General features: G+C 36.6%; 1 protein-coding gene and 1 non-coding gene across 3 annotated transcripts; both read left to right on the plus strand.

Annotated features, from left to right (window-relative positions):
* Positions 1-4,807: 4,807 nt before the first annotated feature.
* Positions 4,808-60,196, plus strand: KPNA4 (karyopherin subunit alpha 4). 2 transcript variants are annotated; one of them, XR_016393097.1, is made up of 17 exons: positions 4,808-5,029; positions 30,753-30,797; positions 31,633-31,722; positions 31,832-31,861; positions 31,956-32,008; positions 35,061-35,156; positions 35,671-35,756; positions 37,592-37,678; positions 39,538-39,707; positions 39,811-39,855; positions 43,128-43,259; positions 46,987-47,115; positions 48,469-48,573; positions 51,738-51,809; positions 53,553-53,715; positions 54,046-54,196; positions 56,315-56,393. XR_016393097.1 is itself a non-coding variant. In XM_022573325.3 (17 exons), the coding sequence occupies exons 1-17, from the start codon at positions 4,961-4,963 to the stop codon at positions 58,228-58,230; spliced, it is 1,566 nt and encodes a 521-aa protein (XP_022429033.1). In that variant the 5' UTR covers positions 4,812-4,960; the 3' UTR covers positions 58,231-60,196. The 2 variants fall into 2 exon arrangements, 1 of the variants encoding a protein (XP_022429033.1); XM_022573325.3 differs by lacking the exon at positions 54,046-54,196 and adding an exon at positions 58,132-60,196 and having other exon boundaries at positions 4,812-5,029; positions 56,315-56,409.
* On the plus strand, positions 47,325-47,643 carry LOC115802392 (small Cajal body-specific RNA 7). The gene has a single exon (XR_004022860.2).
* Positions 60,197-60,948: the final 752 nt, after the last annotated feature.

The following is a 60,948-nucleotide window of genomic DNA, read 5'->3' on the forward strand; positions in this document are numbered from 1 at the left end:
TACTATAATTACTCAAGATGCTACCATGGGAGGAGATGGAGCTGAGTAAAGGATATATAGAACCTCCTTGTACATTTTTTATTTTTTTGGAAATGCCTGTGAATCTGTAATTATTAAAAAATAAAAAGTAAAGAAGAAAAAAAAAAAGATAGGGGTAGGGAGCTTGCCTGAAGTGAGATCTACTGGGGCAAGAGGTTGGGCCCAGTTCCTTATTTCTCAGCCCCTAGAATCCTAACATTCCTCTTTACCAGTTTGGGCTACTGGAAGCCATGGAAGCCTGACTAGTGAGAGCTAGCCCAGGTTCCCATAACATTAGGTAAGATATGAATTTGCAGAATCTCTGCTACATGGAATTTTACACGTAAGGAACACTGTACTTTGTCTCTTCCTCACTTAGCACAGTTCCTGGTGCATGGTGGCAAAGACAAGAAAAGTGCTCCTCCCACCCAAAGTTGTAACTCCAAATACAGCATTTTCCTCATAGAACTATTGCCACATATTGTCACTAGGTTCTGTGACATTCATATAAATACTTTATAGATTAAATAAGCCCTTGTGGATTAACTTGAACGCCTACTCACTAGTCATGACCATGCTTTTATGCACACATTTCAAAGAACTAATCTTCAAGCAAACTTTTGAAATACCACCCATTTGTAAGTCACTATACTTACAAACTGGTGCTATTAATACAAAATTTTTAAATTGAAGAGGGATAGTGACTCTTCTCAATTCACTGATTTCAAGTTTCCAAATGGTGTTCTGCTTAACACTGTCTCAAAATTCCCACTCCCCGCACCCACCAAGTTCTAAACTTGTTAGACCAAGGAAAGTTTTTGTGTTCGTTTGTTTTGTTTTAAGGAATACTTACTAACATCTAGATCTGGGGAACTCTCTGTCTGAGAAACACTGCTCTAAGTCATATGATCAGTCTCCTTGGCTATTTGGTTTAAGTGGATCCTTCTGTGCTGTTTACTTTTAAAAAATTAAAATTGAAGAGTGTATGTATCCTTTAATTTTTTCAATATTTAGGTCCAAATAAAAAGCAAGTGAAGGAGGCTTCCCTGGTGGCACAGTGGTTAAGAATTCGCCTGCCAATGCAGGGGACACAGTTTTGTGCCCTGGTCCAGGAAGATCCCACATGCCGTGGAGCAACTAAGCCTGTGTGCCACAACTACTGAGCCTGCGCTCTAGAGACTGTGTGCCACAACTACTGAGACTGTGAGCCACAACTACTAAAGCCCACGTGCCACAACTACTGAGCCTGTGCTCTAGAGCCCGTGAGCCACAACTACTGAAGCCCATGCGCCTAGAGCCCATGCTCCGTAACAAAGAGAGGCCACCGCAATGAGAAGCCCGCGCACCGCAATGAAGGGTAGGCCCCGCTCGCCGCAACTAGAGAAAGCCCGCACACAGCAACAAAGACCCAACGCAGCCAAAAATAAATAAATAAATAAATTTTAAAAATGAAAAAAAAAAGCAAGTGAAAAATGTTTTAGAAAATCTATGGATGTTTGCCTGGTGGCAATACAAATAGATATTTACCAATAATCAATGATTTGTACACATGAATTATGAGTATTTCTCCAATTAATTAGTCAAAACTAAGCTTAAAAAAAAAAACTAAGTTAAAAGAAAAACTGGTGGCTCATCTCTCTCAGTCAGATTATTATCAACAGCTATGCTTTTAATCTCTTACCATTCCAAGACTTGAGTCAAAATAAGAAGTAATTTTTTCCAGGCTCCCCAAAAGTCTGAAAAATCCTGGCAATAAAGAGGAATAAATAAAGTCCTCCACTACCTGATCAGTTCTGTTTTCCTAAGAAAATAAAAGCATATTAACAAAGGTCCAATGTTTTTTTCTCTCTAAAAAAAAACACAAAAAACCACTCAACTATAAAAAATAGAAATTACACTTTAGTTAAGATTTAACAACACATAAAACTGCTTCTTGTTTCAGTAGATAATGCCTAGAGTTTTGCTCAAGAAATCACTCATAATTCCCCGAACAGTAACACAAACTGTAAGATCCATATTCTAGATTAAAGAGGGGTTCCACAATCTTCAAGTTAATGTATGTATCATGAGAATACTCCAAACCGCTTAAATGAAATAATGTTCAATTATAACTATTTTTGAAATTACATTTGATCACCTAAAACCCTGTATAAAGCTTCACAAATCCTCTCACAAGTCTCTGCTGCAGAACAGAGAAATAAATTTCTTTATTCAGAAAGTGACTCTAAGAGAATTTCATGACACATTGAAAGCTAGTATCTCCATAATATTTTAGACTTTTCTTATACCAAAATAATAACAAGTCAGGATATTACGTACCTGCTGTTGAATATCCTGTTTAAAATAGGTCTCATGTATAAGTCCTACAGTGTTTGGTTATAAATATATTTCATAATACACACAAAAAATTGTTAAATAGTCTGTGTTGAAATGGTATTGATGGCTGCATTACTATTTCCTTAGTTCAGCAAATTAAATTTCTGACACCTCCTAACTAAGAACTACCATATCTTGCCAATTAGATTGCCGATCTGCATTTAGATCTATTACCAACTCCCCGGAAAAAAAATGTACTCCTTTTATATAAATTGTGTATCTTCTATCTGGAAAGAACTGGAGCTACAGACACTAAACATGTAAAGTGAGTGGCAATGGGTAATGATAATTTCAAATGAAAAATTTAGGCCAGCAAACAGACTACCTAAGCATTATAATTAAGGACAATTGTTCGTTTTAGGAAAGTGTGTCACGACTCCTTCTAAACATGTGTGTGTGTGGGGGGGTTGCCCTGAAGCCTATGTCTGATCTACCCCCTGAACTTTAACCCTGGAGTGAGCATGATACCAAATTAAGAATTATTAAAAGGAACCCAGTGTAGATTAGAAGCTGTACTAACTCAGTCAACATTTTTAATCAAGAAGTGTTAGCTTGTCTTTTAACTTATGAAACATACACTCACAGCAGCTTAGATTCAGGTCCTGCCTTTGATAAGTCACTGAGTGCACACTACCATGCCAAGTACTAGGTGACGGGTATATAGAGAAAAAAACCAAATATGGCCCTTGACTTCAGAGAGCTTATTGTGTAGAGAGGGAGAGAGACCTTAGACAGACATTAAACAAATATTAAAAACCGAAATTACAAGTTGTGGTAATTTCCGGTTTGTATTGCATCTCTCTTAGTGGATAACTGTTATCACACCCTTCTTTTAGGAGTACGGTATTCTAAACTGAATTCTCTTATCCTAAACTCACTTTGAAGGCATCAGTGCTACAGTGTGCAATGTTACTTCTAATTGAAGTGAGATTCTTTGGGGAATAAAGATTTATAATGAACATCATTTTAAACTTAGAATCGGCAGTGAATTTACATTCGAGTGAACGTTCAGTGTGAATTATTTCCAGGTACAGCTTCTGTTTGCCTAGGCAGCTCAAAGCATACAAAGTATTGAGGACTTTAAAGGTATTATACTCATTTTAAACGTTTTATCTCTGCACGTTCTACCCCAAACAATATACCGGTAAGGAAGTGGGAGGGACCAGGTGTAAAAGTTCCCAAAGTAGTTTGAATAAGGGTCTCTTCCCCCTAACTCGCCAAATTTAAACACACCCAAAGCTTCTAAACACCCCGCTTTCCTTCCGACCCCAATTGCTCCTGCATATTTGAGGAGCTATTAGTTGGATTTAAATATATTTTTAAACCATTTCCTTCTCCCGCTTTCTAAAACATTTTAGTACGTTCTTTGTAGCTTGTGTTATTTCTGCCTCTGGTAATAACATTTCTGGTAGAGATGTGTATCTTCGGAACTCATTTCCTTTCTCAACAGAGTTACAATATTACATTTCCTATGCCAGGTGCCACGGTCCCCGCCTTCCATAAGTTAGTACTCTGTGGCCGAGGAGCTCCTTTAACTTTCTAAGACGAAATATCCAGGGGGTGGTATCGTCACCGGATCATCAGCGCTGCCCAAGTTCCCACCTGTTGCGAGACTTGGTTAGAGAGGATGAATCAGATTCGTCTAAAACGTCCTTTGCCTCTTCGACCCACTGTCCCTACCGCTTTCCGCTGCGCCTCCCGAACGCACGTCACTCCTTCCAGTCCAAGCCCCGAAGCCGGGCCCCCAGAGAGCAGAGACCCCTGCCAGGGTAGGGAGCTCGGTTGAGAGGAGGGGGTTGTCCCGACCCAGGATGGAGCAGAGGCGCAGATCCCACTTCCTGTAAAGCCAGCGGAACTCGCAAAGAATGCTCTGGAAGAGAAGGTTCACCGAAGAAGAAAAGAACGTACTTTAAGTGGGCTTCGACCCCGGACCCCAGACGTCTGGGGTGGGCCGCACATGAGCAAACCAACTAGTTCCCTGGCGTCTCCTTCCCCTTCCCCTTCCCGCCTCTAATTCTCTTTCGCTTCCTCTCCGTTGCTCCGGGGGCACGTGGTCCCTCCCGGCTCTGCCCCCGCCGCGCCCCTCCCCTCCGGGGCCAGGCCCCGGCCCCTTCCTCCCAGCGTCGCCCGCTTTCCCTTTCCGTTCGCTCTTCCGCCCCCGCTCTCCATCGTTCTTTCTGATTGGTTGAACGCACCGGAGTCTGGTTGGCCAATCGGCGAGCTGGGCTGGCGGCGATGGGCGTGGCCGCGGCGCCGGGGCCCTCAGATCGAGGCTTCCTCCCCCTCGCAGCCGGCAGCACATTCCGCCGCCGTTGCCGCCGCTCGGCCCGGCAGTTGTCTTAGCGGGAGCTGCGGTCGCGCTGGGGTTAGGGCGGGGGGGGGGGGGAAACGGGCGGGGAGAGGAGGAGAAGGCCGCGGCGGAGGCAGGTGAGAGGAGGAAGGAAGCGACGCCGCGGCGGGCACAGCAGCTCAGGCGGCGGCCCGGTTCCTGGGAGTGTCGGTGCGGCGTGGTGGTTGGGGCGGATCCCGCGGGGCCCGGGCGGGGGAAGGAGTCACCGGCCCGGCCATGGCGGACAACGAGAAACTGGACAACCAACGGCTCAAGAATTTCAAGAACAAAGGCCGCGACTTGGAGGTAAACTCGGGGGCGCCGGAGGGGTGGGGGCCGTGGGCCTCGGGTCGATCTACGCCGGGACTCGGAGTGTGGGGAGTAGGGGCGGGAGCCGCCGCCGGGCCGCGGGGGAATGGCGCTGGGGGCTGGCCCGTCCGTGACGCCTGTGCTAACGCGCCGGGAAGTTTGTGTCGGGCCTGGTCCGCCTCCGCCGGGGAGCGAGGTGCCGGGGTACCGCCGGCGCGGCCTAGGCCTGCCCCGAGGAGCCGGCCCGGCTCGGGTGCGAGGGGTTGGGCCGCGCGGCGGGGAGGCCGGGCGCGGCGAGTGCGGAGGAGGCGTGTGTGTGCCGCGATGCCAGGGCCGGGCTGCGGCCCCCATCCCGGTAGCGGCGGAGATTCCGGCTCTCGCTCCCCCACCGATGTCGGGCGCCGCGGGCAGGAGTGCGGTGGGAGGTGGAGGGGGGGACTAGCGTGTGGCGACCGAGTGAGTCTCGGAACTTCCTCAGTGAGGCCTGAGTCGTCTCCACTTAAAGGCATTTTCTTTGGTCTTCCCGACTCCCGCTTTACCCCTGCCTCCCCCCAGTATTCCAAACTACAGGAGTCAACTTCTCCGTTGAAAAAAAACACCCCCGGCGTGAGAGGCCATCCTGGTGATGCTAACAGTGCCTTCCAGCGGCCTGTGTTTTACTATGGATATAGCTGATTCAAGATGTGGCTCACGGTGTGTCCTCTTCCAGGCAAAGGATACCCCTTATTTCAGCTTGTTCACAAATCTCTTTACCCCCTCCTGAGAGACCACCAGCTGCGTTCTTGCATATAGAGTCCAAAGGGTTATACAAAGCTGTCATCCTCTAGTCTGCAGTATCCTTTCCCTCCACCTGCCGGTGGTGGTGGTAGCGGGGGATGGGGTGGACCGTGGAGTGGCACCATCACGTTTTATTATTTGAAAAGGGTGAAAAGCAACCTTCATTATCTTAAGTAACAGCTGCCCCTGAGGTTCTTAGGCTACAGGTTTAGACGTCTAGGTAAATAGGGGTTTTTGTTTGTTTCTGTTTTCCATTCTGCGTCTGAATCAGAAGGTTAGCTTTTAAGAGAAAGTGGTCAAGTAGTATTTTTTATGTTGTTTCTTTGTACCTTTTTATACTGAGATCTTCAAATTCCCATCATCTGTTTCTGAACTTTGAGCATTTGCTTGCCTGAGATAGTAACTGTCTTTTGGACTTTCCACAAAGCCATTTACTTTCCAAGGCAGTTAGTGCTGTCTTAGTGGGTTTCCTAGTTTGAGGGACTATCTCCTAGTTGAAGTGAAATTTCAGCATCTTTATTGAGATAATTCATATGTTATAGAAATTGCCATTTAAATGTAGAACTTACGACTTTTATTAAGTTTACCAAGTTGTGTAATGATGTGATTAAACATTTTTTGACCAGTATTAATATTTAAAATGAGGGAAAAAATCACAAATTACAAAAGCTAAAAACATAAATACCACAAAGCTACAAACATCCAGAGAAATAGCAGTTAAATGCTAGACAATCCTTCCGATCCTTTTTCCCTCTACATTTCTGGCTGCGCTTTTTTTTTTTTTTTTTTAAACATCTTCGCTGAGATGTAATTCAGATACCATACAGTTAACCCATTTGAAGTGGCTTTTGGTGTTTTCACATAGTTGTGCAGCCATCAACACAGTCAGTCTTAGGACATTTTCATCACCCCCAAAAGAAACCCAAACTCACTAGCAGTCACTCTTTGTCTTTTTAGATATGCCTATTCTGGATATTTCATATAAATGGAGTTATACAATATGTGATCTTTTGTGACTTGCTTCTTTTAGGTAGCATAATGTTTTCAAGGTTCATACACTCTGTAACTAGAATGTATTAGTGCTTCATTCCTTTTTATAGCTGAATATTCCAGTGTGTGGATACACTACATTTTGTTTATTCATTCATCATTTGATAGACTTTTGCATTGTTTCCACTTTTTAACTATTACGCATAATGCTGCTCTGAACATTCATCTACACATTTTTGTGTAGACCTGTGTTTTCATTTCTCTTTGCTTATACACCTAGGTGTGGAATTAGTGGGTCATATGGTAACTTTATTTATTTATTAAACATCTTTATTGGAGTATAATTGCTTTACAATGTTGTGTTGGTTTCTGCTGTATAACAAAGTGAATCAGCTATATTTATACATATATCCCCATATCCCCTCCCTCTTGCATCTCCCTCCCACCCTCCCTATCCCACCCCTCTAGGTCGTCACAAAACACATGGTAACTTTATGTGGAGTTGCCATACTATTTTCAGGTGATCCTTATTTTTTGAATTGATGTTTCCCCTTACTGTGTATCTCTTATTATTTTAGTCAAAATAAGATTGTGTTGATTCTATATTAGAACAATATTATGATATGTGACTTTTTAAAAAATAATTATAAATACACATTAGGTAAAATTTTTTTGAGAAGTTCATTGTGCCTTATGGGCATCCTTGTGACTTTGATAACCCTGTGTGTGCATTAGGAATGTGAATATTTTCACATTTCCACATAAGGAAATGGAATATGACTTTAAGGGAAAGTCATAACTCTCTCCTCACTTGTGATTTATTCTGTCACATATGCCTGCAATGAGAGAGAAACATCTTTTATTATCCTTAGAGAACACTAGAAGGCCTATTTTGTGTATCTATTCATACATATATGCCTGTGTCCCTCAAAATACTAATTATGCCCATTTCCTCCTCCCTCAAAATATGGTTTCTGTATTGTGCTACAACAAATTCTAAGAAAATACTGCTTTTTGGTTGATATTACAGTGACATGTTTCATTGGAAGGTCTTTGAAAAGAAGTATGGACCAGTGCTGTCCAGTGAAATTTTATTTAATCTGGTATATCCAAAATACCATTTCAACATGTAATCAGTGTAAAAAAATTTAATGAGATGTTTCATGTTCTTCTTTTCATACTAGTCTTCAAAATCTGGTCTGTCTTTTACACTTACAGTGTATCTCAATTTGGGCTAGCTACATTTCAGGTTCTTAATAGCTGCATATGGCTAGTGGCTACCTTATTGGATAGCACGGATATAGAGGATAGCATGAGATAATTATAACATTTCTTGGTTTGATCTAACATTGTTTGATTCCAAATTATGATGAGTACAGAGTCTTAAGAGTTTAGTTTAATCTAATCTCTTAACTGTGTGTGACTTTGGGAGAATCAGTTAGTCTTAGGGTTCTTTTATCTGTAAAACTAGAGGTCCTTGACATCTGCTTCATGAGTGTTGTGAAGATTAATAGGTTAATGTTAGGAAGATGCCTGGCAATTTTCTGAGCATTTATCACCTTCAGCTTTTCTTAGGGGGAGGAAGGAGATTTAATAGGATTCAGTGGAACTGATTCTCTAACTCCCTTATTTGCAGTTGGCTTTTTGTTTTTTCTCTTTGTGCATATATAAGTTATGTTGAACTTAAAATTAATGGGAACATTTTTAATGTAGAGAGATGTAATTGCTCATTGAAGGGCAGTTTGGGCACAGGGAATTAGTGACCCTTGTAAAGTCAGAATTTCTAAGTGTTGGAATTGAAACTGATTCCATAGCCTTCAGTTTGATAGTTATTCCTGTGTTACATTCTACCATTCTGGCTCCTCCAAAATATGGTCGTGCTAACTTCTTGAAAGATAAAAGCATTAAAGAAGTTATATGTCAGTATCCATTTAAAATAACTTGTAGGAACTGTCAGATGACATTCAGGGTGTGGTTCCTTTTGTGCAGTGTGGTAGAGGATCATCATTATTAGTTTGAGATAGTAACCATAGCTGGGTATGCACAGTGCAACACAGGAAATGGGTAGTGACCAAATTTCAAATTAAAAAAATGTGTCAGAATAAAGCAAATTAATCTCATCTAGCTTATGTTTTAAAAGTAGAGGGGGAATTCTCTCATAGACTTAATAATAAACCTGCATAATTTTTATAGAAGTTCTGAGGTTATCCAGGATTGAATAGAGCATAAGTTATGTTAGAAAAATAATTAGATCTTATAAAAACACTACTTTAAGAAAAACACCCTAAAAAATAAAAGAATACTAAAATGCTACATAATTGGAAACTTGTCATTGTCCACAGAGCATCAAATATGAACTTCAGGAAAAAATAGTTGCTTGGTTGGCAAGAGTTTAATAAATTGATCAGCTGTTTTATTGTTTAGAAATGGCCTTGGTGATTTGTTAAACTGTACAGAGTGAAAGGCATTGTTAAGCTATTAAGTCTTGTTAACTTTTAGAGACTGACCTCTCTCATCACAAATCTTGGAACATATTTAATATACTTAAAATAACCACTGTCTAATTTTTCATATAATAGTCCAAGCATGTGACAATATGAAATATCTGATAGAAATGTAGTTGGGAATTCAATAATTGTTTTTGTGCTTCCTTTCAGCTTTCCTAGTTTATGAGGCAACCCATTTCAGAATTGCTTCATTGATAATTTTCTTAGAGATATCAAGATGTCATTTTTCATAGAGACTAGTATGTCACATGTGCATGTAACAAGATTGGGAAGAGTTGTAGCAGTGATTTAGCTTTAAAAGAATGAAACAACTTTAGGAAAAATGTGTAGGTAATTTTTAAACATTGATCTCTTATATCTGATAGTGGTTGTGGGTCCTTAAGATATTTTTAAATGTTTACTGGAGCAGCATTCATCTACTTGAGGCCTATAATGGTGAAATGAGAGCTTGTCAAATCTAACCTTGAACAATGATTGTGGTACTCACTGGTTTAGTTTTGGAACAGAGCAGAAGTCTGATTAAAGGGAACTAACTTCTTGAGCATCTACTGTATTTGCTTTTAATTGTATTCTCATTTCTCTCAGTCATGTAAGTAGGAAGTATTATTATGTAAAGAAAAAAATTTTAGAGTTAAGTGACATAATAGCATAACATTCAAGGGAATGGTCTTAACTCAGGAATGTCAAAGTGAAGTCAATACTATTTGTACTGTACTATATTACCTCCCTTTAACTTCTCTCAGCCTCAATACAGATCTCAAAGTTGATTAAAAGGCTGTATGTGAAAGCACCTAGCGTAGTACATGGGGTATAATAGGCATTCAGTAAGTGTTGTTTCCTTTTTTTTTTTTTTAAACCAGAGATCTTTTTGGAAATTGTGTTTTATTTGTGGACTTTAAACTAGAGAACACAATCTACTTACTGTGCTTTCCATTTAGGTTTAATAAGACAGGGATGAGGGAGACTCCTTTCTTCCACAGATAAAATGAACACAATCTTTATATTGGCACCTACTAAATAAGGATAATATATATGTGCTTGTTATGGTCTTAGTTCAGAAATTTTCAGAGCTTTGGGGCTCAAGACCCATTTATACGGTTAAAAATAAGGACCCTCAAAAAGCTTTATTTGGGGGACTTCCCTGGTGGCACAGTGGTTAAGAGTCCGCCTGCCAATGCAGGGGACACAGGTTCGAGCCATGGTCCGGGAAGATCCCACATGCCGCGGAGCAACGAAGCCCGTGCACCACAGCTACTGAGCCTGTGCTCTAGAGCCTGCGAGCCACAACTACTGAGCCTGTGTGCCACAACTAATGAAGCCTGCGTGCCTAGAGCCCGTGGTCCGCAACAAGAGAAGCCACCGCAGTGAGAAGCCCATGCACCACAACGAAGGGTAGCCCCTGCTGGCTGCAACTAGAGAAAGCCCACGTGCAGCAACGAAGACGCAATGCAGCCAAAAATAAATAAATAAATGTATTAAAAAATTTTTTTTAAAAAAAGCTTTATTTGGGAGTTTCTATTAATATCAATTTTTACCATTTTAGAAACTAAAAGTAAGAATTTTAAAAAATATTAACTCAAAAATAACACTAATAAAGCTGTTTTTTTAAAAAAATTATTTTTTTATTTATTTATTTTTGGCTGCTTTGGGTCTTCGTTGCTGTGCACGCGTGGCGAGTAGGGGCTACTCTTTGTTGTGGTGCGCGGGCTTCTCATTGCGGTGGCTTCTCGTTGCGGAGCATGGGCTCTAGGCACACAGGCTACAGTAGTTGTGGCACACGGGCTCAGTAGTTGTGGCTCGCGAGCTCTAGAGCGCAGACTCAGTAGTTGTGGTGCACGGGCTTAATTGTAGCACGGCATGTGGGATCTTCCCGGATCAGGGCTCGAACTCATGTCCCCTGCCTTGGCAGGTGATTCTTAACCACTGCGTTACCAGGAAGGTCCCAAAGCTGTTTTATATAAACATAAATTTCTTACCGAAGATAACTTATTTTTCAAAACCCAAAAAATTTGGTGAGAAGAGTGGCCATGTTTAACATTTTTTTGAGTCTCTTTAATGTTTGGCTCAAGTAAAGATAGCTGAATTCTCATATCTGTTTCTTTTTTTTTTTTTTTTAGATTTATTTCATTTATTTATTTTTTGGCTGCGTTGGGTCTTCTGTTGCTGTGTGCAAGCTTTCTCTAGTTCCCGCGAGCGGGGGCTACTCTTCGTTGTAGTGCGAGGGCTTCTCATTGTGGTGGCTTCTCCTGTTGCGGAGCACAGGCTCCAGGCACACAGGCTTCAGTAGTTGTGGCACACGGGCTTCAGTAGTTGTGGCACACGGGCTTTGTTGCTATGCAGCATGTGGAATCTTCCTGGACCAGGGCTCGAACCTGTGTCCCCTGCATTGGCAGGCGGATTCTTAACCACTGTGCCACCAGGGAAGCCCCCTCATATCTATTTCTGAATTCAATCTTTTGGTATGTTCTTTTGGTTGAAGTATATGAGGAACATCCAATTTCACACAGTAGGCAGTTGGAAAAGGGAGGAATGTTTAATAGCCTTTTCAGATAATTAAGGAAATTATTCTTTGATATACAATATCATACCATATATACCAAAACTCTAGAAATAACACTTTCTTAAAAGTTAGTTGCATTGTGGAATCTGAAGCCATATTAGTAAACTTTTCTTACTTTGTTACATTAAAATTCATTGGTCTGTCTTGCACTTGGACATGGCTGATTTTGTAACATCATGTATTGGTCATTTGGAAAATATTAGTTCACTGAGTTGTGTAGATCTTCCGAATGCTGACACATTTATTTTACAATGAAAATTCACAATTATTAGCATTGTCACGTAGCTCATCAGAAAAATCTTAAATATTGGTAATCTGTCAAGCTCACAGTGGTAGATACAAGTTTTCCAAAATTCTTATCTTCACTTGAAAGCTCAAATTTTGTCATTAGCAAGAAATACTTTAAGTTGTTTTCCTTGAAGCCATAAGTTCACTTTGCTCATTTTTGTGAAAACATCTGCCAGACACTTTCTGAATAGCCATAATTTGTCTCTCAGTTGTTCTTTCAAGTAAAAGTGATGTTTCATGAAAAAAGTGGCTAGTTCAATTAGCAACTTAAACAGTCCCACAAATACTTTTTCCTGAAACAGTCATCCTGCTGCAGAAGGGGGTATGCTGTAGAAGTGGTTTATGTGTAATCCCCATTTCATCACAAAATTTTAGAAAGAAAAGGCCTTTTTTTTTTTTTTTTTTGGTGGTACGTGGGCCTCTCACTGCTGTGGCCTCTCCCATTGTGGAGCACAGGCTCTGGACGTGCAGGCTCAGCGGCCATGGCTCACGGGCCCAGCCACTCCGCAGCACGTGGGATCTTCCCGGACCCGGGGCACGAACCCATGTCCCCTGCATCGGCAGGTGGACTCTCAACCACTGCGCCACCAGGGAAGCCCAAAAGGCCGGTTTTTAATAAAAGTAATTTTTTTACTGTTTCATCAAGGACATTATTCTTTTTTTTTTTAACATTTTTTTCTCTTTTTAAAAAATTTATTTTATTTATTTATTTTTGGCTGCGTTGGGTCTTTGTTGCTGTGCACGGGCTTTCTCTAGTTGTGGTGAGCGGCAGCTACTTTTCGTTGCGGTGCATGGGATTCTCATTGCAGTGACTTCTCTTGTTGTGGAGCACAGGCTCTAGGTGCACGAGCATCAGTAGTTGTGGCACGCGGGCTCTAGAGCACAGGCTCAATAGTTGTGGCGCACGGGCTTAGTTGCTTCACGGGATGTGGGATCTTCCCGGACCAGGGCTTGAACCCGTGTCCCCTGCATTGGCAGGAGGATTCTTAACCACTACACCACCAGGGAAGCCCCTCATCAAGGACATTCTTCAGTGAACAGTCTTTTTTCTTTTTAACTGAAACACAATGACTATTATTACAGCTTGGTGACATTGCCTTAATTCATGGTAAAGCACCAGCGGCTTTACCCATTGCAGTGCAGTACAGTGCAAATGTTAACATAATAAAAAAAAATTAGTAGTAGTAATTTAAGAAAATAGTTTTGACCTTGTGGACCCTCTGAAAAGGTCTCAGTGTCCCCACAGGGGCCCACTGACCACACTTTGAGAATCACTGTCTGTGTTATTATTGTTGCTTCTGTTATAGGTGATTGTCACTTTTAATTAATAAAAGACTATTGAAGGACTTTACAGTATCACAGTTAAATAACATGGACTATGGAGTCACACCTGGATTTGAACCCTAGTTCCTCTGTTTAATAGTTATGGAAGTTAACTTAATCTCTTTAAACTACTTAAATGCTTAATAGTGCATGGCATATAGTGCAGGTAGAGTGAATGGTGGCTGTTTTTATTTCTACCAACTTGCTTCATCATACATTACATCCAAATAACCCCGTGTTCCCTATCAGATTAACATTTTGTTTGCAGTTCCTTTTGTACCACTGTGCACCGTAATTCACATCACATCACATGAATTGGAGAAGGCTTCTTTTTCCCTTCATTAGCACTCAAGTGAAAGCCTACTTCCTCCTGCATGCTTAACCAAATTGTCATAAAATTACTAGTTTCTGACTTCATTTCTCTAATCCTGTGTTGTAAGTAGGTTAGTAAATACTTTATGAAGATTTTGTAACTGTTGTCCCGTAAGACTGTAAATTTAACCAGAAAATAGCTCTGATTCACATTATTTGGTACACGTAATGAAAAATGGTTTAAGGCCATAGACATTTACTGGTACTACAAGATTAGCTTGATTATTTACAACGCTAAACTGTTTTCTGTTACTGTTTATTTACTGTTAGGACAAAATTTGATTAGCTATCACTTTTACCCTAAATTTAATTTACATTGAACTTAATGTAAATTACATTTTCAATAATGGTGTATTTTGGCAAACCTGAAATTTCTTTAAATTTGTATTAACAAAAGTCAGAATCCTAAGATAATGTGGTGTTTCATAATTTGGTGATAGACATATTTTTAATATTAGAAAGCAAATTATGTTCTGTCTCAGTTTCTAGTTCTTTAAATGAAAGCTTTAGTTGCCCAGTATCTACTCGTAATACTTGTTTCAGTTTTTACAGCATGTATGGTTCCTTAAAGTAAGTGTTACGTGAATTTAGTTACAGTAGTTGTATTCTGAAGGCCCTACAGCTAGTCTCTACGTGGTTGTATTAAATGATCCTAACCTTTTTGCCACCCATCCTGCCTATTCCCCTGTTCCTCTTTAGCCACTTTCAGCTGTTGCAGGTCCAGAAAAGAAAAAAGCAAAATAAAGTCTTAAGATTTTTGAATAATTGTTACATTACTCTTGGTTCTTTAGTAATTATGAAACCCAATATTTTCTGTCTTTGTTTAGAATAGTGGCTTTAAATACCATAAACTTTTTCCATAATGTTGATATTAAAAGTTAGGTCTGATAGCTTTAGGCTGAAAGAGCTGATTTTTTAATATTATACAGTTTTGTTTTGGGGAACAGAAACCCAGCTAAAATTAGTTAAAGCAAAGTGGGGGAATCTGGCTCTCATAACCCAGTAAGTTTAAAGACATAGCTCACATTATAAGAGTTCTAATGAAAGTCTGGGGAGGACTCTGATTGATCAAGATTTGATTGCATACTTACGCCTGCATTAATCACTGTGGGCAGACAAACGTGGTTCTGTGATTGGCCAGCACAAAGTCATGTGCCATAGGCCAGCTGTGTGTGTGTGGGGGGTTGCTTTTGTTGGGGGAGGGTGTTGGTACCTCCACTTAAAACACAGGTTTCTCAAAAGAATGAGGGGTCTGTCTGTTAGAGTAAGAAGAATGGAAGAAAAAGCCTATTGAAGACAAAATTATAAAGCACTACCATCCAATACAGATGTAGAATGGTTTATTTTGCCTTTGACTCTTATGTAGAGGTGTTCACAGGTATAGCTACAGAATTGAGTTGTTGATCAACTGTCTTCTCAAACGTCTTATATCAGAGTTTTCACACTTTTTTCTCTTAATGTCTTGAATAAGTTTTCCCAATTCCCTTTTGTTCTCCAGCTTTAAAATGGTATTATCTTTAAATTATGACAAAGCTTATTTAGGACCAATAAACAAATAAAATGTATGATCCAACAGCATTAGTCATTAAGCTGAAAACCATAATGAGATACCACTTAACACCTACTAGCATAGCTGTAAGCAAAAAGATAGACAATAACAGGTGTTGATGAGGATGTGGAGAAAGTGGAACCCTCATATATGGCTGATGAGAATGTAAAATGGTGCAGCCACTTTGGAATGCAGTTTGGCAGTTCCTTAAAAAGTTAAAGGGTTAACATGTGACCCAGCAGTTCCACTCCTAGGTATAAAACCCAAAAGAATTGAAAACAAGTGTCTGCACAAAAACTTGTACATGAATGTTCATAGTAGCATTATCTAAAATAGGCAAAACATGGAAACAACTCAAATGTCCATCAACTGATGAATTGATAAACAAAACCTGGATATGCATACAGTGGAATATTATTCTACCATAAAAAGGAATGAAGCACTGCTACTACATGGATGAACCTTGAAAAAATGCTAAGAAGCCAGTCACAAAAGTTCACATATTCTGTAATTACATTTATACGAAATGTCCAGGATAGGCAAATCCAAAGAGACAAAGTTGATTAGTGGTTGCCAAGGCCTTGGGACAAGGGGCACATGGGGACTGGCTGCTAATAGGTATAGGGCTTTTTGTGGTGAAGAATATGATCTGGAATTGGATGGTGGTGATTGATGTGCAACTTTGTGAATATACTAAAAATGACAGAATTTTACACTTTAAATGAGTGAATTGTATAGTATGTGAATTATATCTCACTAAAGTTGTAGCTTAATTAAGAGAAATAAGTAGGGCTTGTGGCAACTTTCTACTACCTAAGGGTCACAGGTGAACTCTTGGCAGCTCTTTTTCACTCACTTTTCATCTATCCTTCCCTGTATTGAATTCATTTGTTCAGTGAGTAATTACTCAGTTTCTGTGTCTGAGGTTCTGTTGTAAGCAGTGAGGCTAGAGCAATGAATAACACAGGCTAAATTCCTATTCTCATCGTTTTACATTCTAGAAGGTCAAGATTTCTCAGATCCCTGCTGTAAACTGACCCTGTGGTGATATTTAACCACTGTGAGCTAGTGTTGTAGTAGATCCCTTATCTTTCTTTCCTAAACTCAAATTTATAATAAATAACATACCTTAAATTTGAAAGGAAAGGATATCCTAAATGTTTGGCATCCAATAACTCTTCCCTTAAGATTTGTGGAAAAGGTTGATTATTAGAATGAGAAGACCTAGGATTGCATCTCATGAGCTATATGCCATCAGGAAATCTTTATAATAATTTTTTTAGCCTCAATTTCTGTAAAATTAAAATCCCACTTCAGTGGATACTTTCTTTGATTAAGCTTTTAAAAATGCAAGGAATAGGGACTTCCTTGGCGGTCCAGTGGTTAGGACTTGGTGCTTTCACTGCAGAGAGGCCTGGGTTCAGTCCCTGGTCGGGGAATTAAGATCCCACAAGCTGCGCTACGTGGCCAAAAAAAAAAAAAAAAGAGAGAGAGAATGCAAGGAACACCCTTATTCAGACTATGTCAAATAAGGGTGGGGTGTTAGGAACATTAAGGAACCAGTTCTCACATTATCCCAGATATTTCAGGTAGGAGTATCTTGGTAGGAATTCATGGATCTTTGCTCTACTGCTCTGCCAGCCACTAATTCAGCTACTAAATTTTATTTTTCCTGGGTACTGACTCTCTTAGTCTTTATATAATATTCGTGTTGAATTACTGAGAGAATCTGCTTATGCTGATAAGCTCTGCCCAAACTGAGGCAGATTGTTTTTACTGCTGGCCTGTTTATGGATTGGCTTTTCCCCTTCACCTCCTCCACCAGTCAGCTGTGGTGTGGGGAAGGGGGGTGTCACATAAGTAACATCCTTTGCTGGCTTTGCAACAGCATTCCTGGAAAGAGAAGTTTCTCTATAATAAGGTTGTAAGTATGACGTTATTTAGTGAACGTCACTCCATTCTTACTTTTCTGTTCGCTTTGTACTCACTGTTAAAATCTGGGGCAAATCATTATTACCTCATCTCTACAGTGGTTGCCTTATTTCTGCTATTGCTCTGCTCTAATTCATAAAATAACCAGCATGGTTCTTTTAAAAAATAAGTAAATCATATCAACGCTCCTCCTCTGCTTCAGTTGCATCCCACCACATTTAGCTTTCAAACTCCTTACTGAGACCTTTAAGGCCTTGCCAAATCTTGTCCCTGTCTCCTTCTCCTACCTCTCTCACTTATTATCTCCTTTTACTATGCTCTCACTCATCTTCTTTTAATTCCTCTAACTCTAACACATTAATAGCCCTCTCCAGGCCTTTCACACATGCTGCTCTGTCAGAATGCCCTTCCCACTCCCTTTATCTTCATCCCCTTTCCTTCGCCTGCCTGCTTATTTCTCATCTTCTGAATCTTCAATATCATTTACTTAGAGGCCATCCCTGAAGAGGCTAGTTGAAAGTTAAATCCCCCTGTTGTTTTCCTTGAGAATACGTATCATAATTTGTTAGTGTATTTACTCAATGTTAAATTCTCCCATCAGACTATAAGCTCCCTGAGAGTATGAACCTTGTCTCTTTTGTATACCACTCTATTCTTAATTCTTGTCACAGAGCCTGGCAGATTAAGTGGCACTTAAGTAAATACTTGTGGAAATCAAATGCAACTTTAAAAAAGAAAAAAAAAAAAAAGAGAGTCATGTACTCGGATTAGAATTAGTGACTAAATCAGATTTTTCAAATCAAGTTCATTTTTCTCTCTTTTTAAAAATATTTATTTATTTTGGCTGCGCTGGGTCTTTGTTGCGGCACGTGGGATCTTCGTTGCAGCATGTGGGCTTCTTAGTTGTGGCATGCATGTAGAATCTAGTTCCCGGACCAGAGATCAAACCTGGCCCCCCTGTATTGGGAGCTCAGAGTCTTACCCACTGGACCACCAGGAAAGTCCCAAGTTAATTTTTTTCTCTTGAAATGGTAATGGCATGGTAATTGTAGAAATTTTTTAGAAAAATGGAAAAATAAAATAATCCTCCATAATCTTACTGCTGTTAATCTTTTGGAATGTTTCCTTTTTCTTGTGTACATTTTGAAATATATTTGGACTTAATTTGGGTTCTAATGAGAATAACTCATAGTAGAATATAGCAAAGTTTCTTAAGTTTGGCACTATTGACATCTTGGGCCAGATAATTCTTTGTTGTGGGAAACTTCCCTGTGTGTTGTAGGATGTTTAGTAGCATCCCTTGCCTCTGCCCATTTGATTCCAGTAGCATGTCTGTCCCCTTCCCCCCAAGTTGTAAAAACCAAAATTGTCTCCAGAAATTACCAAATGTCCCCTGAGTGGCAAAATCACCCTGGGTGAGAACCATTGGGATGCAGTCTTGTGGGATATAAAATTAACCAACACTAACAAGGAACAACCTGAAAAGGAAATTGAGAGGCATACCCATTTACAGTAACATCAAAAGGAATATAATACTTAGGAATAAAACTAACCAATGAGAAGAAAAACTTTTACACTGAAAACTGTAAAATATTGCTGAAAGAAATTAAAGGGGACACAAATAAATGGAAAGACATACTGTGTTCATGGATAGAAAGACTTATTATTGTTAAATGTCTGTACTACCCAAAGTGATCTACAGATTTAATGCAAATCTACGGATTTATCAAAATCTCAGTGGTATTATTTGTAGAAATAGAAAAATCCATCTTAAAATTCATGTGGAATCTCAATGGGCCCCAAATAGTCAAAAGTAATCTTGAAAAAGAAGATAAAGTTGGAGGTTTCATACTTCCTGATTTTAAAACTTAGTACAAAGCTACAGTAATGACAACTGTGATACTTGCATAAAGTCAGACATATAGACCAATGGAATAGAATGGGGAGCCCAGAAATAAACCCTAGCATGCATGGGCAAATTATTTTTGGTGAGAGTGCCAAGACCATTCAGTGGTAAAAGGACAGTCTTTTCAACAAATGGTGCTGGGAATATTTGATATCCACAAGCAAAAGAATGAAGTTGGACCCTAACCTAATACCATATACAAAAATTAACTCAAAATGTATCAAGAGCCTAAATATAAGACAAAACAATAAAACTCTTAAGAAGAAAACGTAGGACAAAGGCTTCATGACATGAAACTAGCAGTGATTTCTTGGATATGACACCAAAAGCATAGGTGACAAAAGAGAAAATAGGTAAATTGGACTACATCAAATGTTAAGATTTCTGTACATAAAAGGACCTAGTCGATATTGTGAAAAGGCAACTGGCGGAATGGGAGAAAATACTTGCACATCTAATATGTGGTTAACATCCAGAATATATAAAGAACTCCTACAACTCAATAACAAAAAAATAAACCTCTATTTTAAAATGGGCAAAGGATTTGAATAAACATATCTCCAAAGAAGTTATACAAGTGGCCAACAAGCATATGAAAAGGTGTTCAACATTACTAGTTATTGAGGAAATGCAGATCAGAGCCACAATGGGATACCACCTCATACCCATTAGAATGACTACTGAAAAAACAAAATCCAAAAAAAAAAAAACAACCCCAGAAAATAAGCATTGATGAAGATGTGGAGAAATTGGTACCATGGTACACTGTTGGTGAGAATGCAAAATTTTTCAGCCACTATGGAAAATGGTATGGTGATTCCTCAAAAAATTAAAAATAGAATTACCATATGACCCAGCAACTCCACTCCTGGGTTCGGAATATACCCAAAAGAATTGAAAAGGACTTGAAAGAGGTATTTGTACCCTTAATAGTCATAGCAGCATTATCTGTAGTAGTCAAAAGGTGGAAGCAAGCCAAGTGTCCTTCAGTGGGTGAATGGACAAATAAAATGTGGTATATGCATGCAATGGAATATTCTGACTTAAGAAGAAAGGAAATTCTGGCACATTACAATGTGGGTGAAACTTGAAGCCATTATGCTAAGTCACAAAAAGCAAAAATTGTACAATTCCACTTATATTAGGTACCTAGAATAGCAAAATTCATAGAAACAAAGTAGCGTAATGGTTGCCCTGGGGGAAGGGGAAATAGGGAGTTGATGTTTAATAGGTTATAGGGTTTCAGTATATTGAGATGAAAAGAGTTTTGGACATCGGGTGCACAAAAATGCAAATGTACTGAACTCTTCACTTAAGAATTATTACGATTGCAAATTTTACATTTTTTAATAAAAATTTTTTAGTTAGAAATGGTTATGATAGTATGTTTTATGTCGTGTATTTTACCACAGTTTAAAAAAAGAAAAGAAAAAACACTTGACAACCAATGTTAGTGAGGATGTGGAGCAAGGGGAAGTCTCATTCATTGCTGGTGGGAATACAAATTGGTACAGCCACGTTGAAAGGCAGTTTGGCAAGGTTTCTTACTCTTACCATACAATTCATTAATCACACTCTTTGGTTTTTATGCAAATGAAGGTAAGTAAACTATGATACATTGAGACAATGGAATATTATTCAGCACTAAGAAAAAATGTTCTATCAAACTATTAAAAGACATGGAAGAAGCTTAAATATATACTACTAAATGAAAGATGCCAATCTAAAAAGGCCACCTCCTGTATGATTCCAACTATATGACATTCTGGAAAAGGCAAAAGTGTAGAGACAGTGAAAGATCAGTGGTTTCCAGAGACTGTAGGCAGAGTACAGAGGATTTTTAGGGCAGTGAAACTAATCTGTATGATACTATAATAATGGTAGATACATGTTATTTTACATTTGTCAAAACCTGTAGAATGTACCCTGATGTAAACTATGGACTTTGGGTGATAGTGATGTGTCATAGGTTCGTCATTTGTAACAAAGGTACCACACTAGTACAGAATGTTGATAGTGGAGGAGGGGCGAGGAATACATGGGAACTCTGTACTTTCTGTTCAGTTTTTCTGTGGGCTTAAAACTGCTCTAAAGTTTACTTTTCAAAAAGGTGTGTATGGCATGATATTATTCATATTAAATGTTAAATGTATTAAAACTATTATAGATGTGTTGATATACAGTCAAAACACTCATGAGAATTCAGAAAAATGGTTGCTTCTGGGAAGGCAAAAGGGGAAAGGGAGTGGAGAGGGTTGAGGTTGGAATGAGGTTTCAGCAGTATCTGTAATACTTAGAAATTCTTATTTCTTTAAAAAATAAAGCAAATGGGACAAAATAGTGATATTTATTGATACATGAGTATCTTATGATTTTCTCTACTTTTTTGTATATTTGACATTTCAAAAAATAATTTCATACTTATAGAAGTGGTTAATTTGGGAATATATATGTTAAAATGTAGTCTACTTCATTGACTGCATTGATGGAGGGGGAACCATTATTTACACAAATTTAGTCTTGTCCTGAAATATACGACCTACTCAGAAATAAGACTGCTTACAGAGTGGCTTAAGGGAACAAGGAAGGGCTAGAGAGTGGGGTTTGTTTTCATTTGGAGAAATCTGTGTTGTGTAGATAACAGAGCTCACCTTTGGTTCTGTAACTTATTCAGGTACAGTACTGTAGCACAGTAAATAACATGTGGGTTAGAAGCTTTGAGTCTTGGGTAGTATTTTTCAGCTTATTAAGTGTCCAGGGATGGGAATAAACGGTAACAGAAACAGACCAGAATTCATAGTAGATTTGGGGTGGGGGTATTGTTTCTGTGATGACAAGCCATATTAAATTATAAAGTAAATATACAGTAATCTGATGGTTCTCAGTCCTTATCTTATTTGACCTGTCAGTACCATTTGACATAGTTAATTATGTATTCTTCCTTGAAAAGTAATTTTTTTTCACTTGATTCCAGCTTTGCACAGATTCCTATTGTCTTCTGTCTCACTGACTGTTACTTCTTAGTCCTCTGCCCCTTAATATTTAAAGTGCCTGAAGTTATGCTCACTCTGCAGGTAATCTTATCAAATCATCTGGTTTTAAATGCGATTTATACACAGCCAGCTTTCTAAGTTGATATTTTTAGTCCTAACCTCTTCCTTGAAACCTAGGCTCAAACTGGCGTCTTGACTCATTTTGATTCAAAAATGAGTGTTCAAAAGTCATATTACTCCCCAAACCTGCTCATCATTCAGTCTGCCCCATCTCAGTAAATGGTAGTTCCATCTTTCACTTAACTTGGACCAAAAACCTTCCATTCCTCATTGTTTCCTCTCTTTCACAGTCTTATCTAGCCCATTAATTAGCACATTTTGTAGATTCAATCTTCGGAATATATCAGTCTTCAGAATCTGCATCTCATTATGTCCCCTGCTATCACTCTGCTCCAAACTATTATCTCTTATCTGGACTACTACAGTTATGTTGTATTCCCAACACAGCAGCTGGAATGATTCTGTTTTAAGTCAGAGTATGATGTCTCATTTGCTCAGAACCCATCAGTGGCTTTCTATCGCACTAAGAGTAAATGCTAAAATCTTTACAGTGGCCATCCATTTCCTTCTCCTCTGTTGATTGCATGTCAGCCACCTGGACTCTGCCTTTCCTCTTCTCTTATGTCTGGTCCTTTTTTACTTGCTAATTCCTCTGCCTTGAATACTTTCTGCCAAATTACCAGCATGGCTTGCTTACTCATCTTAAGGTCTTTACTTAAAAATATCCCTCTTCTTGGGACTTTCCTGGTGGTTCAGTGGTTAAGACTCCGTGCTCCCAATGCAGCGGCCCCAGGTTCAATCCCTGGTCAGGGAACTAGATCACGCACGCTGCAACTAAGACCTGGAGGAGCCAAATAAATAAATATTTTTTAAACATTTTTTTTAAAGTTAAAAAAACATCCACTTTCTTGGCTTTATATTTTTTGTAATATTTGTCACTATCTAACATACTATATATTTTAGGTTTTTTTTTTTTTTTTTTGCAGTACTTGGGCCTCTGACTGTTGTGGCCTCTCCCGTTGCGGAGCACAGGCTCCAGACGCGCAGGCTCAGCAGCCATGGCTCACGGGCCCAGCCGCTCCGCGGCATGTGGGATCCTCCCAGACCAGGGCACGAACCTGTGTCCCCTGCATCAGCAGGCGGACTGTCAACCACTGTGCCATCAGGGAAGCCCTATATTTTAGTTTTATTTATTGTCTTTCCCCACACTAGGTTCTGTGAAGTCAGAGATTTTTATCCTTTTGTTCCCTGCTGTGTCCTTAACACTGAGAACAGTTTATGGTATATAATGGTCAGTAAACATTTGTTGGGTGAATTACTGGCTTTTTGTGTAGATGTACACATCTGTTTAGTATGTGAGCATAATTAGAGTTAATGCTTCTCAAATGGTGTTTTAGTAAAGCAATTCAGTGATTTACCTTTTAATGAAGTTTTTCTGTTGCCATTGTGAAAGTCTTTGAACATAAATTCACAAAGAAAAATAAATATTTTGAAAATACTGAGGAAAAAGAAGGAAAAGTGGCTTATTTGAAGAGATATGCAACAGAAGGAGACCTAGAATGAAAAGGTAGTATGGTCTAGTATAAAGAACATTGGTCTGGGGCCAGGATAATCTGAGCCTTGGACAAGTCACTATAAAATGAGATAGTTTAAATGATTTCTATTTTTTCCAGTTTACAAAATCCTACAATGATATTTGTGTAGATTTTTCTGTAACAAAACCATGAATTTGAATTGATTATATTCATAAAATGTACATACAAGGAAGATATTCCTTAATCTCCTGCTTTTCATGTTTTATTTTAATCTGATCTTGTTTTGTAAATGGAAAAAATAATTGGTTTTCTCATGTGAGAATGCACCAAATAAACAGAGATAGCAGATTTCTTTAGCAGTGTTGACTTGGGTTCTGTTGACTTCCTTAACTTGGTTGAAACTCATTTGGTTTCTTGTTCTTCGTAAGTTTTCCCAATGTCTTTCCCGTATGTTTTCTTCAACTTGTTATTCAGTCAGTTCCTGAAATTGTATTTCTTCTATGAAGTACTCAAAACCTTTGAAGAGAAATGATCACTCTTGCCAAGATTTGATCAGTCTCATTCTAAAAGAGAAGGGAGTACCTTCCCTTTTGCTCATATAAAATTCAAACATGTATTGTTTGGTATAACAGGTTTCTCTATGTGTTGTCCTTAATCACTTTCTATGTGATTCTGAAAGTTCACCTTGCAGCATTTCCCATCTTTGAGAGGGTTGGTTATATGTGTCTCACCAAACTTATGGTCATTTCTTAACCTTTTTTCTTTCCCTGCCAAACACCTCCTCCTTGCCAGCAGCATGCATGCACAGACACACATACACACAGAGTTCATTTGTTTGGTAATGATCTCTGTTACCAAATCTATTGAAAGCTCAATGATTTCCATGTCCTTTTGGCATTTGCAGCATAATTTAAGGCCAGAAAAAACCCTGCAAAATGTGAAAACACAGAGCAACTATGCCAGAGCCACACAATCTTTTCATTGTTTACAATCTTGAGCTATGGCTTTCTCAGTATTCTTAGCATAGAAGTTATTGCCATGGGTAGTAACTTGTACTAATGGCAATTTTAAATATTTTTGTGACTTTGTTTTTTGAAGTTGATAACATTGATAAAATTTTTGAGACATAAAAGATGTTAGAATCCCTTCACTCTACAGATGAAGGAATTAATGCCCATAAACATGGTAACTTGACTAAGATTACAGTAATAAAAGGTAGAGCTGGGACTAGTAGCCATATACCAGTAGTTTAGCCATATGGTAGTACCCATCTTGGGGGGAGACATGTTTGTATTCTGTATTTTCTCCTCTGTTATGTGTGTGTGTATATACACCTCTTGTACAATATAGGTGAATATAGAAAACTTAGGAAATTTAACTTTTTCCTTTTCTTCTTACCTTTGTTTTCTAACTTTTCCAAATAGATATGTATAACTTTTGAATTTAATGTATTTCCCTATTGTTTGAATATTGATTAGATAGTGAAACTCTACTGTAATGCCATTCCTTAGACTTAACAACTATTAACAGTTTCTAACATTTTTGTGATTTTTATCTTTTTTTTAAAATTTAGTTTTTGGCTGCATTGGGTTTTCGTTGCTGTGTGTGGGCTTTCTCTAGTTGAAGTGAGCAGGGACTACTCTTCATTGCAGTGTGCGGGCTTCTTATTGTGGTGGCTTCTCTTGTTGCGGAGCACGGGCCCTAGAGCACGTGGGCTTCAGTAGTTGTGGAGCATGGGCTCAGTAGTTGTGGCTCATGGGCTCTAAAGTGCAGGCTCGGTAGTTGTGGCACACGGGCTTAGTTGCTCCACGACATGTGGGATCTTCCCGGACCAGGGCTTGAACCTGTGTCCCCAGCATTGGCAGGCGGACTCTTAACCACTGTGCCACCAGGGAAGTCCCTTTGTGGTTTTTAAAAAAGTACATTCATGTAATTTAATAAGTTTAATAAGTTAAATTTCAATGCTTATAATTTACATGTGGATCATTTTAAAGTATGGTATCTGTAGATTCGAAGTATGTCTTAAAACTTGTCCAAAAGCTTGCCAAGGTTAAATCTGGCTTCCTACAGTGAATTTACTTTTTGTTTTTTTTTTTTGCGGTACGTGGGCCTCTCACCGTCGTGGCCTCTCCCGTTGCGGGGCACAGGCTCCGGACGCGCAGGCTCAGTGGCCATGGCTCACGGGCCTAGCCGCTCCGCGGCATGTGGGATCTTCCCGGACCAGGGCACGAACCCGTGTCCCCTGCATCGGCAGGCGGACTCTCAACCACTGCGCCACCAGGGAAGCCTGTGAATTTACTTTTAAACTTCTCTTATACTCAGCCTCCATTCATCTTTTTACTTGTCAGAGATAAGAACTTGATTCTACTTATGAAGACTTTTGTCTGTCACTAGTAGTGCTAATTAGAACTTTTCTCTCCTACTGCTGCTATTAATAAATATTATTGCTGAGAAATAAATCCACAGTTTGAGCAAGCATATAACGTTAAGCATTTAACATTAAGCATTTAACTTTTTATTGTCATAAATGTGAAGTTGGAATTTATTTGCTAATCACCTGCAGTTTAACAACATATATGCTATTTGGCAAAGGCATAAATAAGCACCGTAATGACTGCTGCTGGAGAGATCAACAAGTGGAGATGAGAGGAGGGAGAAATAGGTAAAGAATGGGAAAACAGACTTTTATAGATATTTATTTTTAGCATTTGGTTTACCATATTTATTGGATTAAACAGCTGTTGTACTTATGTTTAGGATGCAATGGTTATATAGGTTGAAAACACTAGTTACTCACTTTTAATTCTCTCTTTTTGTATATGTTCTATCTTCTACCTGAAATGCCTGTCTCTAACTGAATTTCCATTCAGTCTTAAAGATTCAGCTTATATTTCATCAGCTTATATTTCATCTTTATTACATAGTCTCTCTGCTCTTAAGATTAGTATGCACATTATAACACATTACATATATTTAAATGAATAAAGTCAAGTAACATATTGAGAATGGTGTTTGACACCCAGTGTTTGCTAAGTGTTAGGCCTTATTACTATTTTATTAAATTGTATTTTTTTGTCATAAGAGTACTACCTCCTTAAGGCCATGGATATGCTATGTCTGGTCCATCCTTGTATTTCTTATGATTGGCAAGTAGGTGATTAATAAATATTTGAATACTTGAGTGTGTGCTTTTTAGCAGGCTCTAAGTGGTAATACAGTAGTAATCCACATTGAGGGGAGGATTTGTGTGTGTGTGTGTGTGTAACTTTTTAAAAACTGCTTTATTGGGATATAGTTTACTTTGCATAAAATTCACACATTTAAAGTATACAATTAAATGATTTTTAGCCAATTTTCAGAGTTGTGGTAATATTACTAAATACCAATTTTAAAATATAGCTCATCACTTCACAAAAGATCTTATGCCTGATAAATTTTTTTATTCTTTGCTTTTTTGTGCTATTCCTAAGGTAAAAATGACAGGCTGGATGAAATAAAATCAAAGTATTATATCCCTTACCTTTGAATGACTAACTTTAGAATTTTCTTTAAATGTTTTTCTCTAGTAAGACTTACTGAGTCCTTACTGATCTAAACCCTAACTTTTTACTCAAGAAAATTTAAACCATTCAGTTTCATACAGTATATTATTACATCATCATATCTTAAATTAATAGTTTCTAAAGTTTTAAAGAAAACAGTATATTATATGGATAAAAAGTGACTTAGAAATTAACTAGCCATAAGTTGGAAAGAAAGTACTCTACTTTTCACCCCATTGGAGCAGAGAAGGTAATCCCTAGAACCTAGCACAGTAATGGATACATAGTAATTATTTGTTAATTTTAAAAACTACATAACTATTAAATGGAAATGCCATTCTGTGTTCTGTAAGATTCACTTGTTTGAATTTTTTGACAATTTCTTGTTCCCTTTTGCCTGAGTTTAGAACTTTGAAGCTGTATCACAAGCAAAGAAATATAAAAATTCTGGATGATCAGAGCAGCCTGAACTCTACTGTTTATTGGGGGTGGGGGGCTGGAGGCGGGCACCCTCTGTAGCCTTTGTTTTTTAGATAGTCTTTGGCCTATTAAATAAGCCTTTGGCTAGTTTGGCAGCCTTTTGGAATTCTGATTGACAGCTTACTGCATCAGTTAAGTCATGCGAATCCAGAACTATTATATTTGTATGTAGTATGTAAAAACCCTGCTCTTTAAGATAAGTTAAGATTTAGAAAAAGAAGCCTTGTGTATCCCTTTCATGAGACCTCAGAGAAATAAAAGTCCTTCTTGATTCGAGATGGGGTTGTGATTTGAAAATGTCTAAATATCTAATACCACTTTTAAGACACTTTGTTTTTTGCAATAAAAAACATGGATAAATGCTGCCAGGTTGTTGTGTAGGATATCTTTATATCTTACTATTTCATTCAATCTTCTCTTTACCTTGGAGGTAACAGCTTTCTCTCAAGAGAAGAAAACTCTTTCTTGCTCTATTGTAAAGAGGTTGTCAGTTCTTTTATTTTGCAAATGTTTCTGTGGATAGTAATAGCCCAAAGCTTATGTCACAGCAACTACAGTGCTAAATTGTTTTGATAAATCCTTTATTAAGAGTTTCAAATTATCAGAAACTAATTTAATAAGTAAGATGTACAAAAATGGGGAAAAATGTGTGTAAATAAATATTTAGGTCAATATATAGCAGTTGTTTAGGATTTATTAATAGTTTGCTTTATTAAGAAGTTAAAGCCCATTCATTGTACATTAATCCTACTTCTTTAGATGGGATTAGAGACTAGACTAGAAATAATCTCTGTCCCTCAAAAGTCTACCTTTTTACTGAACAAATCTTTTAAGTAGTACATTTTGCAGATTTTATTTTCTGTGAGAAACAGGACATAGTTTTATGTTATTGTTTATTTGAGTTATTTATTGTTTTTGTATTGTGATACAGCGAAAGCGCATTGTCTTGATAATAGTACTTTTGCTTTGGAATGAACCATAGGCTCTAAAATTGGCTTGAACTCTATTTGACTTTAAGACTTGTGGGAGACAGTATGGCATAGTGGTTAATTGGCTTTGTATGAGACTCTGAATTCTAATCCTGGCTGTCCCACTTCTAGTCATGTAGCCTTGGCCAAGTAGTTTAACTTCTCTAAACCTCAGTTTCCTTACTTGTAAAAGTAAAAATATTTCTTCTTACTTCTTAAAGGCTGTAAAGATTAAACTATGGTGAATATTGAAACTCTTGTTGTAATACTTGTCTAATTATTTTTATTCATTTTGCAGCCTATCTTATTAGTATTTTTTAATTGTCTTGGTATTTTTATTTTAATATTTATTATTTATTTATTTAGGCTGCGCCGGGTCTTAGTTGCGGCATCAGCCTTCTTAGTTGCAGCATGCAGGCTTCTTAGTTGCAGCATGCATGCAGGATCTAGTTCCCTGACCAGGGATCGAACCCTGGCCCCCTGCATTGGGAGTTTGGAGTCCATTTTCTTAGCAGTTGCTGTATAGTGTATTAGAAAAGGCCTTGAAGAGAGAATTTCCAGTGCATTAGAGGAATAGCAAAGTTAGTGAGGATACAGCAGAATGAATTGAGAGAGTGATAGGAGCTGAGATCTTAGAGGTGGTAACCAGGGAGGGCGTGAGGTGGGAAGACTTAAGCCATTATAATGACTGGGCATTTACTCCAGAGTGGAGAGCCAGTGGATGGTTTTGAAGAGGGGAGTAACATGACCTGATTGACTTTTTAGAAAGGAGTTCTTTACTGAGTCCTTATTCCCATGGAGTCTATGGGTGGAATTCAGGAGGTCTTGGGAACTTAGAAAAAAATTAATTACATCTTTGTTTTCACTAACTTCTAACTGAAACAGTATTCCGTTCAGTTAATAATGTAACCAATAAACCTCAGTAGTTATTAAAGTTACCTGTGATTTTTGTCACCACCAATAAAAATCAGATTATTGTTGCAAAATATGTTTCATCTAATATCTTATCCAGTGCAATGGGCTTTCTCTAGTTGCAGCGAGCGAGGGCTACTCTTCATTGTGGTGGCTTCTCTTGTTGCGGAGCACAGGCTCTAGGCTCACAGGCTTCAGTAGTTGTGGCACGCGGGCTCTAGAATGCAGGCTTAGTAGTTGTGGCACACGGGCTTAGTTGTTCCACGGCATATGGGATCTTCCCAGACCAGGGCTGGAACCTGTGTCCCCTGCATTGTCAGGCGGGTTCTTAACCACTGCACCACCAGGGAAGTCCTCTATGTTACGTAACTTTAAAATGAGAAAAACACTTTAAAAAACAATGGTTACAGTATGTGGTAGAATAATTAATGTGCTTCTTAGGAAGAATGAAATAGATCTGCGTATACCACCATGGAAAATCTTTAAGATCTTTAATTAAATAAACAAAAATAAGGTGAAGATCAGAATAAATAGATAAGTGTGTCAAAATCGTAGTAAATCTAACAATGTTTACCTTTAGAGAAAGAAACTATGAATGGGCAGGAAGGTTCTCTCCCCTTCCCCCATCCCCCCTTTTTTAAAGCATTTGCATTTACTAACCTTATACATATATTACTTTTTAAATAGGAAGTTCATATAGGGGGTGAGATTATGGGTTCTTTTATTCTTTGTACCTTTGTGTTTTTAATAATTCTTATGTTACAGTTTAAAATTTTTATGATATATCCAATATTATAGCTCCATTAATAATTTCAGTGATGTTCAGTATTTGAGAATGTGAATATGAAATGAAGATAGGAAATCATCTATATAATATAACCTTTATTATGAGTAAAATATGACTGTGTATATATACGAGTAGAAGAAAAGATAAGGGGATGTACATCAAAATGTTAATATCAGTTTTCTCTGGGTGATGGAATTTGAGGTGATTTTTTAAAAATAATTTTCTTTAATTTCTTGTAGACTATGAGAAGACAACGAAATGAAGTTGTAGTTGAATTAAGGAAGGTGAGCCTGATTAATATTGGGTACTTTCAAGCATAATTCTAACAACCTTACAGCATATAGAGAAATTAGCAAATGTATATTAATCTCAGGTGCTTAATTGGCATTTCTTTTTTTTTTGAAAATGGAAAGATTGACTAAATTTGACAAGCTATTGAAGTTGACAAGATACAGTTTGTCCACTATCCAAATATAGAGATAAACACATTATCAAATGATTTTTTCTTCTGTAATTTTAAATGGTTTATATAAAATATATGTCATACTAAATAGTTCTGCTATTTACAGTAGTAATTACTCCATAAAAGGAACTTGGTACTTAAAAATTTCATCAACTTTTCAAGTATTAAAGTAGGTTAGTTGAGAATATATTTTTAAGTTTGTCACAAACATTTTTAGTGAAATTCAAGTGGCCCTTCAGTTTTGTAAGGTATTGTTGATTTTTGTCTGATTTTGAACTGCCCAACTTTTGCTTTGACTTTGTTTTTAGGTGATAAAGAGAAGCTCCCAGATGATGTATAAAATGGTTTAGTACTTTTAAATAAATATGTATGTTTGGTTCTGGCTTAAACTGTACACTATCTTTTTTAATCAAATTATTTTGTTTTTTAGTTTATTTTTACATTGTTCACGGTTCATTAAAAATGTAGTATTTGGGGTTTGGGGCTCAAATTAGTGTTGCTTAAGTGTTTAATTCACAATTTGGTTTAATTTTCTGCGTTTGCATTTTACTTTTAAAAGTCACTTCATGTTTTTTTGTAGGCACAGGACTGCCTAACCTTTGTATGAAAGTATTTAGCTTTTTAAAAATTAACTGGTTTTTTTTTTTTTTTTAAAGAATAAAAGAGATGAACATCTCTTAAAGAGAAGGAACGTACCACATGAAGATATCTGTGAAGACTCTGACATAGATGGTGATTATAGAGTGGTAAGTAATTGTTATTCTGGTAATTTAAAAATACCAGTGAAAAATTTTTACATAAATACAGAATTACAAGGTGATTTTTTAACTTAGTTTTCTCTAACTTTTTTCCCAGCAAAATACCTCTCTAGAAGCTATTGTTCAAGTAAGTTGAGTTTCCCCCCCTTTTCATTTGTATTTCTTGGACTTAACAACTAATTACTGTGTATCTGCATCAAAAATTGTTTTGTTTTTTATAGAATGCTTCAAGTGATAACCAAGGAATTCAGTTAAGTGCAGTTCAAGCTGCTAGGTAAGTTAAATTTTAAGGTCATATTTTGTAACTTACACAGGAGTTCTCTTTTGGGTTTTCACTATATAGTAGTCCTGTTTCTTATATTAACTTTGATGACAATAAAGAACAGTCATAGACCAACTGAATTTATTTTCAAAATTATTCTCTGATTTAGAGTATTAAAATTAGCAATTTTCTAAACTCGCTAATACATTGAGGCCTTAGTGTGGCTAATAGGTACAAATGCTAGGGAAAAGTTGATTTGACAGGGTATTGCTATAGACTAATAGAAAAACATTATTTATAAAGCTTTTTACCTTTTACTGATTAATAGGTATTTAATTTTATTAAAATTCAGATTCATCAAATCCTGCTCAGGTAGCTAATTCTTCTCACAGTCCTCATATTGATCAAACAATGAATTGAATTAAAGCTTACTGTAGCAGTGTACAGGGGTACACATTAAGATTTAGGGCTACAGAGACTCCCACTTCTCAGTCAATGTAAGAATATTTAGTTATTTTTGCACATTGTTATAAAACCTATGCACTCATATTTTAAGGGAAAACCAAAAAATTATTACTGAGACATTTGTATTAATAAATAGCTTGGGGAAGACATGGTTGTATCATAGTACAATATAGTGGTTTCTTTGTTTTTTTAAATTTATTTTATTTATTTTTGGCTGCATTGGGTCTTCGTTGCTGCGTGCGGGCTTTCTCTAGTTGCGGTGAGCGGGGGCTACTCTTCATTGCAGCGCGCAGGCTTCTCATCACGGTGGCTTCTCTTGTTGCAGAGCACAGGCTCTAGGGCGCGCGGGCTTCAGTAGTTGTGGCACATGGGCTCAGTAGTTGTGGCTCGTGGGCTCTAGAGCGCAGGCTCAGTAGTTGTGGTGCATGGGCTTAGTTGCTCCGCAGCATGTGAGATCTTCCTGGACCAGGGCTTGAACCCGTGCCTCCTGCATTGGCAGGTGGATTCTTAACCACTGCACCATCAGGGAAGCCCTTTGTTTTTTTTATAAATAAAAGAATGCCACCCTATGTTGTAATTGTAGGAAAGAGACACTTAAGCAAGAAATTGATTCTAGTTACAGAATTTTAAAGTGAAAAAAAACTTCACAGTTTTATGTAATATCCAGTGCATGAGTCCCTTTTATGTTTATTAGGCTTTCTTACTTTTGCATATTCACTTTAAATGGCCTAGAACACATATGGAAATTATAGAATTAAGTGTTGCCCACCACAGGTAGAAGAACTTCCTAGAGAGGACTTTGCTATGTAGGAAGAAAATCACAGAAGTTTTCACATCTCAGAATGGCAAATTAATGTTAATAGGAAGAATGATTAAGAAATTGATACATTATGCTCACCATTGTCAGAGTTGATTATAGTATTGGAGCAGCTCTTCTCAACATGAGTTCTGTAAGATAATTAAAGCCCTAAGGCAGGGGATCTCAAAATATAGTGTGTGGATCCCTAGGAGAGCCTGGGATAACTTAAGGAGGTATTATTTTCACAATAATTCTAAGACTTTATTTGCCTTTTTTGTTGTTGTTTTTACTGTGTTAACATTCACATGGATGTTGCAAAAGCAACTCTGGGTAAACTACTGGCACCTTAGCACAGAGCAAGACAGTGTCACCAAACTGATGATACATTGTAGATATTGTATGTGCCATTTTACAAAGAAAGAGGGACATTTCTCTTTAAGAATGTCCTCAGTGAAGTAATAAAAAATAATTTCTTATATTAAATTTGAAACCTTGATTAAGAAAGACTGGGTTGGGCTTCCCTGGTGGCGCAGTGGTTGAGAGTCCGCCTGCCGATGCAGGGGACACGAGTTCGTGCCCCAGTCTGGGAAGATCCCACATGCCGTGGAGCGGCTGGGCCTGTGAGCCATGGCCGCTGAGCCTGCGCATCCGGAGCCTGTGCTGTGCAACGGGAGAGGCCACAACAGTGAGAGGCCCGCGTACCGCAAAAAAAAAAAGAAAGAAAGACTGGGTTTATTTCCTGTGTTGTGCAAAGAATCATACCATTTATTACGGAAAATACTGTGAAGAAGCATGTGGAATAATTCTTGCTTTGTAAGAAGTTTAGAACCTAATCGGGAAGGCAAAACTATATTAAAAATAGTGATGCTCAACAGCGAATGTAGCCATATGCCGTGTATATATTCTCGGAATTCAGAGAGGGTATTTTGAAAACATTTAACTTGAAAAGATAGAGTTTGAATAGGCAAAAAAGAGAGCATTCCAAGTGTGGGGAATAGGATTTGAAGGGCCTAGAAATTAGACTGAAATGGTTGGACAGACGACTGACCTGTTGTTGAATTACAGAGAATAAGATTAGTAGATAAATAAGATGGAGCTAGTTTGTGGAGTGTTATAAAAAACTCAGTCAAGGAGTTTACACTGATAGGGTAGTAAATTAGCAGCCATCACTTGGTTTATGTAGGGGAATAATCTGATTAAGGTTGCTTAAACATTGTCTTCATATAGTAGTGCAGGGGATTCAAATGGGTGAAGATTTGTGTTAGGCCACATTTAGGATTTGTCAGCTAAAACTGCAGTCTGCCATATGTGTAAATGGGCACTAGGTATTGTTTTACTCTCTAAGCTCCATGAGAGCAAGGATGTGTCTGTCATTCACCTTAGTATCTCCAATATCTCTCTGGATATTTTCCTATGTATTGCTGTGTTTATTTCATTTCCTTTAGTTGTTGAGATGAGAATGTTGTTGAGCTTTTATGACCTTTGATTTGGTATATAGGGTAGGATGAAGAACTGGACACTAGTATCAGCTATAAACTTGTACCAGCATCCTATCTGCTTTTGTCCTAACTTAAAAAAAAGTGGTTCATGTCTTACCATTTTTTCCTAATTATTAATAATCTCTGTAAATTTATAAATTAATTTATAATAGAGAAAAGGTTGCATTATGTAAATTTAAAAAGTAGCTTGCAGGGAGAGTATTTGTGCCAAATATTCAGTTTATTGTAATATATCAAATGTGAATTTGAACTTAATTATATGTCATTAAGTTCACAAGGGGTATGTTTATATCTCTTATAGGAAGCTTTTGTCCAGTGATCGAAATCCACCAATTGATGACTTAATAAAATCTGGAATATTGCCTATTTTAGTCCATTGTCTTGAAAGAGATGACAAGTAAGTACATTATTTTAAGAAATAATTTAGGATGTATCCTTTGCAGAAGACAAGATTTTCTCATAGTTAGTTTGGTCTTTAAAGAAAAAAAAAGGGGGCTATAAGGTGGAGTTGAGAAGCCAAAGTGAAAAACAGTGTAAGGAATGTTTACACCAACAGAGGAAAGTAAAGACCAAACGGGAACTTGTGAATGATATATTTAACTTTTAAGCTTTGAAAATTGGCAAGAACTAGTTTAGCCAGATAGGTACTTGAGAAAACTGTTTGGGTAGTAATGTGCAGGTATCTTAATAAAGAGTTCTTACTAAAAATAAGGACACCTGAGGAGGTTGTAGCTTTTTATACTGAACAGATATTTTAAATAGTCATTGGAAGTTTAAAAAAAAGTACTGGGTGCATAGATCTTTTGAATAAAAATATGTAATACTTTTAAAATGCTAGGGGGAGGAGTGGTTGGTGGATATTTGGGCCAATGTAGAAATTCCTGCTGTTTAAAATTATTTGTTTTTTGTAGTCCTTCTTTACAGTTTGAAGCTGCATGGGCTTTGACAAACATTGCGTCTGGAACCTCTGAACAAACTCAAGCAGTAGTTCAGTCCAGTAAGTTGGTTATTAAGAGACAAAATTGTGATTTTCAAAAAAAAGTTAATTAAAAAACTCAATGCTTTTCCTAAAAGAATAGAGCTATTTATATTATAAAATAATTAAGTATTTTGAATTCAGTAACAAATAAGGTAGTTGAAATAGGCCAACTCAAGTATGTTACTTTGATCATCTTGTCCCATTGACTGACATTTTCTATTTCCAAAAATTCATTTGATTCTAAATCTGAGAACATTTTGTAATTATAGTAGTAGTTACATTATTGTGTTTATAGGACATTACAGAAATAAAGGTGTTTTTCCTGTTGCCATACTACCTGTTGGACACTGTTAATGAGATGTCCATTATACATTTTAAAGAAATCTTCTTTTATAAAGTGGTCCTACTTTAGAGAATGGCTTGAAATTTTTTTTTTCATTGTTATTATAGGATTGGTTGTTTTTTATGTTCCAAGAAATGTAAGTGGGAAATAATTATTGAAAGTAATAACTTGAATTATTTTCGTAAGTACTATTTGATTCTTCTACTAAACAAAGAAATTAATAATTTTAAAGAAAGTACTTTCAGAATCCCCTTCAAATATGTAAGCAGTATACTTGTCTAATAAGCCTGTTAAAATCTTAAGCACCGTCAAGATTTTGAAAGGGAACAAAAGTGTTATCCAGTGAGGATTTTATTATATAGACACTTGTATTATAATATTACATAGAAAAGATAATTTCCTTAAATTATAATAAAACTGATTAATTTTGGGTTCAGGTGATTTTGGGGTTTGGATTTTTTGGTTTTGCTTTGTATAGTTGACTGTTTAGTTAATTTTATGATTTCAAGACAATGTCTTAATCCCTCTTCTTTTCTCTTTTGTGTTCCTTAAAGATTAGAAAGAGGCTTAGAATTTGTTTTAACACTGCTAGTCTGTCTTAATATACCAAAAGTAATGGATAAATGAATTACTTTTTACTATAAGTAAGCATGATTGATCTACATGTACTCAAATAGCATTTTTCAGAGCAATATCAGAGGGAAGAAAAGAAATAGAAGAATCATTTGTTCAGTGCAGTATTATTCTGTTAAACGTCTCTTTGTTTTTCCTTGTGTTAAGCAACAGAATCATTTTCTGATTCAGAAGGTCTCATGTGGCACAGGAATCACTGGCCTGGCTAAAGACCCATATGATGTTATTTTAAATTTCTGTATTCAAAAGTTATTTTAATAATTGGAGTTTTTTTCAGATTTGAAGCTAATGCTAATCTATAAGGAATTAATTTCTTGAAATTGGAATTAAATCCGGTTTTAACTGTGAATGAAATTTTATCAGCTTAATTTGACATTTGTCTGTGTGTTAAAACTGTCACTTTGATGATGAATAGTCTGGTGGCCGGAAATTTTCCGCTACCGTTATTCTAATGAAAATCATTTAATGAAGATATATTTTAAATATATATTTATTTATTTATTTATTTATTGCTGTACGTGGGCCTCTCACTGCTGTGGCCTCTCCCGTTGGGGAGCACAGGCTCTGGACGCGCAGACTCAGCGGCCATGGCTCACGGGCCCAGCCGCTCCACGGCATGTGGGATCTTCCCAGACCGGGGCACAAACCCGTGTCCCCTGCGTCGGCAGGCGGACTCTCAACCACTGCGCCACCAGGGAAGCCCTTAAATATATTTTTGATAGGTTTCTTTCTTTTGGGATTTCAGCAAAGGAACAAGTTTGATTTTTGGTTTAGATTATAGTGTTTTCAACCTTTTTCCTTTCAATTTTATTGAAATATAATTGATATATAGCAGTATCTTCAAACTTAAATGATAGCTTATGTTTTCCTTCTTCAGATGCTGTTCCACTTTTCCTGAGGCTTCTCCATTCACCCCATCAAAATGTCTGTGAGCAAGCAGTGTGGGCACTGGGAAATATCATAGGTTTGTCTAAAACTTGTAATACTAGTCCAGCAATCATTGTTATCATGTACTGTGTAATAAAAATGACTACTAGTAGTTGAAAAGAAAAAGCAACTTGCCTTTTTTAGTACTAGTTTTTATGAACTAGTTTACAGAAATTACAGCTGTTTAAGTATAAACCCATAGTAAACAGAATGAACATTTTTGTTGCTTGTGATACCAGTATATCTCTTTGTATATAGTCAACTCTTAATTATTTGAATAATTATGAAATATGTATGTGATTTAGGTACTTTCCTCTTTCTCCTTTATTATGTTGGCCCATTTTATTCCTCAACTCTCTTACTATCCTAGGAAATAATAAGAAAAAAGGAGGAGGCAAAACATAAACCAAAATTTTTCTCTGTAATAGCAGTTCTGAGAAGAATCTAAATTGAAATTTTTTATATCTCTTGTGGATTTTAGTGCAATGAAGTATAGTAATGTTATCCACTATCATCATGAGGTCATCATCATACATGTGGTATCTGTACCTTATAGGCAGTCTCATTAAATGTTGACCACCATGATTGCCATACCTTCAGGTTTTTTCTGATAAATAATTGTAGGAAGAATAATTAAAGACAATTCCAGTATTTCAAGAATTTGTTTTTTAACTACAGCCTAACTTCACCCAAACTCAAAAATCTATCCTCCAGTGGAGAATGGAAAAAATCTGCAGTCTGAACTGTATTGTGTACCATGATGTTAAAAGTTATTTTTGCCACAGATTTTTTTATTTTTGCATAGAAGTAATCAGTTTTGCTCTGATATACCTCCTCTTTATTACCCTTTTGGGGGCCAAGATGGAAGGTAAGGTATGGTTAGTGCTCCACAATTGTGAGTTTTCAAATGGGAGAATTTCCCTTTAAACTGTTCTTGGCATATGGTATATTACTGTTAGGAATGCTATCGTTTGTATATCCAGAGTCCCTCACTTTTATACCAAATTGTAGATTTAGAACTATTAATACAACATCTTGATCTTTGGCTTTTAATTCCAGTGACATTTTAGAATTAATTAGAATACATGGTTGCAAAAAGAACAAGCATTTTATCTTCAAATACCACAGTGCAGGGCAAAGTGTTTTCACTTACGGAATGTAATACTTCAGTGTGGCTTTCATACTACAAATTATAGTGATACTCTAGGTAGAGGAAATTAAATTTGGCACTTTTCTCTAGGGCAGTGATTCTCAAACTCTAGCCTGTTATCAAAATTATATTAAGGGCTTGTTAAAACAGAATCCTGGACCCACAGAGTTTCTGTTTCAACAGATTTGGGATAGGGCCCCAAAATCACTATGGGAACCACTGATCTAGGGGTATTGGTTCCCTCTCCCCTGCCTTTTTGAGACATAGTTTCTAAGTGTATAGAGTAATTTATAGTTAATACTCTCTATGCTTTGATATTAGATCATCAGTATAAATTCTACAAATATTTTCTCTGTAATGGTATTTCAATATATCTCTTTTTATAACGTGAAAGTTTCTTAAACTTAGAGTACCATTGAGAGAGAAGAGAAAAAGCAAGAATTCTGTGTTCACAAAGTACTTTAAAGCCTTACTGAGGCTTTTAGATGGCATAAAAACATTTTAGATGGCATAAAAACATTTTAGGGTAAACAGAATATAAACCTGAATACATGAATAATGTGCAAAAAAATCTTAGTACCTTATCTTGCTTCTCTTGGCTCAAAGAACTAGGTTATTGTCTAAAACTTTCACATAAAACAAAATAGTATACTTGGTTCAAATACAGGAAGTAGCATATTGAACCCAGTGCTTTACGTTTTCTGAGTTGCTTATTGTATTGAACTAATAAATCCTTCTTCCTACAGGTGATGGGCCACAGTGTAGAGATTATGTCATAAGTCTTGGAGTTGTGAAACCTTTACTTTCCTTCATAAGTCCATCTATTCCTATAACATTCTTAAGAAATGTTACTTGGGTTATGGTCAACTTATGTCGCCACAAAGACCCACCACCCCCAATGGAAACCATTCAGGAGGTAACAAGTATTTTTGTTTTTGTTTTCCTTTAAAGTAAAGTAGATACCATTATGTGTATGTTTTTATCTGTGTATTTTAAAATCTATATATTTCTCTCTTCAGATTCTTCCAGCTCTTTGTGTTTTAATTCATCACACAGACGTAAATGTGAGTAAATGCTTCCCGTCATATATTTTTATGTGTATATGTGGTTAGGGCTTGTCCCTGTGACACAGGGGAGAAAATGACATTATGTCAGTGCACTCTATCAAATTTTTTCATTTCAGGAGCTGCGATACATAGTTTGGTATTTTATGTTTTCTCTGTGTTTACCCATATCACAATATGTAATTTCAGTGAAGAAATCAAGCCTGTTATTTTGGTCTGGGCAGTAATGTATGTGCATATATTATATATTAGTGTTGTGAAAACTGACATTGGAAGTTCTTAAAGTTGCCAGTTAGTAATCTCTCTCACTAAGATTTTTATCTTTGATTGTTCATGAGCTTCTTATGAAAGCTCATTTTGACAGCTGGCCATTGAGAGAACACTTACACCTAGTGGTATTATTTTTCGAAAGGTAAAAAAGAGAAATATTTGTGCCTTTATGCATGGGTTTGTATTCATACACCATTCTTACACCAAACCATGAATATCAGTTGCTCTTTAATTTCATTTTTACTCTATTAATTCATTTATAATGACTTTGGTAATGGCTTCACTTGGTGTAGAGGTAATTGAGTATACAAACAAAAAGGAAACAAATCAGTGTGGACTAGATTTTAAACATAATAAATATATCCTACTCATACTAACACAGAGAGCAAAGGAGAAAGCAACTCAGGAAGTATGAATGAGTGGGAAACTGCCATAACTGCTTATAAATTCAGTCTAGCTTTTATTGTGTTAGAAGAGCTAGGAATATAATGGGTAAAAGAAAATCACATGGATAAAACTCATAGTAACAATCAGAACCTTGTGTAGTTCTTTAAAAACACAGTTTGGTATGATTACTGTCTGACAAGCTGCTTCATTCCTTCACAGTTTCTAGGGTATTAATACCCTTTTGCCAGGATCTCTGTAAAGATATGGAGCAAGTTAAAGTTAGAATTATACTACATCAAGCAGTGACATAATGTGCTTGATTATTCATTAGATGAACATGATCTTTGTCCTAAAGATATTTTTTCTAGCTCCAGATAGTCTAGGGTTTAAAAAACAAACAAGCAAAAAAACCACACATGTAAACAGATTTTGGTTTTGGCTTATTATAGCCAAATTCTTTGTTTTTTTTTTTTTTGCGGTACGCGGGCCTCTCACTGTTTTGGCCTCTCCCGTTGCGGAGCACAGGCTCTGGATGCGCAGGCTCAGCGGCCATGGCTCACAAATTCTTTGATTAAATTACAGTTTTTTGTATTTTACTTTTATTAAAAGATTTCCAAGAAAGATTAATCTCAAAGTTTATAACTCTTCTGGAAAACTAGACATCTTGGTTGACCTTATTCAGAGATGTATTGTGTTCTTTCCACTTGTTTACCCCAATCCATTTGAGATTGTAACTCCGTTTTTCTTGCTCTTGATATATCTTGAATTTCTCAAGCCAGTTTGCATTGTTCTTTTTTTTTTTTTTTTTTTTTGCGGTACACGGGCCTCTCACTGTTTTGGCCCCTCCCGTTGTGGAGCACAGGCTCCGGATGCGCAGGCTCAGCGGCCATGGCTCACGGGCCCAGCCGCTCCGCGGCATGCGGGATCCTCCCGGACCGGGGCACAAACCCGTGTCCCCTGCATCGGCAGGCGGACTCTCAACCACTGCGCCACCAGGGAAGCCCTGCATTGTTCTTTTTTAGTAGCATTAGTAATATTGTTTACTAAACAATAATGTTTACTAAAAATGAAATCTTCTTAAGTTAACACTTAGGAGCAAGTTCTTAAATCAGGCCATCAAAGAAATAAAAAAAATAATGAAACTGCTTCCACAAACCATAAGTGAAACATTGAAATTACACTCTGGTTGTAATTAGTAAACTTATCATAGACTTTGCTGACACAAAAAGTGCATATGAGATCAGGTCTGATTTAAATTATGATTTTGATGTGAGCATACTAATGACATGTTTAGTATTGGGCCTTTTTTAAAAAATATATCTGGATTTTACATACAGTCATGCACAAAGTAACTTGAAGTTTTTTTGCCTATGTCAGCAAATTTTGGCAAAAAAATAGTTACTTTTGTAAGTTGAAATTTAGTTGTCTCACATATTTTGATACCACTTTATGTGTGTGAATTTTTCATTTGGTGTCTTCTTTTGACGTTAAAAATATCCATAGTGCTTTCTTGAATTTCTGAAAGGAAAAATGGCAAAGTGCTATTTTCTTCTAGGAGCTTCTTGGATGTTTTAAACATATCATTGATTTAGAATTTAAAGGTTTCAGACTTCTCTGGTTTGTCTTTTGACACAGAGTTCATATTCCAGAAAAGCTTTCGGAAGTAAAGTTTCAGGCACAGTTATTTATTACTGTGTCTTTGTCAGTAATTGTATTATTTAGCAGTTTAACAGTTGTTTGTCATTCTTCGTTTTGGCCATAACTTCTAATTAGGACTTCACATACAAAGAAAGAAGTAACACAATGGCCTGTTGCACTTTGAAATATAATCATTATAAGTTAATTACAGAGGCTTTTTTTTTAAAGTACTTTTGGCACCTGATGTAAATTATAGTTTTGTTTGGTTGGTTGGTTTTTGGGGAGTTTTTTGTTTGTTGGTTTTTTTTGCTTTTTAACTAGAACATGTTTTTTGATTATAGATCTCACAAGTTGACCTATGGTTGCTTTTAATGTCTTGATCTGCAGCTGTGGGAGATTCCTATTTGGGAAGTTGCCTCTGGTTTTATAAGGCAAAGCATACTGGTTGGAAAAGATGAAAGTACTATAATCCTAATACTGGAGTATTGGCTTTAGACCTACCAACAGGGTATTGATGCGAGAACACCTTGAATATATTCACCTAGCCCAGATGCTTTGAACCACTTTGTATGTTGGATACATATACTCTTTCCAACTGCATGCGTTTATCACAATGTCCTTGGACCTAGTATCCCTCAGTCTGAGCATTCGGGAAAGAGAATGTCTTTTTCTCATATTTTATGTGCTATGTACTGTGTTTGTATCTTTGTGAGTTAAGAGTGGATACCAATCTGTGAACAAGATCATAATTAACCTAAATATCCTAAATATGGCTAGAAGATAAGATGCACACACTTGATATAGACGTTCATAGATGATGATGCTTAGTATAATAGAGAAGATTGATTCCAGTGAATTTAGGTGAGAGAAAAGGGAAGAAAGAAGATAGTAGAACAATCATAGGTTAGTCCATATGGTTAAGAATTTTTGAAATGAGAAAATATTCAAAGGCTATTTGAATTCTTTTTATTCATTAGATATTGGTAGATACGGTCTGGGCCCTCTCTTACCTTACTGATGCTGGCAACGAACAGATACAGATGGTAATAGACTCTGGAATAGTCCCTCATTTGGTTCCTCTGCTCAGCCACCAGGAAGTTAAGGTTCAGGTGAGTTTTTTATTGATAAAAGCATGTCACTGTGTGCTTTAAGTGTGACATTTGAACATGGGTAATGTTAATAGTGTAAAGTATTTTTTTAGCCTAATAACAACACATCTGTGATGAAAAGAGTGAGTTATTATATCCCCATTTTAAAGATGGAGAAAATGAGATAGATTACTACAAGAACTTCCTCCTCTCCCCCCCCCAAACCCCCCCAAAAAAGCCAAGTTGACGTCTTTGTAAATTACTGATTTCTAACGTAGACCAGGGCAGTTCATATAGCAACTTGGGTAGCATCTGAAACAAGTACTGATTATTTTTCCTACTTTTCCTATTTTTCTTCTTCCACTCTCCTGCTCCTTCCCCCACCCCCTCCCCCCAACAGCTGTCCTTTTTTATTCTCCTTCACTGCACCTGGCAAGTTTAGTTAATGCTTAGCTTCACTGGTACTGTAATAAAGGCTTTGTACTGAAACGTGCTGCTTAGGGGTTTCCTAAATTGTCTTCTCTCAGTTATTTAAAATTTTTTTCTGTTTTATTATTTTAAAATCCTTCCATATAAATATTTATCCCAAAGAATCTGCATCTAGAAAGAGCCAAAAAAGAGAAGGTGAGAAGTTCACACAAATATTATAAGCAGTAGCTGTCAAACTACGGTGGTAAAGGGAGATGCAGCAAGCAGCAAGCTCTCCCTGTCCTTCTGAGGTAAATAGCATGCTTTAATCTTAGAATGACTAAGAGCCTATAAAGCACAATAATAGCATAAGGAAAACTGTTAACCTGATTCACTATTTCTCAACCATGGCTGGACAATAAAATCAGCAGTGGGAAGCCTAAAGAAAAAAAATTAGTGTATTTCCCTTGCTCTACTCCTAGAAATACTGTTTCAGTAAATCTGGATATTTCCTAGAAACCTGGGCTTTAAAAAGCTCTTTAGGTTATATTCATGTACTGTCAAAATGGAGACTCACTGCTATAAAATTTAAAGCACTTTAAAGAAAAGAGAGAACACTTAGCTAAATTCAGAAGAATTGATTAATAGAATAATTTGTCATTTAGGGTTATTTGTGGTTTATTTTAAATATTCCTACTAGATTCTTATGAAGTTTGCATTTCTTAAGTGTGGTACTTATGTCTTGGTATAGGTTTTTGGTTTGCATTTTGTTTTTGTTTTTTTCAGAATGCATCTTCAGTTTTAATACTGGACTTTATTGAGAAAATAGGGCTTGGACTTTCACTTGAGCCAGCTCTCAAGGAAAGTTATGTTCTGTACTTTACCTGGTAACTAATAGAGATTTTTAAAAACTTTTTCAACTTTCATGCCATAATTTAGGAACATAGAAAGAATAATGTAATGAACTATGTAGGTTTCCTCTATATCTCTACTTCCCCACCAAATTATTTTGACACATATTCCAGATATCATCTAATTTCACTCAGGTTGCATCTCTAAAAAGTAAGGCTATTTTTTTTAACATATCCACCATACCAATAATTAGAGCACTTTAGGAACCGTAATGTTAAAATCCAATCAGTATCTGAATTTTACTTATTGCCTCATTTTTTTTTTTCACAATTTGACCAAATCAGTATTCAAACAAGGTCAACACATTGCATGTGGTAGCTATGTCTTTATGTTTCTGTTACTCTACAACTTTCTTCTCCTTTTTTTCTTTCCCCTGTTAAATTTATTTGTTAAAGAAGCTAGGCCACAACAAAACGTTTTTGAAAGAAGTTGAACAAGACCTAAATCAGTGGAAAGACATCCATGTTCGTGGATTGGAAGATTCAGTATTATTAGGATGGCAGTGCTTCCCAAATTTATCTACAGATTAAATGCAATTCCTGTTAAAATCCATATGGAAATGCAATGGACCCAGAAAGAGCCAAAACAATCTTGAAAAAGAACCAAGTTTGGGGGCTTCTCACTTCAAAACTTGACTACAAAGCTAGAGAAAACAAAACTTTGTGATTCTAGCATAAGGATAGACATATTGATCAGTGAAATAGAATCAAGGTCTAGAAATAAACTTACACATTTTTGATCAATTGATTTTCAACAAGGGTGCCAAGAAAATTCAGTGAGCAAAGAATAGTCTTTTCAGCAAATGGTGCTGAGGCTACTGGATATCCATATGTAAAAGAATGAAGTTGGAACCCTACTTCACACCATATTTTTAAAAAATTAACTCAAAATGAATCAAACAGCTTAATGTCACATTCAGAATTATAAACCTCTTAGAAGAAAACACAGGCATAAATCTTCATAACCTCAGATTAGGCAGTAGTTTCTTAGATATGACACCACAAGGAACTAAGGAAAAAATAGATAAATTGGACTTCCAAAATTAAAAACTTCTAAGGAAACAATCAAGAAAGTGAAAAGACAACCTACAGAATGGAAGAGAATGTTTGCAAATCATATATATGAAAAGGTATTAGTGTCCAAAATACATAAAGAACTCTTAAAACTCACCAAAAAAAAATGACAACCCAATTTTAATATTTATTTATTTGGTTGTGCTGGGTCTTAGTTGCAGCAAGTGGGCTCCTTAGTTGTGGCATGTGGGCTCTTAGTTGCGGCTCGAGGGCTCCTTAGTTGTGGCATGCGTGTGGAGTCTAGTTCCCGACCAGGGATCAAACCCAGGCCCCCTGCATTGGGAGCGTGGAGTTTTAACCACTGCACCACCAGGGAGGTCCCAGCAACCTAATTTTAAATGGTTTAAAAATTGTAATGTTCTCCAAAGAAGGCATACAGATGGTCCATAAGCACATACAAAGATGTTCAACATCCTTAGTCATTAAGGCAAAGCAAATCAAAGTCACAGTGAAGTACCATTTTATACCCACCAGGATGGTATAATCAAAAAGACAGTAACAAGTGTTGGCAAGGATGTAAAGAAAGTATAATCCTCATACGTTGCTGGTAGGAATGTAAAATGGTACGGCCTCTTTGGAATATAGTTTGACAGTACCTGGAAAAGTTAGACGTAGAGTTATTATATGACCCAGCAATTCCATTTCCAGGTATATACCCAAGGGAACTGAAAACATATTCCCACAAAAACTTTTGTATTATCTTATTTTCTTTATGGCCATAATTACTATCTAAAATTATCCTTCATACTTACTTGTTTATTGGCTGTTTCCTCTTACAATAATGGAAGCTCCATAGGAGATGGGTTTATGTCTGTCCTATTCACTCCTCTGTTCCTAAATCAGTGTCTGACACAACTTGCTCAAAAAGGATAGGTAGGCATGAATGCATAAAGATATCCTTCATAACCTGGGGCTTCCCTGGTGGCGCAGTGGTTAAGAATCCGCCTGCCAATGCAGGGGACATGGGTTCGAGCCCTGGTGCAGGAAGATCCCACATGCCGCAGAGCAACTAAGCCCGTGCGCCACGACTACTGAGCCTGTGCTCTAGAGCCCATGAGCCACAACTACTGAGCCCACATGACACAACTACTGAAGCCCATGCACCTAGAGCCTGCCCTCCAGACAAGAGAAGCCACCGCAGTGAGAAGCCCACGCAGCAATGAAGAGTAGCCCCCGCTCCCTGCAACTAGAGAAAGCCCGCGCACAGCAGTGAAGACCCAATGCAGCCAAAAATAAATAAAACAAATTTATATAAAATATATATGTATATATCTTTCATAACCTGCCTAACATACCTTTGTGGTAATAAGTGATTCATATAGAACAACATCTCATTAAATCTTTTTATGTTTCAGACAGCAGCACTTCGAGCTGTGGGCAACATTGTTACTGGAACTGATGAGCAAACACAAGTAGTTTTGAACTGTGATGCTCTTTCACACTTCCCCGCACTTCTGACACATCCCAAAGAGAAAATTAATAAAGTAAGTATTTTTAAATACTATTTAATAATTAGCATATAAAGTAGCCATTTTCATTTGCAAAATTAGAGACTCAAGTGTCTTTAATACCGTTTATTAACATAAACTGTCATTTAGACATTAAGAGAAAGTATTTTACTCTTTATGACATGGATTGGTACATGATTTTCCATATATAAAACTGATTGTAAACAGTGCACATTTGGCTCTCTTGGAAATGATGAAATAGAGATAATTGGGTGTTGAATGTTGTATGATTGGAAGATTTTAATACGTAAGTAATCTAAGTTTAATATTTTTTAGCTATTTGTTAGAGTGTGTGTGCATGTGTGTGTGCTTGTGGAGGCTATGAAAAGGGGGCACTGACTGGTGATGCTGACGTTGGAGTGCATCTGAGGCTGTTGTAGAAATACATGGGTTGTTGATTACAACATTGCCGATGATTATAACCCAAGAACAGCTCACCTAAGTAGCCTAGCACCCTAAAATCTCTAACAGGTTCATTAAACATGATCCTGTGATCTGATCCAAAAGAGCCTACTGCACACTAGGAGTAAAACTTGTTTACTACTTTTTTAAAATAGAGAAAATGTTTCCCTTTAGTAAATTCATATGTTTAATAGGTTTATTAACTTTGGTAAATTATAGCAATATCCTATATAGGACATTAGGCAGATATTTTGTCTTATTTCATTCTGTGTTTTTAGTATGCATTTATTGTCTATGAAAAAAAGACTTGTAATCATCTTGGTAGAAGTAGCACATTGTGGTGTAAAGGGTAGCATAAAAAGATCATTAAGGTAGACCAATAAAGCTGTCAAACATCTGGTTCCACTTTAACTCTTGAGAGAGATGGTACAATGAATGACTATTACAAATAAGTATACTAAAACAATCCACTATTTCAGTTTTTGTGTCTCCATTATCATGAATAATTGAGAGATTTATCTACTTTGGCTACGACTCAATCAGAACAGAAGAGAGAATAAATAAAGCACCCTATGTGAGGAGGATGCTGAATCTCCTTTACAATTGTTTTAGGATTTGTATTTGTATTGCAGCTCATCAGTTCCTTAGTATTTGTTCAGACAAGCTTCTTTTGAGTCTTAGTGTTTGGGAACATTGCTTTCAAGAATTTTTTAGAAGGGTTAGTTCATTATCACTTAGACTAGGGTCATTAGCAATTTGTCCAAAGAAAAATATGGAAAGGGGATAGAGGAATTCATACTCCTAAATTTTTTATTATGGAACATACTCCATAAAATCATTTGGACGTTGTAGTGAATGTGCTTTTTCCTAGTTCAGCTGCAGATTTTATTTTTTAATGAGAAATATTGAAAGGGTCTTGTTCTACAGGAAGCAGTGTGGTTCCTCTCTAACATCACCGCAGGAAATCAGCAGCAGGTTCAGGCAGTAATTGATGCCAATCTTGTACCAATGATAATACACCTTTTGGATAAGGTAAGAAAGTCATCTTGTATGTTCTGTGTAAGAGGAAAAGAATTATATGAATATATATTTTTCTGTTTAATTACAACCTATACAATGGCATGAGTAGTACAGTAAAATAGTATTAATATTAAAACTTTCAAGCATTTTTTATATACAAGAAATAGTTCCTTTTAGAAACCCCTGGCCGTTTTTCTATATCATTCTTTTATCAAAATTACCATTATCCTGAAGTTTATTAAAAATTCATATTACTACTACTGACTATAAATGCTTACATATTGTACCAAGCACTTTACATGTATTACTTTATTTCTTTATTACTGTAACTCTGTGAGGTTAAGAATTATTCCCATTTGACAGATGAAGAAACTATGGTATAGACAAATAAATTGCCCAAGATCAAACAGCAAGTAAGTGTGCTATTTAATCATACGCCATATCATTGCATGCTTACATTAACGTTTGGGAAAGAGACAGTTTAAAGTGTCCACTCACAGCATGAGGGTTTTTTTCTCAACACTGATCTGTTAATTAAAGAGAGGATATCTCGATCTTCTTTTCTTCCACGTTTCCTACAAACTAGTAGTAGAGGCTAATTTCTTATAAACTGGTAGATCGGGTTCAATCATGCACTAATGATTCACATGAGAAACATTCTATCTGTTTGTCCTACATTTAGTGATATTTAGATTAAGTCAGCTCAGATGTTATCAGCCTGTTCCAGCCAATTATTATAAAGTTATTCATCATTCTTTCACATAATGGTTTTTTGGCAGTCATGATGATCATTACCTAGATCACTTATTATACTAGGAACTGCAACATGATGACTTCGTAATTCTGCCATTCTTTATGTATTAGCCATGATTCTTCAATAAAGAGGAAAAAAGAGCTTTTCCCTATCAACTGTTGGTTTACTCTAAAATATATTTCATATAGGAAAGGCAAGACAAATGTTTGATCCCTGCTCATTATCACTGTTTTTAGAATGACATGGTTCCCTAATGACCTCAAAAGGAGACGAGTGTAAAGTTTTTAGTGTCATTAAGGAAATTATGGATTTACATATGTGTATATCTTTTATATAAGTTTTAGTCCTTTGTAGCTATTCTTTCTGACGTTCAGGTTGTCCCTGACCAATGGGAACCTCTTAAATTTGGTGCCTGTGTCTTTTTTACATCACTGCAGTAGTTTTTGAGAGCTTCCTACCTTTTGGATGTGATATGATTCCCAGGCTTACCTTGTATATTTCCTGATCTACGCCTGGAATTAACTATTTCCCAGGGTGTCCTAGTTCCTTTTTGTAGCAAATGGTATTTAAAGATCATAGTTCAGGTACTAAGGATAATCATTGCTATAAGGTTGTCATGGTATCTAGGCTTGAATGAACAAAATAGGTGACCTTTTTTTTTTTAAGAAAGTGAAAAATATGCATATTGTAATTTTATGAACATGAGATTCATAAAAAACAAATCATGAATGAAAGGAAGCTATCAGATATTACTGGGTATTTAAGATAGCAGTGTTTTTATTTTTACTTCTTCGATTTTATATTTTTATCTCTTTTATGCTGGAAATCTTCCAAAAACATGAACATAATTATTTGAGTTATATATTGAGATATATAATATAAAATCTATCAAAATAACAAGACTACATTGACACTAACAACATGATTACTCCACTTTTGAGATTTCCTTGAGGACTTTTTTGTCTTTAGGATGTATTCCATCAATGATGTACTTAAAAATAATGTCACTTGAAATAATTCCTGTTATGTGTGGTTAACATATACAACTTGATATACAGTTAGGTTATTTCTGTTTGTTTTTTATTTGGGGGAATTACTTTAGGTTTTGTTTTTTATTTTTGGCTGCACTGTGCGGCTTGTGGGATCTTAGTTCGCCAACCAGGGATAGAACCTGGGCCCTCAGCAGTGAGAGCATGGAGTCCTAACCACTGGACCACCAGGGAATTCCCTTGTTTTTTATTTTGTTGTGGTTATATGAAGCATTTATAGTTTCCAAGTAAAAAATATGTTCTTTGTTTTCAAGGTATGTACACAGAGGTCTAACTTCTGTTTCTGTCCATTCCTCCCTGTTCTTTCCCTTCCTTTACAGATGATCATTTTTATTAGTTTTTGGTTTATTCGTCTATTGTTTATACTTTAAATATAAGGAAATGCCTATGTAAAGTTTTTTTCCATGTTTTTTGCCAGGCTGTATTTAGGATTACTGGATCTACAAATAGACACATATGTAAATTTGCTATATAATGCCCATCCACCTCTAGAAAGATTGTCCCGTTTTACACTCCTGCCAGTCTCACCAACACATAATTGGGATTTCTCAATCTGATAAATAAGAGTAGATATCCCACTGCAGTTTTTCTTTTTTCTTTTTTTGAAGTATAATTGATTTACAATGTTGTGTTAATCACTTCAGTTTTAATTTTCATTCTTATTTACATATTCTTTTCTTAATACATCCTAAGCATTTTTCCAAGTTGCTAGTCATCTTAACATTAGTGGCTGGTTATTATTTTATTCTTTAGATTTGCTATAATTAGTCATTCCTCTGTTATTTAAGTTGCTTTTACTTTCTGACTCTTATGTGCTGCTAAGACATTATATGGAAAGATACATAATATTACTTTGTTTTGAATTATTTGCTTGGTAAATTCTGAAAGGTGAGATTACTAAATCATATATATGACTTTTTAAATGAATTTTAAATTTATTTTATCAATTTATATTTGAAAGACAATATATGAGGGTAATGTCTTTATGACAGTCTCATTAATGGTGGGTATTTTCATTTTTAAAACTTTATGTGTTTAAAAGGATACCTTACCCTTGACATTTCTTTGATTAAAGTACAATTGTATATTTCCTTTTTTTTTTTTTGACTGATTTTATTTTATTTTATCGTTGACTTCATTTAATCTGATATTACTGAACAGCAATATCAAGTCAATTTGTTGCTGGGAAAGTTCACAAAAAGGAATCTCCATTTGTTTAGGGTAATTTGAGTTCAAAGCCTTATCTTTATTATATGTATATAGAAAGGCTAGAAGAAAACCTAGGGGAATAAGCAGTTGAAAAATCATTTCAGAGAACACCTTTTCCAGTTTACCCTATATTGCAATTTGTATCCTTTACTTTGCTTTTACAGGGAGATTTTGGCACTCAGAAAGAAGCTGCATGGGCCATAAGTAACTTAACAATTAGCGGAAGGAAAGATCAAGTAAGTTCAGCTCTTATTTATTTCTCAAAACTGATAAAATAACAGTACCAATAATTCTAAGATTTAGATTTTAGTAAATCATAATTTAAGATAATAGCAAGATAACAGGCATTCTGTGATACATAAAAGTGTCACCTTGACTTCCTTTAGTTATATTTCGTAGATGTGAAGTGTTTTCTTTCCAGCCTCTTGGCCTACAAGAAATTTCTAATCCGTGGTAAGATGAAGCACTTACGGTCAGGGTTGTTTTTTTTGTTTTTTAACAGTGTTAAGAAAAAAACAAGACTTTTTAGGTTAATAGGGCAGAATGAATCTGCCTCACAGATTCTCCTTACAAATGAACAACAACAAAAATTATCTGGCAGCAAACCAAACAAGGAACTAAACTCAGCCAAAAAGCTGGGACTAAGAACTAGGGTGAACAGTGTGAGGTGCCTAGGGCATAAAATATAAAGAGACACTTACTCTCACAGTTGTGCAGGTGACAAAGCTTAACATTATGCCAACTGGCGAAAGAAAATGGGTTTTAAAGGTCCCAGATATGGGGGACTTCCCGGGTGGTCCAGTGGTAAAGAATCATCCTTACAATGCAGGGGACATGTGTTCGATGCACTACAGCTACACGATGTAGTTGCACTACAACTACTGAGCTCATGTACCTCAATTAGAGAGCCTGCTGCAAACCCTGAGCCCGCGCGCTCTGGAACGCGCGCGCCACAACTAGAGAAGAGAAAACCCACGTACCGCAGCTAAGACCCGCGCAGCCAAAACTAAATTAAAAAAAAAAAAAAAGTCCCAGATATGTTTCACAGACAAGTGAAAAAGGATGAATTTGGAGCTGATAATTGTCACAAATAAGGTATAGACTTGTGGTGACCAGTGAATCCACTCAAATATGAATACAGAGTAGAATATAAATACAATACATGGAAATAACTAAATAGAAAAATGATAGAAGAATATTTTGCAAATTTTATGGAACCAATAGAACAGCAAATTGAGAGGTGGCCAGGTATATATAAGTGCTAAATGTTATAGCAAAGAGAGGATGCTCTCAAATTGAACAATTATAGCTTTAAAAAAATAATCATCCAGCCTCTCAACTGATTTCATAATTTCTTAATGTTAGAAAGGATCTCTGAAGGAAGTACTCCTTATGGCAAAGAAATGTGTCATATGAAGTTGAGTGACTCCTTCATTTTCACTTTAGTTTTTTTTTCTAAGTTCATGTAAAATTAACATACTACATTAAAAAGAAAAGGTTAGATTAATGTAGTCTAACTTAACATGTGAGAGGTGAGGTCATATTTCCATATTCAAGATTTTAAAGTCAAAACTATTACAGTGAGGACTTCCCTGGTGGTGCTGTGGTTAAGAATCCACCTGCCAATGCAGGGGACATGGATTCGAGCCCTGGTCCGGGAAGATCCCACATACCACGGAGCAGCTAAGCCCGTGCGCCACAACTACTGAGCCTGTGCTCTAGAGCCCGTGAGCCACAACTACTGAGTCCGGGTGCTACAACTACTGAAGTCCGCGTGCCTAGAGCCCGTGCTCCACAACAAGAGAAGCCCACGCACCGCAACTAGAGAAAGCCTGCATGCAGCAACGAAGACCCAACACAGCTAGCTAGCTAGCTAGATAGTAATGAAAATTTAAAAAAAAATTATTCCAGTGAGATAATAGGGTGCACAAATGAAGTTCACTTAACACTTATCATATCATGGTATTTTCATTCTTCAGGTGGCCTACCTAATCCAACAAAATGTTATCCCACCTTTTTGCAATTTGCTGACTGTAAAAGATGCACAAGTTGTGCAAGTAGTACTCGATGGACTAAGTAATATATTAAAAATGGCTGAAGATGAGGCAGAAACCATAGCCAATCTTATAGAAGAATGTGGAGGTAAGTTTATTATAAGCTATTGATATTATTCCACATTTTAATGTTCTTTTTGTAACTACTTCTATTTTCTAACTAATACAGCACTTCTGTATTTTTCTGTCTTAGATAATCAAGTAATAGAATAAAGTAAATACTGTATTCTATATGTACAGTCCTGCTCAGCTTCTTGCATATGCTTAGGTAACTGAATTGTTGCCATATATTGAACAGGCACTGTGCTAAGGTACTGGGAAGACGGTGGTAAACAAGACACAGTCCTTTCCCTCAAGGCATGTAGTCTAGTCGTGGAGATAAATGTGAACTGATTTAATGTGCTAATTACCCTAATAGAAATGTACAACAAAAGAAAATACCCTAATCCATCCTGGAAGAAGCAGGAAGTGACACCTGAGCTGGATTTTGAGAGATGAATAAGGATTAATAAAGTAAAAAGTGATGAAAGGTGTTCCAGGCAGAAATAACACCATGAGCAAAGTCTGAGGTGAGAAATAGCATTCAGCAAATTATAAGTAGTTTAGTGTTGCTGAATCACAAAATATGAGGTAGAAACTGCCAAAAGATAAGGCTGCAGACTTAGCCATTGACCAGGCCCCTGCAGTCTTAGAAGCTTTGTAGCACGGCAGATACTTTAGGGCAGTGGTTCCCAAATCTGGCAGTGTACCAGAGCCACCAGGAAGATAAACAACATGTCTTAGCTTTCAACCCTTAGGATTAACATGTAGACAGAACATGGAAGTCTCAGATATGGCTGTGGAATAACATGTAAATGTTATCAACCTGGATAAGCATAAAAGTAAAGATCTTTCTGATGGAAGTTGAGAAGTAAATGAAAGGAGGGAGAGGTAACTAGGAGTAGGAGAACCAGTATCTTCAGCTTCCTTAGTAGAGTTCAGAGGCTTGAAAATTAATAAGTAAGTATTTTTAAAGTTATTAAAGTGACAAATAGAACAGCAACAAAAATTGCATAACTATCAAGTTGGGAACAGGACATGGGGAATACTGTTAGGGAAATAATTAGAAAGGGAGTACCAGAAAAATTAAAAGCAGGAATTGTTAAAAAAATTTTCCTACTTGTATGTTTTTTTCTTTTACCATATAAACATTTTAATTATTAAAAATTTATTTTTATATATTAAAATAAAAATATAGATCTTGAGCATTGCCTACTTCACTGGAGGCGAGCCCTAGGAATATGTATCTTATAAACTTCTCAAAGGATTCTGCTGTAGGGTATGACAAGCCATTGGAAGATTTTACCTAGTGAATTGATGTATTTAAATAGAGCCATGGATATGAGGGGAATGCAACCATTTAGAGACAAGCAGGAAACCACCTAGGTGGTTTCTATATATTGTGGTGAGGCCACAATAAATGAAGGCAGTGATAATAGAGAAAAGGGGGAGATGACAAGATTCAAGAAATGGATAGACTTTAAGGTTTTTGAGATTTGATTATAGAGTATTGAGGGTAAGGGGAACTTATTAGTCTGTCTCTCAGATTTCAAACTGCTGTTGATTATCACCAATAAGAATACAGTATAATAAACGCGTAAATGAAGAATGGCAAATAACAAATTGTGTTTTGGATAGTTTGAGTTTTAGATACCTGTTGTGAAATATCCTTGTGGAATTATCATACATGTTTAAGATTTTCAACATCTGAAGCTCAGAAAAGAAATGAAGCCATAGAGTTATAAGTCCTCAGCCTATATGTAGTAGTTAAACTTTTTCATGGAAGGGCCCCATAAAGAGAATGTGAAAAGTGAGAAACATGCCCATAACAACTTCCTCCACTTAAAGAATAGATAAAGGAAGAACACTCATGAAAGGGCAATTTCACTTTAATTCAGAGGCCTTAAAATTAATTATTACTCCTATAAAGCAAAATAATATCCAGCTTGCATATCAATAGGTTAAGTTTATATATTCTGCCTATGATTTAATAAATTTATTAATATTTACAGGGGAAATTCCCTTTTCCCCTGAAACACTGTGGTTGATCTTGATCATTTTTCATTATACTTGAATAGCTGTCTTAACATTCATATTTATTAATCACAAGTACTTAAAAGTTATTTTCCTAAATGCTCACTAGAAAAACTTGGCAGATGCTACAAAATAGAAGGAATTGGCTTTTAACTTTTTTTTTCCTTGCATCTTTGGGGATGTGTGTGTGTGTGTTTGTTTTTGGCCATGCCACATGGCTTGTGGGATCTCAGTTCCCCGACCAGGGATTGAATCTGGGCCCACACAGCCGTGAAAGCCCAGAGTCCTAACCACCTGGCCACCAGGGATCTCCCAGCTTTTAACTTTTAACAAAGCAATTTTACATGTTATTACTCATTATAAACACTGATGTATAGTTATTCTGCTGAGTAGATAGATGTCCCATTGCTTATGTTTATATGTAGTTAGATACTCAGATAATTTTTTTAAGATAAATATGCTATATCTTTGTGCATAAAACCTTTTTATTTATAATATTCACTTTTAGAATAGATTCCTCAAAATTGGATTTTGTGTTCCCAAGATTATTGTAACTTTTTTTGTCACTGCTTTTTAAATATTACCATTATTTCACTTCATAAAATTTCTTACAGGACTGGAGAAAATTGAACAACTTCAAAATCATGAAAATGAAGACATCTACAAATTGGCTTATGAGATCATTGATCAGTTCTTCTCTTCAGATGATGTATTTAATAATTTTATAATTTTCTCAGTTTTATGTATAAGCATAGTCTGGATGAAATGTAAGCTAGGACATATATGTATGTATTTGGGGGGAATGGAATTGAAATAGATATATGACAGTAATGTTACCTATTTCAGAAGTACAAATATTTCAGTATTTTAAAGTCCTTCAAGGTATTAAAAAGTAGTACTAGCTCTAATGGCAAAAAGAATTTTTGACAGTGGATAAATCAGGCTTTATTTTCCCTTGATGTCTTTATAAACAAAACAGTGAAGCCTAGCATATCCTATAATAAATCCATTATGACAATAATTAGTTAATCTGTATTTGAATATATTGTCACTGTTATTTTTAGTTGGTGACCAAAAACTAATACAAAGATAAATAGATAAAATGAAAAAAATTATCAGGAAATATAAGTATTTCTTATAATAATATATATATTACTATATAATGTAAGGTATAGTCCAGAAGAGTATCTTCAGATTGTCAGTATATGGTAATTGAAATTAAAGAATTATTTTTAGTATCACCTCTTTGGGAAAGTTAAATCTAAAATTAAAGCAGTTTCTTAGAAAATTATAGTGATTATAGATAGAACCACCAGTGGATCTCTTGAATGATTTTCTCAACTTTTCAAAAAAAAAAAATGGAATGTTATTAAATATTTTGTTAAGCATGCATGATTTGAACATTAACTTGACAAGGACAATACTAAAGAAGAATTACAGATTATCAAGCTAAGTCGTATTTATAATATAATAGTAGTTGAAAAGCATACTTTTTTAAAGGTAGTTTTTGTCACATGTCTTAAAGTTGGATTTTTAGAAGTCCTAATTGATAATTAGGTATACATAAAGCCTTATGATTTCTGATACTTCAACGTGCAGGTCCTGTTTACTCTGTTGCATCATGAAAAGAATAAAAAAGATGATGTGCCTATTTATAGGAACTACACTTAGGTGCATAATTTTGTGGAATTTCAACGTTTAGATATAAAGCATATAGGAAGAATATTATACATTTTTAGCAGAGCTATTATTTTACTACTTTAAGCTCAAAAGTCATTTGTCAAAAAAAAAAAAAAAAAGTCATTTGTCTCCAATTGCTATTAAAAGATAAACCAAAGAATACACTTAACTCTCCAAAAGTGGTAGCATTACAGTGAGTATACTCTGAGATGTAGGACCATTTCCAATGTATTACTTCTCTTTCATTCTTTCAGAAGATATACGTTTTGCATATTCTCTTAAGTTTCCTCTCTTTTTGGCATCTCTTAAGAAAAAGCGTTTATAAAGTGTTTCAGGTTTCTAAAGGGGTGGTAGGACAGTGTTGGCACCCATCATCTCCCACACTTTTTTTTTTTTAATTTATTAATTTATTTATTTTTGGCTGTGTTGGGTCTTTGTTGCGGTGTGCGGGCTTCTCATTGTGGTGGCTTCTCTTGTTGTGGAGCACGGGCTCTAGAGCTCAGGCTCAGTAGTTGTGGTACGCGGGCTCTAGAGCGCAGGCTCAGTAGTTGTGGCGCATGGGCTTAGTTGCTCTGTGGCATGTGGGATCTTCCGGGACCAGGGCTCGAACCCGTGTCCCCTGCATTGGCAGGTGGATTCTTAGCCACTGCGTCACCAGGGAAGCCCTCCCATACTTTTTAAATGGAAATAGTACTACAATGCTATTTTTTTTTAAACTAATTATCACCTTCTTTTTCCTTTTTTCCCTTAGATTGATGAAGATCCTAGTCTTGTTCCAGAGGCAATACAAGGTGGAACATTTGGTTTCAATTCATCTGCCAATGTACCAACAGAAGGGTTCCAGTTTTAGAAAGATGTTGTGGAAGTTAGGTACAATGCAGCACTGAGATATATATATATATACACATATATATAAAAAGGTTTGATCCATCAAGCTTGGCTCATGGGATCTGCTGCTGCATTAAATCGGGAAAGAAAATGTGAAGATTTCATTTGGAATCACAGAAAATGCCCAAATGAGGTCAAGATGGCGAGTGGGTGCGAGTGAGAATGAGTGGCAAAATGTAATGAAAACTTTACATGAATGCTTATTTAGGTTGTTCAGAGTAAAAGGGCTACAGGTCACAGATCTTCAGTGCCTGAGGAGGAACATTGACATTATATCAGCTGAGGGGAAAGTGCAGTAATGTCATCTTCAAGCCTTGTAAGCATAAAAGAGAATAGGATGCCCATATAAGTCAAAGGAAAATGAGCCCAGGCCTTGCTATGAAGCAGTGTGTGAATGGACAATGTTGAATGAATGTCTGGCTCAGTGATAGAGAGCCAGGTTCATCTTTGAAATCTAGGGCTCTTCATTCATGAAGCAGACTCCTAGTCCTGGAGTGACTGTGTACGAGAGTATGGTTGTGGTGCTGTATGTGAACGCATGCAAGCTTGATTTGCCTTCAGGGGGCTGATAACAAACCTAGTAAATCATCAAAGTGAGATCATAAGTGTTACTGTACACTGGACATGAAAACAAAGACCAGTTCAGCAGCAGACATTGGTGTACTCTGCAGCCTGTGTTTTCTATTTCCCTTCTTCCCTTTTCCCACCCCTCCTTTTTTTTCCCCCTCTTTTTTTTTGTGGGTTTTTTTTTTTTTTTTAGTTTTTGTCTTTTTTGTTTTTTTTTTGGTGGGGTTTTTGTTTTGTTTTTAGTTTTTATTTACTTTACCTAGTATGGCTTTTTAGTTGCTTCTCAAGTCAGAAAACTTTCAGGAAGGTTTCCCTGTGCATTTGCACCAGATGAATGTTTGATGCTATGAAAAGCTTTCCATATCATCAAAACTAATTTGTGTAGATTTTTGCATGAAAAAAAATTCATAAATTTCCCTCAAAATAGACTGTGTTGCAGTACACAAGTTACCATAATAGTATAAAACAGTAAAATGTGCTTTAAAAAGCCATCCTTTTCATTTTCAGAGATAACATAAAGATCTTTGCATGAGGTAAATCTACAGCCTAGTTCATTTTTAGATTTTGTTGAGTCCTGTAAAGAAGAAGAAGAAAAAAGTTTCAGTTGTGGTAGAATACCGTGCTGTGTTTAAATGTTACTTGTTTTCAAACTTTGTTTTCTATGAAAATGATATGGAAACTTCTAAAATGGAATTTGGTGCATATGTACTGCTGAATAAAGACCGATGAAGAGGTTTGAGTAGATGTACAAATCAAGTAATGGTTTGAACACCTTTAATAATATGCCTAATCTGTTCAATTGTTTTAGAATCTTTTTATCTTAGATGTAGGCAGCCATGAACAATCTATTTTGAGCCACTTTAGGGAGAAAACTTTGTATTTTTAAAACTTGCATAAAAGTTATGCAAGTGGTTTTTATAAATTGGAATAATACCTCAGTTTCGAGGTTATGCACACTAAATTAAATGTGACATAAATTAATTTGTACAAAAAGAACTCTTTATAAGGTGGCTCATTGTAGGAAATCCTGTGCCTTCCCCTTTGAGCACAAGTGTTGCATGAACAACAGTTTGCTATAAGAAACATACCAGATTAGCCACCATTAGCATCTATATCTACTTTGTGTTTAAAAATCAACTGGTAATTCTGAAACACTGTAGAATGGATAAAAATTATTTTGTGATCATAACTCTTTGTTGAACTAGAGTATTTTTGCAGCATTCCTTGTCATCAGAAACATGGTTAAAGTTTAAAACTAGAAGCAGCAGAAAACTAGCTTGTAAAATTTATCCAAGTAGAGTGCAGGCTAGGCTGTCTTGGGGAGATAAACATTAAAACTCAAAGCAATGTTTTACATGGGGCGTGTGTGTGTGCTGTGTGGATTTTTTCATATATTAGTGTAAAGTTAGAGTAACTCAGTGGCTTATGTTTGCTTGTCTTTCGTAAGCTTTTGATATAGACCCAACATTACAGAAGAAATTTCTTAAGTTATTTAATTTCGGTATAGACGTATTAATATTCTAACTGCCTGAATTTGTTCAGGTGACACCATCTTTGCTTCTACTTTCTCCCTGTCCAAACCAAGATTTTGACCTTCCTTCACCCCTCCAGCAAAATGGACTGAGAGAGACAACTTGAGCTATATTTTAAGTATTTCTGTAACTACAACATATGGTTCCAAATAGATTGCATACAAAGCATGGTTTTTACAAATGGCGTAAGTTACCAGAAGGTGAACATAATAGTACTTTGCATAATTCATGTTTCTTAGTAAACAAAAACCTGGTTCAGAATAAGCCAGTGAGGTTATAATAGGCCAAATGATTTTATAGAATAATTTTCTTACAGATGCAGGACTCATGGCAGCTTGCTTATTCAAGGCCTGCAGGAGAATCTGATCTCAGAGAAGGCCCTAAGCTCTCTTTTAAAGGGCTCGCCTGATTAAATCAGGCCCACCCATTATAATCTCCCTTTTTTTTTTTTTTTTTTGCGGTATGCGGGCCTCTCACTGTTGTGGCCTCTCCCGTTGCGGAGCACAGGCTCCGGACGTGCAGGCTCAGCGGCCACGGCTCACGGGCCTGGCCACTTCGCGGCATGTGGGATCTTCCTGGAC

This window comes from Delphinapterus leucas, chromosome 4, assembly GCF_059928025.1.
Source record: "Delphinapterus leucas isolate spDelLeu-1000000601 "Yukka" chromosome 4, BTC_Dleu_Yukka2, whole genome shotgun sequence".
Taxonomy (NCBI): domain Eukaryota; kingdom Metazoa; phylum Chordata; class Mammalia; order Artiodactyla; family Monodontidae; genus Delphinapterus; species Delphinapterus leucas.

What these genes read in the sequence shown, in the direction of transcription:
- KPNA4 (XM_022573325.3), top strand. Translation starts at nt 4,961, where the DNA reads ATGGCGGACAACGAGAAACTGGACAACCAACGGCTCAAGAATTTCAAG. An exon ending in TAATACACCTTTTGGATAAG is followed by an intron (nt 48,574 to 51,737) that starts GTAAGAAAGTCA and finishes TTGCTTTTACAG; the next exon opens with GGAGATTTTGGCACTCAGAA. An exon ending in TCTTATAGAAGAATGTGGAG is followed by an intron (nt 53,716 to 56,314) that starts GTAAGTTTATTA and finishes AATTTCTTACAG; the next exon opens with GACTGGAGAAAATTGAACAA.